This window comes from Wyeomyia smithii, chromosome 2, assembly GCF_029784165.1.
Source record: "Wyeomyia smithii strain HCP4-BCI-WySm-NY-G18 chromosome 2, ASM2978416v1, whole genome shotgun sequence".
NCBI classification, from domain to species: Eukaryota; Metazoa; Arthropoda; class Insecta; order Diptera; family Culicidae; genus Wyeomyia; species Wyeomyia smithii.
In genome coordinates, this window is record NC_073695.1 from 223,985,555 (window position 1) to 224,057,643 (window position 72,089).

Consider the following 72,089-nt stretch of genomic DNA (forward strand, 5'->3'; position numbering starts at 1 on the left):
CTAAAGAAAAAATGGGCGGCACGAAGTTTGTCGAGTCAGCTGGTGGAACGTATTTTCTATGTTCTGAACTTCAAGTCACAGCGATTTGGTGTTTTCAGGAAAATTGCTTGGCTGGATTCCTTGTACATTCATGTATCTTATGCATTGTTCTACATTACTGTTTGATCTAGATCGCTCAATTTTAAAAGTTAATTTGTTTCAGCTACTCAAGTTTAAGTCTAAGCGTTTTGGTGTTCTAAGATCAATTGTTTGGATCGTTTAATTTAAATATATTACAGAAACGTCTATTAGTAATCTTCTGAATCATTTTCAACGAATAAGAGCTTTTTTCCATTTTACGAGTATTAGTTGAATCGAAGTTTGCACTTAAACTGGACAGAAACGTGTCAGATGTGGCCAACATACCGTCCAATATATCTTACATAGTCTGAATTCTGCTGTGCGGTTAACGAATTGGTGAAAATGTGACGTTATAAACAGCAAATGGCATGATTTTTACGTAAAAACATACTATACCAAAAATCAAATAACTTTTGAAGCGGCAGTTGAAGTTTGGCTTTTTGAAAAGCTGAGACTGAAATATTTAAATTTGAGAATAATATAGAAATGTCTGAAATTAATGAAAAATTGGCATGATGAGATATGTTTATCTATCTAATCTCATTTTGAAGAAATGTCATGAATAACACCATCACTATTTAAAAGAACCTGCATTTTGTATGATGGTAAAGATGATCGATTTATTTTTTTAATTTTTTTTTACAATTTATGCTTGACCCTTGGCCTATTCGCATTCTAGTTTCTGCAAAATATCGAATTCAAATCTAGTTCTGGGAAAAAATCATTGGTTTTATCCAAGCTTTTGTATGGGGCTGTCCCAGAGTGTAACGTAACCACTGTTCAATCATTTATCAACCTTACTCTATTATCTCTAGTCATTCCGTATTTTATTCATTTATCTCCTATACCGAAGTTTCCTAGCTTTTGAAGTATAATAAAGAACATTGTACTTCACGGTTAATACGGAACAAAATATGTTAAACGACTCTGAAATCCATGGCGATTTTTATCATCATTTAAGGGTCATTTCCTTCACATTTTTCTCAATTTTTCTTGTAACATTAAATTATGTTTTTCGGCAATTATGTGATTAATGTGAAATCAATCTTTGTTTGGACCGGCCCTTTCAAGCTGTTAAAAAGGATTTTGTAATACGCAATACAAGTGGTTTGGAAACGCCTACTATCACTGTTAAAAGGCTCATGTTTATGTATCAATAAACTACGCGAATAAGCTACGAAAATAAAAATACAACACACTGTCACGAAAGTGGAAATTTCCCTAGAACAGGTGGTAGAACGACATTTCGCGTGCAATCGGATCGTGCTTTTCAGGTGCACGGAAACTTTCACTAGCAGTCGCACCAGTGGCACGCAACGACGGAAATGCTGCGGGTGTCGAAACCTCATGTAGTAGCACGATAATCAATTATCCATTGGAAAGCTTTAACTTCGACACCAATAGCTCAGAGCTCAACTTGCCGTCGACGTCGTCGTCGTCGTCGTGCCCATGCAACCTTCGTTTGATTCGCCCTAAAGATGTGCAATAGTCCATCACTCCATCACGGACTGTTTTGCTACTAGAGCCGGGACTGTGAAGGTACGTACGATTCGAACGGGACTGGTGTAACTTCAATTAGCGGTTGAGAGCTTTTCCCGCCCTACGTTTGAGCGAACGTTATTTATTTAATTGATTTGCATAACATTGCCGTTCTGGAAAGCACGAACCGTATGATGTTACGCGGATGTTTGCAAATCCCGATTGGTTGATTGTACATTGGCGGGTAGATAAACAAGAAACCTTTTTCCGTGTCAATCTACCAGCGAAACTGTCATTAATCAAGGTCCTTTAGTCCTGTCCGTTAATGGGACTTTTCTCACATGTTCCACAGAAGCAAGATAAATGCGAGAAACGTTGCACTATTTTAAAGTCGCCCTCCATAAATTATCTAAGACCACCCCACAAAGTTGTGTGATAAATTTTGCCACCAAACTATCGTAAATATGTCAGCACACGTTTTGTTCCAGATATTTTCACGTTCTCAGTCGTGCCCTATCGGCGGAGGGCACATTCTTCATATATTTCTCCTTGCGGTAGTTCCAGCAATCACGTAATGATGCACTTCTCCAACCCTTTATTCAGGCTCTGGCACTGGCGTCCTGCGTTGGACGCAGCGAGAGGCACAATTGCTTTCGTCCTCTATCTAGGTATTTTTACTCCACATCCCGTGGAACGTTCGGTCGTGGATGAGTTATAATGTGTGGCCTTGTTCAACCAACATACACTTTCACTGAAGGACGTGTGAACCCAACCCATACCGTGATGGTCTCTAGAGAGACCCGGAATCGACCACAAATAAATGCCGGTGACCTCCTGTTTCATCGGGCATCCTGCAGAACTCCTAGGTGCTTTGGTTTAGTTTGGCCGTAAATTTTACATTGAAAATTCATACGCTCCGCCTGGCTGACCACCGTAAAGACAGGCTCCGAAGCGAGACAACTAATGCTCCCCTGCAGGGGGCCATGGTTTATGAAATTTTTAAACTTTGCCTTTCTCCGGCAGACGGAATCGGTCGGAGCACGACACTGGGGCCATCACGATGACCAAATTGCACCATGCAGCTCCCAGAGGAAATGACACGTCCTACTCAATGGGTCTCCGTACAATAAATAACATGCTCTCTTGGTACGGTAAACATGGGGCTGCTGATCGTTGGGAAGATTTTATTTTATGTCTCGTCGTGTCACCGCAATGTTTGCTGATGACGACACTGAAGTCGGTGATGATTTTTACTATCGTCATCATTACTACCACCGTTATGTTATTATCTATGCTTTGGGCAGCATCGGTGTCACATTCGCTAGCGTTTTACTACTTGGAGTTCAGATGCCAACGGACACTATTACAACGGGTTTAAAACTTCCTTTGTGAAATATGGAATATATATTTTTTTCACTTTTTCCAGTGCTAGAATAAATTGCAACCAAATCAATTTAGCTAAGCGTATATTTTTTGTATTCATCGTAATCGATTCCCGGATTTTATTTTCCGAGAATTGAAACCCCACTGGTTTACGAATCAGCTCCTGAATCCGGCATCTAACCCATTCCGGTACGCATCCCGAAACGAGATTACCGCGTTGGAAAATTTGATTGACAACTTCAATTTCCACCGTGCAAAGATAGTATAGACAGAGAGATGTCGCTTCATTCGGACGCTTCATGCGCGCACGCCGGGCCAGAAGAAATAATGAAATGTAATTTCTGTTGATTTCCGTTGCGAATGCCGGAACTGTGTTTGTATGTCGGATCAGCCGGGAACCCTCCCTCTCGTCTATTCGAGCAACAACGGCAGCAAAAAAAAAAAAGAAAAACGATTCTGTGAATCGTTTGCACGCCAGGCTGACGCCATACACGACGCTGACAATTGAAATCGTTTAATAAATTTAAATTTGTAGCGTGCAAATCGGAATAGAGATAAAAATTATAACCGGAGATGGCAAAGTTTGGAACGTTATTGGAATCGTTTTTCGTTCCGGCTGGAAAATGGGGTGCACGCTTTTCACTCCCAGGATCGTTTAGATTCGCACTGCAATCTCCACCATCAGAGGAGAAAGATTGAACAATCTACGGAAAAGTTGAACAATGTATGAAAAAAGTGGAGCGAGGATTTTGCATTTTTTACCGCACATCGGAATGCATATCAAACAAGGATGAAATTGAATTGTGATTCTTACTTTGTGACAAATTATGCAATCACGGAAAAAATATCGAAAAACTGGAAGATACAACATGGGCGAATATTTTATGTCTGATTCCTGATATAGAATAATGCGCTGCTTCGTGGCTTCGCAACCGCGTACCGCGTGCTTTCATTCCAACTCCAACTTCCATTTTAATGTATTCAACAGTTCGATCAATGTCACCACCCTTCGTTCGCTACAAGCAGGGTGTTTCGACGATGTGGTTTCAAGATATTTCAGTAGCAGACACTTGCTCCCTTTGACAATAAAAAAAAGTCTGTATACAAAATCTGAATGTCAGGGGCACCCAGATAAATATCTGATGGCAGTATGACGTGTCACAGGTGTTTATAGGCACGTCTCCGGCAGTCAGCTCGCATGCCACTTTTCATGAATTTCAAATCACGCTCGTTCACTTTCTTGCCATTTCGGTTCCGACCATAGATTGAAGCGATATTTGATGTGTAATAAAGATAAAGCCCTTATTGGCGGAACGCTACAAGGGATGGGAGGGGGGAATTTTCGTGCTGCCCTGTCCGTACGTGGGCGGGTTGACTGCGGGCAAGAATTTTTCTTCCGTTTTTTTTATTTCCTACAAGATGTGCGAGTGTATCGAAAAGTTGACACATTGACGAGGGGGAGGATAATTTATGCTGCTCTATGTTATGAACGTGACGAAAGGCGAGGAAAACGGCGACTGACAAGGGTGTGCATCAAGTGTCGAATCTTATTAGTAAACTGTTGATGTGCATCGTTTTGTCTGGGTTTGCTGTAATCTCCACAGATGAAAGACACTTGTGCTGACTTAAGCAAAATATAGACACGTGAGAGATAGAGAGGGAATAGCTGAGATACAAATTTACCTTCTTTACAATTGAGTTTGTTTTGATTTCAAAGAGCTGGTCAAGGTTCGATTATGGATTGGAACGTATGAATCTTATTTGCGATATTAACAAATTATTGCAATCTGCGACAGCTTTATCAAAATACATAAGCAGCAAAAATTTAGTGGACAGTCCAATCGAAATACGTATTTGTACGGTTAGTAATATCTTCAATATTTACTTTTCAAATTCCTAGTAGAGTTTGATGGAAAAATATAATTCTTTTTTCTGATTTCTACTTTAGGTTGCCTTTCAAATTTATAAGTATTTTTTTGCCAATTCACTTTAACCCTCTAGTGCCCAATGCCGCCATTTTGCGGGCTTCAGTCGAAGTTCCGAAAAGTTTCAATAAATACCTAAAAAGTGTTTATAATGGTTTATAGTGATTTTATCGAAGTCCGTTTGGAAATTAATTTGGGCACTAGGGGGTTAAACTTGGCGTTAGGCTTCTCGAAGCCCTAATTTTTAGTGACACTTGCAGTCTCGATAAACAACAACAAAAAGCAAAGCCTTGGTGCTACATTCCGATTCGGAACTTGACCTTCTGTTTTATTCATACAGACATCGCAGCCGACTGTTTAGTGTACCGGACGACAGTTGCGGGGCTAGCGCTACGATCCTTCTGACACTAACAGTCTCTCCCGAGCCGAGACTCGAACCTACGACGACTGGCTTGTTAGGCCAGCATCGTACCTCGAGACCATCTAGGACAGCGGTTCTCAATCTGGGGTACGCGTACCCCTGGGGGTACTCGAAAGCCTTCAGGGGGTACGCGAAAGAAAAATCAGTAATGGCGGACAAAGCCATTTTTCTCCAAAATACTTCATTTGTTTTCAATGTTGCTCTTAAAACATGACTGTATTGCCCATAAACGCATAAGAGTCACACTGCCAAAAACGTACAACTGAGTAAAACGCAGTAGACGCAGGTAATCCATAGCATTTTGTCCTTCCTATGGATTCGATCAAAGAAACATAAATTTAAAATAAGCATTCATCCGAGGTAAATATATTTGTGCAGAATACCTTTACATGCAATAAGGTTATTGTCGTTCCGATCAGTACACTTTATTTAGTCTTTTAATGAAAGTTACCATGATTTTCTGCTAATTGGTTTTAGCTCTGAGCCTGTTATGCGTTTATTCGTAACGTGGGACTGACCAAAATCAATATTTTTTTCATCATTTTAGCAACAAACCTAACTTTTGTTGTAAATTTTCGAGAGCACACGTGTTGTAAAGAAGTTTCTAAGGTTTATCTCAAAAGTGATGAAAACTCACATGGGACTGTTATGCATTTATGGGCAGTGTAGCAATCAACCAAACCATAGTTTAATTTGAAACCTGAACAAGACTACTCTCTCCCACTCTGCGAAAACAATCCAAGCCAGGGGGTACAATCGATATGAAAAATATCGCCAAAGGGTACGCGAACGAAAAAGGTTGAGAACCGATGATCTAGGAGATCAACAAAACAACAACAAACAATTCACAAATTAGCAGTTTAATGGAACGGTCGCTACCAGTTTACCATTACTATTAATATAAGTCATTTTCCGATTTCTCGTAAAGTTCTTATAATGTTTTCGAATTAACCTTATTTTTTGGATCTCTTTTTCTTGTAAAGTGAAGCTTCTTTAACAACAAGAAGCAACAAGAATAGTCCCTGAAGTTGTTTGCGTCGAAATAAAAGAACAATCAAAACAACAGGCTGAACAATTGCCTCCGAAAAGTCAAAAACACTTCTATCCGCTGACTATTAGGTACGTGACAGCGGTTTTCTGGGATGCAGATGAAACATCCTGTGATCATTTTCAGTCTTTTCGAAGTTGCATAAATTGGACCACACTAGACATTTATGCGATGTATCGATTTTAGCTGAGTGCAGTTGCAGAACATAAAGTCCACTTTGACAAGCGAGTGGTCGTGGGTTTGAATTTTAGAAGAATCAGGTAATTTGGTTATCAATGGACTTTAACATATCCTTTCTTCACACTGAGTTCTTCAGTGCACCTGTTGATTTTCTTCTACACAAAACAAGCTCTTTTTATATTGAAACTGATAGAGGTAAAATAGTTTTCGTCAGGAAATTGTGATTATGGCGCAATATTGGCAGGAGAAACAAGGTTGAGATTAGATTCACACCGGTTGACTAAATTAGGTGCTTTTTATAATAAAATTTACCAGAGTTATTGTAGTCCTCTCACTTCTACCAGCTGGTCTCGAGGCACGATGCTGGTCTTACAAGCCAGTCGTCGTAGGTTCGAGTCTCGGCTCGGGACAGACTGTTAATTTCAATAGAATCCAGCGCTACAGCCCCGCAATCATCCTGTATACAGTTGGCTGCGAAGTCTGTGTATAACAAGACTGAGACTTCGACGGCTAGGGAGAAGTTATCTCACGTAGTTGAATGATACCATATTTGTCGAACGCAATGCACTAAAACTGCTGCTGTACAAACGAAATTGAAGGGACATTAATTGAAATTCAAGGGATGTCGCTAGGGGATTTGGAAACTATTTGGTATGAAAGAGCGTTTACTGAAAAGGCACAGGAGACATCCTACTGATCAGCACACATCCGAACTGCTCGATCCCGTTTCGAAATTGTTGCATCAAAAGTCATCAAAAGTAGTTACGAAGCGTTACTACTACCATAACATAATCGAAAGGGCTAGTAAAAAAGACGCATGAAATGTTGTTAACGATGTCATCGGAAAAAAGCACAACCGAAATCAACCCATTCATATCCGAATGGATGCAACCATGAGCGTACTGTTTGCTCGGCATTTAACTCCGTGTCACTCCAACTACGGTTAACGAAACAACAGTTCTTATAAATGGTCTGAGCACGAAAAAGTCTGCAGGACCCGATAAAATACCACCAATGTTAATAAAAGATCATTACCTACTATTTGCTGAACTTCTTACTATCTCATATTTTGTTAATCTGTTCTCGACAAGATCTTGGAAAAATTACTGGTTACGCGAATAATTTGATCCATTAACCGCTACAACTTGGTCTTCTCTCGCCAAAAAGGATTCAGAAAAGAATCAAGTACGTTAAGCGCTACGTGCGACTTACTGGAGGATATATATGACCCTCTTGATAGCAAAAAATTGGCGGGAGCGGTTTTCATTAACCTGAAAAAGGCGTTCGATACAATAAATCATGCACTTCTAATTAAAAAGCTTTCGGTTTTAGAGGAGTTTCAAAATCACCTATTGAAAGCTATCTTACAGTTTTTTGCGTTGGATGTACGGTTCATTAGAACCGGTGTACCGCAGGGTAGCAACCTTGGCCTGATTTAGTTTATTTTGTTCATTAAAGGTATATGCAAACTGAAGTTGGAAGGCAATCTCTGTTTGTTTGCTGACGATACATCGATCTCCTACAAAGGTACCCAAAGGGCAGCTGTTCAACGGCAGATGGAACAAGATCTAGTTCTTTTGCACGATTATTACAGATCCAATATGCTGTCCCTAAACTCGAAGAAGTTCGAGAATATGCTTTCCTGAGTCTCCCTTTTGACTCTACTTTAAATTAGTCCGCCCACATCCATCAATTAAAGATGAAGCTGAGCTCCCTTTGCTGTTTACGGAAAATGACCTCGTTTATTTCGCGAAAATGGCTGTTGAAGTTATACATATCGTTAATCCACTCCCGACTGTAATATTTGGTTGCTCTTTGGGGCTCTGCCTGCAAATCGAATCTGCACGAGCTTCACGAACTTCAGGCCAATCAAAACCGTTGTCTGAAAACCGTTTTAAGAGAACCTTCCTGGTCCCCAACAGTTAAACTGTATTCTGGTGAAAAGGACTTGATTTTGCCTATTAAAGCTTCTACGAAGTCCAGACACTGATCTACGTCCACAAGCTAATCATGGATCCATCGTTGCATCACAACATTGTCGTAAGAAGGATTCAAAACAGTCGTGCATCAACCGCTACCACCTCCATCTCTACCTCCATCATCAGTACCACCACAATTGTTGCAAAAACTATCATCATTACCTAGTTATCAGTTACTTTTTGTTAAATTGTTTAGGTAACTTTTCTCGTGCTCCCTTGAAAGAAAATCATTCTCACTTTACGTCGTTGTTTAAAAATCCCCTCACGGCATGAAGATAGCCAGTTAGGTAAAATGTTCTCAGTAACATTGCTGAGAAGTGCGTCAACTCTATGTATAAAAAACAGAAGATCGATTTCCGAACCGGAATGTAGCACCAAGGCTTTGTTTTTTTTAATCATAGTCCTCTCAAGAGAATTGTAATTATGGTGTGATATTGGTAGGAGGAACGAGGTTTCTATAGAGAGTCTTATAAGGGGAACATTGGTCTTCTTCGGGGAACTCCTTCTCACAATAAAAGCGGCCAGAGAAACGTATTTGTTTTCTTTGTAGGAGACTAAACCACTGCGACCATTATTTGATCTATTGTGGTATGCTCCAGCTTACATTAGGTGCGTACGAGCTGATCCATCACGATTTGGTGAGTTGATTTCCTTGCTAAATTGCACTTTTATTGCTGTTAAGCAACGCACTCCGTATGAAGTTTATTACCTCACCGGATCTTTCTTTCCGAATATTGGCAGGTTTTACGTGTCCCTTACCAATAATACGCAATCTGCGTTGTTATTATACTTGGATTTGGAAACCGCAAAGGCGACATTTATCATTATCAACTTTGCCTAGCTTCTTGATATGGTTTGAGGTTCTGGGTTGGTTGAACAGTTTGAGGTTCTAGACCAACAAAACTAGTGGAAGACCCTTGGCTGGCTAGTGAGTCGGCCTTTTTATTTCTTTCGACTCCACAGTGACCAAGAATTCTGTATGAATTAACCCGGTTCTTCTTGTCGAAGCGATAGCATATATTCCCACACTAGTTTATAGACTGTTCCAAAAATTATAATTACATCTTCTTTCTTGAATAGAACAAAAAATACAGGATTTTTCGGGTCATTTTATTCTAAAATATAGATAATAAGTGTTTTTTTTCCAGTTTCAATTCAAGTTGGGATTATTTTTCGTAGGATACGCGAGTTCTCTAACTTTTCTCTTAACACTACTCATAAGCTTTTGCACAGTGTGTTCTCCGACCATTTTTACCACTTTAAGCCAATCTTTCTTAAATTTTTCAACATTGTCCGCTGGTTTGACATATTTCCTCAGCTTTGCCTTGGTCAAAGCCCAAAAAGTTTCAATAGGGCGAATTTCAGGGCAGTTTGGAGGATTCATCTCCTTTGGGGCACATGTGACATTATTTGTTCTATACCACCCTAGTGCATCCTTAGAGTAATGGCAGGAAGCAAGATCGGGCCAAAAGATTGGAGGATTGTTATGCTGCTTAACCATGGGTAACAACCTTTTCCGCAAACACTCTTTTACGTAAATTTTACCATTCATTGTGTCATTCGTAATGAATGGACGAGATATTTTCCCACATTCACAAATGGCCTGCCAAACCATTACCTTCTTGCCGAATTTTTCGGTGTAAATGGCTTTCTAATTTCTAATTTCTAAGTTCGATTCTAATTCTAATTTCTAACTTCGGTTTCATTTCTACTCTACCCTCGTTGCTTTTAATTAGATTATTTATTTTGAAATCTTTCAGTTTTCTTAGGTATCCTGTTGGATCTACTTCTTTGCCGATTCAGCTTCAGAGCGCTTTTTTCCGCTTCTGGTTGAATTATCTGATGCAGTGGAAGAAGGTTAAATATTGCATTTAAGGCTTTTGATGGAGTACTTTTCATAGTTCTACAACTCAATGCACAGGTCAATCTTTGAATTTATCCAAGCTTAGTTTAAGTCGATATTTCAGGCGTTTTGGACAACCACACTTACACACAAGCACGGAAATGATAAGCATGTCACTTACTCTCAATAGTGATGTACGTTGCATATTGGTGAGCCCCCTCTATCGAATGTTGTCACCGTTACTTCCTCCCCCACTTCAATTTGGTCTGGGTCTTCTTAACCCATTATGTACCGGACTTTAATGCCGATTTTTCTCCAACGAAGAAAAAAATGTTGATTTTTTTTTTATTTCCACAACCGAGTTTTTACCTGGTCGTTTTACACTACAGTGGGCCCAATCGTGAAAAAAATGCTTGTAGAACATTGATAAATGGTACAAAACCAATGTCACCTGTTAGCTACTAGAATAATGGGTTCAATGATGGCAATTTCGGTCACGGGTTACTTTAAAACACGTTTTATTATGTCAAAGCCGACGTTTCAAGGATATATTTTCTCGTCCTCAGGGCAACTACGATTAACAGTTTACAATTTACATAGATTAGTCACACGAATTAAGTTATCACATACACAACTTACAAACAAAACAAACAAGTTCTCGTCAAAATATGGTGCATTGGTGTTAAATTGCTGTTGGTTAACTACACTACACTGTGGATGTCAAATATGTAAAATAATTATTGGTTTGTGACTTTTCAAAATTTGAAAATGCAAACGGATGAGCTACACTTACACAGTATCTTCCAACACACATCACACACGATTAAAGCCGTCGGGAAATGTTGCGTCAAAACGGAGAGAAATAATGTTGCAAGACAGAGATAGAGAGTGCTAGAGACTGTAGTAGTCTGCATCAACATGTGAGAGATCGCAGCGTGCCGGAGTAAGCGATGCTTAAGTTGTTCGTGTCCGTTCTATAATTTATTGCGGGTCTGTCACATGCGGTGTAACACATTTCTAACACCTGTAATGCTTGAATCCTGTCATCCGAAGTTAAAATTCTAGTGTTGGCTATATAGAACATATACTACACTCGAGTCTATGTCCCTTCTTGTAGATAGGGCATATGAGTCCTTTCAACCAGTCCGTAGGTAGTTGTTCCTCAGACCATACCCTTAGGATAATCTGGTGAATTGCACTACACAGCCGCTCGCTCCCAACTTTGAAAAGTTCGGCCGGTAAGCCGTCCTTACCAATGTTGGTGGGTCCACAGCCTGTTCTCGTCCAATGTTGGTGGGTCCACAGCTTGTCCGTCCTCCCCAATTTCTATCATGTTCCCCTCGACGACTCTCCTTCCTTCCTCGCCGTTCAACACCACTTCGAAATGTTGCTTCCAACGCCTCGCCACCTGCGATTTATCGGTAATCAGGTTCCCCTCCCTGTCATTGCACATGACAGGTACTGGCACGGTCCGGTTCCTGATTCCGTTGATCGTTCTATAGAAGCTCCTCGTGTCGTGCCTGGTGAAACAATTCTCCGCCTCCGCGAGGACGCGATCGTAGTGCTCACGTTTCTTACGGCGATGAAGCCTCTTTCCGGCAGCTCTTACCTCCCGGTATTTCTCCCGCATCTGACGCGTTACACGATTAGCTGCTACTAACGTGTTGGCGTAGGCTCGATTCTTCTCCTCCGTCACCTCTAGGCACTCAGCATCGAACCACCCACTACGCGTGATTCCCGTTGTCATGCCTATCACCTCTCGCGCTGTTTCGCTGACCGCATTATGGATGTGCTTCCACTGCTCGTTCAGGTCCACTCCAGCTGGTCCACCGATCCGTCTATCAACTTTCCGAGTATACGCTGCAGCAACTCCTTCCGCTGATAACCTCTGGATGTCCAGATGTATCTTCCTCGCCGAACTCGATTTAAATACATTGGACAACCAGGCGCTAATCTTGCCTACCACGAGATAGTGATCCAAGTCGATGTTTGGCCGAAAAGACCGCACATCTATGACGTCTGAAAAGTGCCGGCCGTCGATCAGCATGTGATCGATCTGGGAGCAGGCCTCTCCATTGGGGTGTCTCCAGGTGTGCTTCCGAATATTCAGACGTGCAAAATGGGTGCTACAAATGGCCATTCCCCTGGCCGCGGCGAAGTTTATAAGCCTCAAGCCGTTGTCGTTGGTGGTAGAGTGAAGGCTTTCCCTACCAATAACGGGACGAAAGAACTCCTCTCGTCCGACTTGTGCGTTCGTATCTCCGATGACGATCTTTATATCGTGTTGTGGGCATTCTCCATACGTTTTCTCGAGGAGCTCATAGAACTCCTCTTTTACGTCATCGGTTTTATCGTTTGTCGGCGCGTACACGTTGATAAGGCTGTAATTGAAGAATCTGCCCTTGATCCTCAATACGCATAGACAGTCATTAACAGGCCTCCACCTAATAAAACTCTTCATTTGGTTTCCAAGTAGTACGAGACTGACGCCCCGTTCCGCTCTATCGCCGCCACTGTAGTAGATGTGATACTTGAAAGAAGTGCCCGCGGTCGGATCGACCACCCGGAATTCACGTTCCCCGGTTTTAGGCCAACGCACCTCTTGTATGGCTACTACCTCCACTTTTGCCTTCCGTAGCTCTCTGGCCAAGATGCACGCGCGTGATGGTTCGAGCAGAGTCCTAACATTCCAAGTACCAAGTTTCCAATCGTTGTCCTTTTTCGTTTGCCTAGGTCTATATCGATTGTTCCGATTCGTATCATTCTCTGGATTGTTCGAAGTATGTTTATTTCCAGCATGCTGCCTTACTAGGGCTGCGATGCCTAGTCTCGCGACGGGGCTGCCGTCTTGGGTGTAGCTGGCGAGACACCGCATTTCATAGTTCAGCCGTCCGCTCCGGATCAGTCGCTGCCTGAGCCGCCCCTGACCTGGGGAACAGACGCTCAGGCAAGCTGCTCTCCAATCGAACTGGTGGACCGGTGGAGATTCTCGTCAACTGATGGGAATAGCTTCGCTCCTAGTAACTAGGCTCTCGTCTTTATAAAGCCCCATTGCAAAGAGCTTTGTGAGCGCCGCATCCTCGCGGTAAAGTTATGATGGAATTTCCTTCACCTTATAGTCCTGCGTTTTTGGAAAGACTTCGAGCTGCGTGGATTCGCATTCCTCGTAATCGTCTTTATTGTCGTCAAAACTTTCGTTTGGATCTGACCATCCTTCTCTTGGGTACTGCTCCCAACCTCTTTTGACCGTCGACACCCGACCGTTCAACTTCTCTCAGCCGATTTATCCTTTATGAAGACCAATGTACATTAGGCTGGGACACGGTTATATGGGAAAAAAGCGATGGTGTTATTTTTTCGCTCCAATGCACTTTTCGTGTTCCTCATGGATCCTATAACAACTGTGTAACTTTTCAGATTGATCGGTGAAACGCCCGATTTTTAAAGTTTCCATACGATTTTATATGGGAAAATTCACTTTTTCAAAACCTATTCTCTATAAATTCCCAGTTGGGTCCTAAAAACATATCGATACATGATATTTGTAGGAAATTTTTCTGGGAAAAACGCTTCTGAAGACCGCAAGGCGCTACGATGCTTGTAGAAACAGCTATTCACCCCAAACTGATTGAATGTCTGACGGACGGCTCACCATTGAATTTTACTAGCAATACTGCTGCAGCAGGCTGCTGTTGCAAATTCAACCTTGTCATGAGAAATGATATCGCTTAAATTTATCTTGGAGGCTTCCCCGAAGATACTATGAGCAAAAATCACACTTTGAAAATTAATTCCACGCGAAATTATTTCTCATATATAAGCAAGTCTGCAATAGCAGCATGCTGTAGCAGTGTTGCTGGAAAGTTTCAATTCTGAGCCGTCCGTCAGACATTCAATCAGTTTGGGGTGAATAGCTGTTTCTACAAGCATCGTAGCGCCTTACGGTCTTCAGAAGAATTTTTCCCAGGAAAATTTCCTACAAATATCATGTATCGATATGTTTTTAGGACCCAACTGGGAATTTATAGAGAATAAGTTTTGAAAAAGTGAATTTTCCCATATAAAATCGTATGGAAACTTTAAAAATCGGGCGCAAATCGGGCGTTTCACCGATCGATCTGAAAAGTTACACAGTTGTTATGGGACCCATAAGGAAAACGAAAAGTGCATGGGAGCTGACATTTATTTTTTGTCCCACCCTAAAGTACATCTGCATCAAGAACTGGAATTTTCATAACCAGAGGACAGAAATTCACGAAACAATGTATATGATGACTAAGCTAGATAGAACTAATGATGATGTAGATACGTTGGCCAAACAAAATTTCACTGAAAGCACACTTGAATAGGCAATCGGCTCCTTCGAACCCTTCATGTTACCTTGTACGGAAGGAATTTACCCTATATTACTACAGAATGGTAAAGCAGCTTTGATATCCAGTCTAACACAATATTTCCAACCAAGTTTAGCTCTAGGTTATATTCCGGGATCACAAAGACGGATTATCCTTTCCCCAGCGCCAACAAAATGAACGAAACATTACCAAAATCCTTATCGAATCCTTATGGATGGAATAATCGGTGAACATATGAAATCATATTTTTCTAAAACTCCTCAGGACCGTAGATCGTTTGTAACACTCCCTACTAAAATCACAAAATTAGATAAATCGTTTGTAGCAAAAGAAGTTTCCTTTGCGGCCTTCCTTGATATAGCAGGAGCATTTGACCATTCATCTCATGACTCAAAGATTGCTGCAATAAAGAAACATGGTTCCTGTCGGGAATCTCCATTTTTTTTTTAAATTTTAATTTACGGATCTTTTAACGCGAACTAATCTTTCCAACGTCTGTCTAAAATCAGATTCGTCTTTTTCTTCTCTCCCTCTACCAAATCGCAGAGTACCGCTCTCAGCAGAGCGGTAGCTGGACGAACTCATTCGTGTTCTCTCACCAGCTTTCACGGACGCGAGCGATCGAAAGAATGTTTTGCTATGGAAGCTCTCTTTCTCTCACTTTTGGCCACCATACCGTTGTATGTGTTTCCTCGTAATTGATTTTCAGTATGATCCACGCTGTTACATGGTTGTACGCTGGCACAATAGTGAACATTCTTATTTGCTGAAATCCATTTTTTAAAACATTTTTTAATTTCCTTTTATAATTCCTACAGTTCCGACAATTGCATTATTCATTGGATCAATATGTTATCAAAACCAGGCATGTTAGCGAACCTTGGAAGCTCTTACATTAGTGTAGAAGAAATAAAGGGTACCCGCGAGCAGGGGTGATAGCCTCTTTAATGGTTGATGATCTTCCCAAGAAATGGTAGAACAGGGCTTTGAAATAGTCGGATTTGCTGATGATATATTCATTATTGGTCTCGGCAAGTATGGTGTTATCGTCGCAAACAGAATGCAACTAGTATCGTTCCACGAAGAGATAAAATAGGCTAAATAATAATAGACTGAAAGGTGAGCTCCTGGAACTCTCAGATAACGTCAAATACCTCGGAGTTCATCTTGGAAAAAAACTTAACTAAAAACTATTCTGAGACCCAGATTTACCTATGCTTTAGTGGTTTGGTTGTCAAACACAAAAGAGAGAGGTACTCAAGACAATTTGGAAAAACTCCACTACATGTTTAGTAATGCTGTGCAGTGCTACGATCCACCGGTTGGTTCGTCTGATGTGAAAAGCTGCGATCGAACGAGTCGCCTGCTCAGCCTTGCTGCGCTAAAATCAGCTGCTGCTCTACCGGCTGCGTGTCGAATCAGTTTCCACTCATGCTGCAGTAATCGGTTATACAATGAAGACTAAATTTCTGCTTTAGCATGCTTCTATACGTGACTACTGAAAGTTGAATTTGCGGTAGACGTGTCTTTGTGGACTAGAGCAACATGCGTTCAACAAGGCTCTACATTTTTTGACGCTATCCATTAGTTCACCCAATTTTTGGTCTCTTCGAAAAAACGAGAAGGTTGGAGAAGGTAGGACATTTCATTTTTGCGTTAACAGGTACATTTTAACGACGTTAGCAACATGTGGTCGAGCATTGTCGTGCAAAAGAATCACTTTGTCCTGTCTTTTCTCGTGTTATTTCAGAAGCTGTCCCCCTCTTCTCTTTCAAAACGTCTGCATGACCATCTTCTTTTTATAAGGAACACGCATGCTGTGTTCGGTGTAATCGATTCAGGTGTTCCATACATTAAACATACATATTTGACACTATCACTACATACCAGATTCAAAAAGTCATTCGAGGGCAATAATTCTAGCGTTCCAGTCAGTTTCATACAATAATTTTATACTTTAAGCATGCCTTATTTCCCAGAGGACAAACTTAAAAGTAAATTTACCGGTGCCAGTAACCGATTTGTAGTTGATTATGGTACTTTACCATAAATATCAATTTATTTGTTCGAATCGTTATACTATACATGGCCTGCAGAAGCGTCTTCCCAAAAGTTCGTTTACTGCTTTTTTGATGGGAGCTTTGCAATCAAATCCCTTGAACTTTACACAGCCAAGGCACATATGACGAAAATAGCCGAACAAAAACAAATCGAAAGGGAATCCTGTAAAGCTCGTAGGTACCATGTACGTACGCCGATAACGATTTTATGCCTGTAGTCAGCCGAGCTGGAATCCCCTCGTTGGATGCCTCGCCTGTTTCCTCTCTCACTTCTCGGTTATGCTGGTTGCGCAAGCCATGCCGAGGAGAAAGAAATGATTTCTGCACAAAATATTCATACCTTATTTCTTATTTAACGGCAACTTTTGCTACAAATCCCGCCGGGCGCCGTAGCAGTATGTGGAAAAGTTAGCATGACCGGATCGTTGTTCCAGGCTGCCAACGATTCATCCATCGGTCGGGGTATCCCAAATGGCCGACAGGGCGGACAGGCGATATGTGGAAAGTTCAGACTGACTGCACAGAATCTCATTTTTCATACCATTTTATATATGATGGTACAAACAGTAGCAGTGATTCGATTTCTTTCTTCTCCCGCCCATATCCTGCCTGCCTGCTCACACGCTCAGCCTCTTCTAACTTCAACAAACGCTGAAAACGGGCTGATGTAACGAGCCAATATCGTGGGTGGGAACATGGTTGGGTGGGGTGTCAACATACCACATATAGTCCGCACACCCAAACCCAACACGGCATATTGCATCCTAACGAACTCAATCTTTTTTCCATAGGGTGCGGGGCACAGGATGCACGTCTGTCTATTTCTTCATTATTCAAACATTGATCTGTTTTAATGTCAGATTATTGAATCAAGTAAGACGTTTGTAGGCAGCAGGGCTTGCAACAAGAGCACGGTGGTGATGCTCTTATGCTCGTTTGCGGGCATTATGAAGCGGGAACGGAATTCCTGCAGGATGGTGCCTCTGCTGCTGCTGCTGCAGTGCAATGAAATGATTGATGTTGCACAACTGACTGTAATGAAACCGATGTACGGTCGGAGAGACGAGTTGAATAATAATTCGATTGGCACTGAACAGTGTGTGCTGTGGAAAATTTTTCTTCGACTCTTTGCTTCGTTTTTTTTTTTTTTTTACAAACTGATAAGCAGCTTAGAAATGTAGTTCACGTTGGTCTCTAAAAATTTAACGTTTCCTTCATAGCGTAGAACAGCACCAGTTTATAGTAGAACGAAATGATAGCTTATCGGTTTCAATTTGTGTTGTTGGCTTACAACTTAACTCATAGCATCCAAATCGACGCCGGTCAACAAAAAAGAGGCCAAAGCCAAACCATTTACTTACTCTAATAACACTTCATTGCCCTTAAATTTGTCTTATCCACTACACAAACGCATATAGAAAAATCCACTTAAACGAAACTTAAAGTTCGAATCGATTTCCCATCGATGCCGGGCATCCATCATCATCCCACAGCACTCAATTCGAGGAAACCCAAGACGGTCAACATAACGGTGCCAGCGAGGTTGACCGTCAGCCGAATCGCACACCGTAAATTGCATAAAACCCGGCTCGATTTGATTGCGTGCTTCTTCGCACACAGACGGTGGCTGTCGTTTTCGTCCACGGAGAAAAAATCGGTTTGCCATGTCGACAGGCGGCCTCTTCTCTCGTCGCGACGCCTTTCGAATCCTTCCGGTAGCGTAGAACCGTATCAAAAGCAACAGTGATCCTGACGATAGTACTCTGTGCGCCAGCCGAAAGGCGGGAAAGATGTCTCAGCCCGTACGGCTAATAGGGGTAACGATACGTGATCTGTTCGTTCCAGAACAGCAAAGGCGGGAGGGTTTCGTATTGATTAAATGGGAGGATATTGGGTAATAAATTTAGTTGATTTCTGTTTTCCTCCTTTCGCCTTTGGAGAGCATCCTTGATTTGTGCGATTCAAAACACCATTGCGTGAGTGGAGTTGGATGTAGTGTGAGGTTTATGTAGTAGGTTTGGGCTGCTGCTTTGGCGGCTGTAGTGTGGATCCGCTGTCAGGAAGGACGTGAAGCATTTTCGAGCTGCTACCTTTCGTATACCTTTCGAAAGCTTGTATTCATACCGCTTCATGATGCGATCTCCTTCTACCATCATTCATCATTTTCGCCGTAACGCTATTTTCAATCAACAAATTTTGGGTGTTGATAGGCGAACATTTTCTCACCCTGTGAGTAAACCAGACTGGATGTACTTTTCTACGCTCGCCATCAAAGGAAATAAAACGTATCTTCACAGAAGAAAGCTAAGTAAGCTCCCCACACTCTCCCAGGAACGAACAAAAACTTTTCCATCGTGGCTCCATAAATCTTGTGGCGAGCCAAAATAAATAGATAGGCTGTGATATTTTGCCTTGCAGAAAGCTGCTGGTAGGAAGGAACAGGTCAGGCTCAAATTATTTCGTTGAAAGAAAGCACGTTGATGGAGACTTTAGGCAATAAATTTGAAGTTGGCAAATCTCAACACGGATTATGAACTATTAGCCGCTTCGTTAAGCTGACAGTTGAACTTTCCCGCGTCTAACACCGGCGATCCTCAGAAGACCTTCAACCTTGCAAGCTCGAACGTGTTACAGGAATTCTTTCGTGATACAGATTAAAATAACGCCCAGCACGATATTATCAGAGAGTTCTATTAACAGGTGTTATTTGTACATTGAAAATTGCTTAACTCTAAGCTATTTCACTGATTTCAATGGGTTTCTCAACGCAGCTAATACATTGGCGAAATTCGAGAAGAATCTCACTGAAACGTAACTTTACTGAGAGGGCCTAAACTACATAAACCGCAAATATGAGTACCAAGCTTTAAAACTAAAATATATTACTAGTCACTGTTTCGGGTTTCCGTTTCACTACCAATCCTGCAAAAATTTAGGCACGATTGGACAGGAAATAACAGCAGATTATCGCAAATAAACTACTTTGCACTATCAGTTTTCTCGTCCTCGACCGGAATTAAAAAAAAAAGTATATTTACTAACCTGCCCTCCCAGCTGTTACGCGGGTGGTAGGATTTGAAAATCCTCTAAATTCTCTTGCCGTAGCAACTGAAGTGACCGCTCGTTCGTGAGATGCAGTACCGAGTAGAAGGCTAGGGATTTCGAAATGTTTTCGCTCATTGATTTGCTGAGAATGTGCGGTAGCTCTCGGTAGATGTCGGAGAAGTTTGCCTTTCCGTCACCCTTAAGCAGTTGGTCATTGTTTGCCGCATCTGCCGTGTCAGCGCTGGAGCCGGTGATTTGCTCGGTGATGAGTCGCCAACAGCAGGTTTTGAGTTGTTTCATGTCAACCACTTTAGCTGTCTTCGCGTAGGCTATGTTTATTTTGGTTACCTAAACAAAAAATAAAAGAATTTTTAACAATTTTAAACCAAGACTTCGGTCGAAAAAATCACTCACTTTATCTGGTGCTCCCTGGAACTCTGAAGGAATAAAATCGAGGCTGGTGTTCAGTGGTGGTGCTCCACCACCATCTTCTGTCCCGCCAACAACGTCGTCAAAGTTGTGATGGTCGGAAGGATCTCCACCGAAGGCTGACAATCGACCCGTATCTGCCTCGTTATCAGTTTCATCGTTCTACAAAAACACATCAAAGTCAATTATAACCGATAGGCCGAATTTTTGCACCATTTCTACTCACCGTCACACGACTGCAGTAATTCTGATCCACCGGATTGTCATACTGGTAACCGTCAACCGAAACATCCGGCTCCGGTGCAGCGTCAAAGTCTCTCATCCTAATACCCTGAGCAAAAGCGTTCACATCGAATCGATTGCGCTCGAGATGGAAATCAGTCGGCAATTTGAGTTTTTTCGAGTCCCACTTTCTACAGATCAGACTTTTTAGGTGGGTAATTTTTTTAACCGTCTTGCTCTGGCCATACTCCACGAATAGTTCCTCCCCAACGCTAATGATATCATCCAGCGTATCCAGTTCAAAACGTTTTTTCTTACGTGTTTGTTTGTCCTTTTGTTTATTTTTGCTCGCGCTTGCAAGTGCCAAACTCAACGTATTGGCTCCTATTGAAACACCGCGTAAACTTTTCGATCGCTTAAACTTCCAATGCGAGGGACCCGCCCAGAACTGGGATATAGCATCCAGAGCTCGGTAAGAATATTCCAAATTAATCGATGAAGAATCGATCGGTCGCATATCTTCGATAACGACCGTTTTGCGCTTCAGACCATGGCAATGTTGCAGCGCAATTTGGTCATCCTCATTTAGCTCGTCATTGTCCGCTCCGTCAGCGGTCGCGTAATCGATTATATACGCATCCCCTACCGGGACTGGCTCTACCTCAGCATCGATGTCGAACTGAACATCGAGAGCAGACCGGTTCAACCCTTGTTGTTCGGGTTCTGCATCGCGCGTTTGTGTATCCTTCACTTCTTCATCGTTTTCATCGTCTTCTGCGGGAGCGTCGGTTATTACGTATCCCGCTAACGTCTGGTGAAGCTTATTATCAATAGTAACACTATTCATCGTAACCGTAGTCATACTACAACTGCTGTAGTCTTCCTCCGCGTCCAAATCGAGCTCAGGCGACTCTTTGCTGTCCCAAAACCCGTAATCCATACGCAACCGTAATTCGCCGTTACTTGTCGGAATGATATTCTGCATTAATCTACTGGAACTATTCACATCACCAACAACTGAGTTTAGCTTGGCAAAGAACGGATCCGTGAACGGAGTGGTGTCCAGTTTGGCATTGATGGTGTCCTTATTCTTGGTAACGGTGCTAACGTGCTTCCGGGCTCTTTTTTTCTTGGGCTTAGGATCCTGCGATTGTCCGGCAGCTCCGTCTCCTCCGGCCGCATTGTTCTCCTTATTCGCTTCAGCATCCGCATCATCGTCGTCCGCGCGGTTGTTGTCCATGGCTTGAGCGGCTGTAGAAAATTATTGATGTTTAACTTTTAGAAATGTTTTTTAACGTTAGAAAAAAAAAACTTACATTGTCGCGTCAGCTCCGAACACATACGCATAACGTCGGTGTGCACGGAATCGACCCGGAGACCGTACACCTTCGTGGAAGCCTCCAGTGTCGAACCAGCAACCTGGAAATTTTGCATCGACGAGTGGCGGGACATCAGTTTCGAGAAGGCATCGATAATGGTTACCGTCCAGGCGTTGTCTTTGCTCAGTTTCTGAAAAGACAAGGGTGTTATTTCAATCAGTTTAGTGTCCCCATTAAAAACGATGCTTTCCTCTTGCTAAACAAGAGGTCACGGACATCATTCCGTCTGAATTCAATAATTCAATTCCATGCAGTTTTTTTTTTGAATAAATGATACAATATTTTACTGTAGTCCTAGCAATAGTCAAATACCATGATTGTAAAAAACATCCACGCTTGTTAAAATATCATCCTTCAAATGAGATCAAAAACTTTTCTTGTGGTTCTGCATTTGAATATTCTGCCGTTATGTTTGAATTTTGACATGGGAGCAGGCCCGGATTTGAGGGGGGGCAAATGCCCCGGGCCTCCCGATGGAAGGGCCCCCCTAGCCCTAGAACGACCTTTTTTTTTTGCTCGTCACCTTCCAGATCGTTAATGGTTTAAGAAAAGGGGACCTCACAAACAAATTTGCCCCGGGAAAGCGTCTAAATCCGGCCCTGCATGGGAGATTTTATTTTTCATGCCTTGCTTAGCTTTGTTTCAACTTCACGATTCTACTTGCTGTGCTTGTCACGTTTCAGTTTTTAGAATTTTGTTCTCATGAACTTTGTTTTTTTTTTGCCTCACTGCCTATCGAATTTTTGGTGTCCGTCTTACATAAATGCAATACGCAAATCTATGGATTTTCAAAGTCCTCGCCTTCCAGGATTTGGATCGGCATTCATGGATCAATTCTCTGTGTCTTCCGTCAATCTATATATCATGCCATTCGGAATTTCGCTTTTCGTGCATTTCGCGGCTTTATTTTCGAGTTTTTTTCCGAGTTTTCAAGATTCTTGATAATGTTATTACCGATTTCGCCTTTCTTGCTTTTCGCAATTTTTACTTTTATTTAGAAGTCCTAAAGATATACCAGTTTTTATAAATCATTTGAAAAAGATGCGTTTTCTGAACGAAACGTGATTTTTGTAAAATGTTTGTCGTTGTCCTCCGATTTTTAAACGAAGAATAAAAAACAGTTCGAAAGGTGTTAAACTGTATATGGGCGAACTGTTATTTAGCACCTTTCGAGCAATTAATAATAGATTACGCCTAGTTGACATTTTTCCCATGCAAACCTTGAACAATGAAATCGGTTTTATCCACTAACATGATTCTACCTTTTCACTCCACGGATCTGCTTTTCAGCATTCCGTCCTTCACTATTTCGCTTTCTGGATGTTTCATTACCTACTATATTTCTGTCTTTTGTGACTTTAGTGTTTACTGTGACTATGGCGTTTCAATGACTGTTTTTAGAATTCGTGATTTTCACGATTCTATCTATCGCACGTTCTGCAAGTCTTCAAATTTTTCGCTCTTTACAATTTTTAGATTTTGATTATTTTTTTTGTTCTCACAACATTTATTTGCCAGGACACAATACAAATTAATGTTTTACGGAGCCAATTATATCTAATGATCGAAAATATCTCATAAGCTGAAGACAAATTTTTTATCCTCGCTGCCGACTACGAGGTGAAACTAAATCTAATATTAAAACTGACATGTTTTTTTTATCAGAGATTCGTTTCGCTGTTCTTCAGAACTGCAGTTTAACCTGAGAAGTTTAACTATCTATATTATTGCCGAATACAGCATTTCAATAAAACATTATTTCATACATATTTAACATATTATTGCCATTTTTGAATAATTTTTCTAGAATTGTGATTTTAAATGATCAACCAACACCGTAAAATAAAGTCTTCATGAATATCAAAAAAATTCGCAGCTATATCGGAAATAATCGGTCCGGATCGATTCGCGAAGCAACATGTATTGACTCTAGACTCCTGTTGATAATAAAATTGATTGATATCTTGAGTTTAAAATAACAAAAAATAGTGTACACAACTCTATGCAATCTATTGTATGAATATTTGACGTCTTTGAAAATTTATTCTATGAGTCGATATTTCCTAGTCGATGGTCCCTTCGATATCGACTCCTGGAGGTTTCACTGTAGCTATAAACATGTAGCATGTATGGCAAGTTTCACTGAGCGAGGATATCACGAACTGGCACATAGGGTTGTATTCCTCGGGCCCCGAGGGTATCCAAAAGTAGAGATCTTAATTACTGTTCGCGAGCCCAGTACGAAGGAGATGTGCGTTTAACCCGTAGTGGTTGGACATAATAAGAGACATCACGCGAATGAAGTGTCGACCTAAATCCAACCCCCGAAACCAAGGTTTGGTGAAAAACTTGGGGAAGATGTTGTGCAGCCACCTCCCCAGTTCTCCCTTGTCCCACGAGGCCTACCAGTTGATAAGTGTACTCTGACATGAAAATTTTAAACATTCATTGTAAGCACCGTTTATTGCGCCCACCTTAGCCAAAGTGTTCGCTTTTTTATTGCCCGGTATTGAGCAAGAAAGTTTGGTTCTGCCTTACATGCCTTTCAATACTAATAATTTTTAATTGTACATGAATAAAGAACTTTTTGTTTTACGGTCTGCGTTATTCTTCTTTACATGCTCGTGTTTTCGTTCTATCCAAAATTCCAATTTTACATACTCAATCATAATTCATTATTGCTGTTTATGATGTAGCTATTCTTGATACTGGGTCACGCAGCGTTCACGTTTTGAACATATAAAACTTAGGATCTTCAAAATATTCTACTCCAAGAATTTCTTCGATGTTGGGATTCGAAATCTGAATCACTACGGCCTTTATTTTGGTATTCCAGTTTGTTGATCGCACTGTTGCAGAATTACCATAATGGGTAACTACCATGGTATGATTGTGCAAGGTACCCCAATCTGGTAGGATTCATAAAATGAATTCATTTATTGGCTGTCATAAACAGCTTGAACTGTCTCAAAGATTTTGTAGCGATCCAATTTATTGCATTATAACCTCATTTAATTTTTTAGTTTTATCTGTCTTACACATTTTGATACTCCACCGAATGGGTTTGATCACATTATTTGGACACTTGATATTTATCCAGCAAGTATGTCAGCTTTTTCGTTTCCTCCGATTTCACAGGGTCTTGGAAATCAGTACATTTGAACCAGGGGCCAGCTACTTCAGTGGCTCAATTCACAACTACTTATGAGTCGTATATGTATGATTCAAGCGCTTATAAAGCCACCTGATTTTAGCATGCCTGTAGTTTCTTTCCAGACGATGGCATAAATTTCTGCCAAGAAGACGGCCGTCCAGCAACCTGTTGGAATTGAAATATTTAGCCCAAGACCAGTAATTCCCTATATATGTGTAGAAAAAAAAACGGTAATCCCGGCTTCAATATTATTACCCATTTTTGTTCCATCTGTGTAGAAAATTATCGATTCTGGTGAAGTAGTTGTCCCCCTGATTGCCAGATTTGACGATCTGCTTCAATCGCCTCGTATGGTTAATTAAGGTTTAGCCTAGATTCCGTTTAGGCTTCTCTTTAACTGGGTGCTCGCTAACTGGGATGATTCCCAGTTAAAAAGAGCACAACGTTCGACGATCAAAACGATCGGAGGGCATGTAACTGGGGACCATTGACGTATGATGCTGCTCCTTGATAGTTTCGACATAAACAGTAACAACATGAATAAAATTTTATGTCTGGCGATCAACTAGAAAATTAAAATCTTTTATGAAATTGTCACAAAGCAGCATTAGCCTTCTGTTCATCGAAATCCCCCTCGACGTTTATTTACGTTTGAAATGACATCCCAGTTAGCCAGCCGATTTCAATAACTGGGAAGTGTTCATCGCCCAGTTAGCGAACAGTTACTGTACATGAATGTCCGATAATTAATTACCTTCTCAATAGTAGTACTTTTTTTTAGAGCACTCTTCGCTGCTTCCATCTGATCAAGAAACGCTAAATCTTACCTTCACGCGAAATATTTGAAATGGCCCAGAATTTTTATAATTTTACTTTTTTGTTTTCTGCCTTCTGCGGTATTCTACAAACATCATATGAAATATGGAATCAGAAATTTACTATTACTTATTTTTATTGTGGTAAAAGATGCACATTTTAATTCTTTTTAATATCAGGATAGCCTCTGGATTCCCGGTTAATTATTGATGTTTTCCCGGTTTTGAAACGCAAAAATAACAATGTTTATTTATTGGTAAAATACATTTTTATAGGAATTTTAATTTTGTTATCATTATTTTTTTCAAACTTGGAACAGGGGTAAATAAGATCGCCTAACATCTAAATATTCGCTGTCGAGTCGAATGAGGAACATAACTTGATCCATCATGTAAATTTTAAACGAGGTCTTACCCAGGCACACTGGGCACACTTGAGGTTTTTCGAAACCGCTGAAGACCACAGAAATAACATGCAGAAAATGTTAAAAAAAAATTATTGGTATTTTTTTTTTTTTTTTGAACAACAACTCATATTCAAGCCGTCCCGCTATCTGCAATACCAAAATTGATCAGACGAGGAACTCGCCGCTAAGCAGTTCCACAAAAAATGTCCCAGTTCTATTTTTTTTTTAATTTCCTTTTTGATTTGGCTTAAACTTTGCGTAGATGTTTCTATGGGCAAAAGATGCCATTTTATGCTATTGGTTAAATTTTTTTGGAACACGACTCATTCTTGAGAAGCTATTGAAAAATGCTTTCTTGGGAAGGAATTGATGATTATTTATAAATATTTTAAGGCCAAAACGGTTTGTTTGATCGGTGCGACGTCTTCGGCAAAGATGTAGATGATAATTTTGTTTTTCAAAAAAAAAAAAAAAAACACTAAAAAAATTTTTTTTTTTCTAAAATCTATTTTTGTTATAAATGCTATAAAAGATTACATAACAATGGAACCGGTACGATCATGGAGAAATCAGGGAAAAAAGTTATGGTCTTTAGAAAAAAAATTAATTGTTTCTTCACAGGGTACACTTTTTATGGGAGGACAAAATTATTATCTACTACTTTGCCGAAGACTCTATGACAATCAAACAAACCGCTTTGACTGTAAATTTTTTTATTTCCCATTAAGTGCTGTGTTGGAAATTAAAATATTTCTACAGCCTAAACGGTTCGTTTGCTTGGCATAGTGTTTTCCGCAATGTTTTTTCTTTTTTCAAAAAATTTTTCTTTTTTCAAAATTTTTTTTCCTGATTTAAAAAAATGAGCTTTATAGAAAATTTATTTTTTTTTTAACTTTTTTTTTAAAATAAATATTTTTTTCTAGAATGTATATTTTTTCGGAAAAATAAAATCTACAACATTGCCCAAGACATCATATCGATCAAACAAACCGTTTTGGCTCTAAAAATATTTGTAATCATCAATACCTTTCCAAAATAGGATTTTCCAATAGCTCCCCGAAAATTAGTCGTGTTTCAAAAAATCAAACCAATAGCACAAAACGGCATCTTTTGTCCTCACAAACATCTATGCAAAGTTTCAGCCAAATCAAAAACGGTCGATTAACTTGCTTGCCATTTTTTTGTGGAATTGCTCCGCTTGTCTCGTCATCTGTGAAAGGGGGTCTGTTCTTCATCTAAGCCAAAAAGGTCCGCTAAATATATGTGATGTCTTTAGCAAAGTTGAAGATGAAAAATACGTTCTAGACAAAAATAAAAGCTAAAAAAGGTGTTGTTCTTAATAAAACATTTTTTACAGTGTATATTTTTTGCAAAGACAAAATTACTATCCCAAACTTGCCGAACACGTAACACAGATCAAACAAACCTTTCTGGCTCTACAAGTATTTGTAATCCTCCATCCCTGTTCTGCATAACCCCTTCCCAAAAATGAGTAGTTACTTTTGCTTTTTCTAGACTCAGTGTTAGAGATGATGATGATGTTGTTTATCTTTAATTGCTTTAATGCAATTTTATTACTATTTTGAAACAATTTTTGCCGCTTCGATCCACACCTGATTTTTAGAATTTTCAACAAAATTTCATTCACAATAATTAGAAATTATTACTTATATATTTGATTTTTTTTTAAAGTTATTTAGCCTTTAACTGTTTTTGCCACAAGAACCTTTTTCGCCTTATCTGACATTAAATTAAAATCTGATTTCTGTCGATTCTGACCATTGCATAATTTTATCGAAGATTTTTCCACAAAATTTGAGCATTTTTTTTCCTAGCACGACAGTTATGAGCTGAATGATGAGCAATGGTGTTAATTTCTGTGGTTTAAAATACTTTTTTTTCGGTTTCAAGTTTGTTGTAGTTTTTAAAAAGATTTAGATGTTTTGTATAGATTTTTGGTTCCATTTTTTAGCTATTTTACAGTTTTATGACATTAAGATTCATCAGGGATCTCCTTTAGTTTGTATTCAATCAATTTAAGATATAATTTAAGGGAGCTGCGTAGCCGCAAGATCACAGAGTCCGCTTTGTTAAGCGGATGGTCGTGGGTTCGAATCTCAGTAGAATCAGGCCATTCGATGTCAGAAAGGGACTTTAAGCATGGGTTTATTCTCAGGCTCCCCACCAGTTACCCTTCCGTTACGCTATCCTTCCTCTTATCAATAAAACTGGCCAGAAGGACGCACGACGAAACTTCTCCAGGGAGTTATAATTGGTGATATTTGGCAGGAGGGAACGAGGTTTGGTATAGGAGAACAGTGGGCGTGTAAAAGGAAAGGTAGCACATTACACACAAGCACTGATAAAAAATAATAATAAGCATGCCACTTCTCAATAGCGGTATTGCTAATAATAGAAGTGCGGGATACAGCAGACACCCGGGCATATCTCACAATAGATCAACGATTCTGGTCGCAGAGAGGAATTCCATACAGGGAAAAAAGATATAATTTAGAATTTGGTTCTGCATTCTTCAAGCCTTCAGAATCTTATTTCACAAATTTCAAATTTTTGTAATTCGAAATTTTACTCAGATCTGACGTCGAGGATACTCCTCTAAGAGAACACTTCAGGAATCCAAACAATACCAACTGGAACTTTTTTAAAGAGCATTTGGCAGCTCGAAAACATCCTGTCACAAAAATATTCGAACTCCAGTTGAACTGAAATAAATGCAATCCACCGCATCGAAAGCACCCAGCGCCGTTTCGTGAGGTATGCTCTTAGAATGCTTCCCTGGCGGCAACCCATGCGTAACACCCGATACGAGGATCGCTGCCAGCTTCTTCAGCTTCGCCGAGAAACAGCTCGCGCCGTGGTAGTTTCAGATGTTTTGACTTCACGGATTGACTGCCCGGCAATTCTTCGCCTGATCAACCTAAACGCGCCATCCAGAACCCTGCGGAGGTCTCCTGCGTTGCAACTGCCTTTTCGTCGTACCAACTACAGCGCAAACAGTGCCATCATTGGTATTCAACGAGCCTCCCAAGTAACACGGTAAGTCTTTAATAAGTTTAGGTAATTGATATATAACAAATCTCGTCACTATAACAATAACGTATAAACTTATATACAACTTGTTAACAACTCAAAAAGCGCAAGGGGCGGAGCCAATATAAAACATTTATTCAACTTCAAATGCATTGTTCACACGACTTATATAAAACAACTTTATAACGACTATAACCACCACTCTTACATTTCCAGTACCAACAAATGGTGGCCTGTTATTAATAGGTCATAAACAAATTGCACAAATGAGTTGAAATTTCACTCGCTGATGATTGTTTCTAATACATACAAAACAGATGACCCACGAAAATAATCATGGCTCTTCATTTGAGAAATTATCAAGACAATTCATTGATAGAATAGGGTGTTGGTATAGTGATTAAATACAATAAATCTACGTGCGATTTCAGATTTGTCGTGAATATTTGCCTTGTACTTCGTTAAAATTTAAGCGCTTCGAAAATACCACCATATGATAGTAATCAATATCTTATATTTTTTTTTAAATTTGAAATAAAGAAAAAAGTAACTGATGAACTCTAGAGGAATGAGCCGCAGGTATATATTTTCGATAGAATTATATTATGAAACGTGCCATTAGCACAGAAAAATGGTGTTGAATATTATTTTAGCACACCGCTTGCGCTAACGAGGCAGCCATGTTGATTATTAGCATTCGTTGAATGAGTACACCGATTGCCCAAAGATTTTGTCCGTTATATAACCACTATCTATAAAGTTTATTTCGGTAAAAATATCGCAAAATAATTAAAAAAAAACATTGAAACATCAAGGTGAACTAAGATGTCATGCACTATGTACTTATTATTTGAACTTTCTTACTCTTTTAGAAAACCAAACGAGGAGTAATTTCTCCCACAATTTGGAGATGGAATCGTGAAACCAATTAAGCAAGGCTATATAAAGCTACTACAATCTATAAAAAAATCGCCGTCACCATCTTGATTATTGTAGTAGAGAAAATAATATAAAAATTCTCATAACTAAACCACGCATTAAGTATATTTTGAAATTTAAATAACCCAGAAATATTCAAACATTGATCTGAGGTTATTCGTTGAGCAAGACAAAAAAGAGAATTGAAACAAATCATGGCCGATCAGATCAAACGATTTTCTTGTTTTAAGTAAATAGAATGATAAATTTATTGATTATAATTTACTGTCAAATTTATTATTTATGTTTAATCAAACATAACTTCCCTGGGTGTTTACATAATTTATATAATTTTGAATATTATAACAGTATTTTTGATCTGCACTGTATTTGATGTAGAAGAAATAGTTCACACCATATAATTACATTTACAACTGATTTAAAACTGAACTACAACTTTTGCGGCCATTTGTCAATTTTGTCTCCACTATACGTTTTGCTGTCAAACACATATTCACCACTGTTGTCTCTCTTGCATTCTCAAGAAAAAAAAAAACTTGTTACAAACATGTTATAAATCAGTTTTTACAGCAATTCGTAATGTATTTGCAACTTCAACTTGTTATTTCGATTTAAAACATCATTCCGATTTAAAACATCAATGCGAGTGAATTAAAACCCAATGTTTGCCCTGTAACTTATTTATGACTTATTTATAACTTTTTCCTTTCATTTTTTTCATAAAAGATGTTGCATGTGTTACTTGGGCTTCAACCGGGTGTCATCTGCTTTCGACTTTCACTTATCGCATCAAGTTCTACGTACAAAATTTATATCTCTGTTTCGTGATGTTTTATATATAAATAACCATTAGGACTAGTCTTGAAATGTCTGTTGGTAGAGCGAATAATAAATATCATAATAACAACTGAACTTCGCAGCAGGTGAACTACAGTACAGAATCACAGGAGCTTTTACTTCAAACTGTCCGTTAATCAAACGGATAGTCTGTCGTTATGTGACCTGATGGAACGAAACTCTCAGCATCCTTCGCCAGGAAGCTAGGCGCTTGTTCAACAGGGTTAAAATCTCGTCCAACTGAAACTGGAGCCACGCAAAACCAAAAGGAGGTCCACAGTTCGATTCTGTGAAGACATTCAGACTTTGCCTGAGGCAACGCGACTGCAAAAAACTATGCCCCAAGATCATACGAATGTTTTTGGGCAAATGTAAAAAGGAAAATGGTAGCTTGACTGTTACAACCAAGGAAACGATTATGGATCTTATAAACATCCACTTTCCTAACTCGACAGTGATCTCCGGGCCGAACGCTGAAGAGCTACAGAACCTCGGGTTCAAACGCTTGACGTCACGGAGACTTCTAATAACTGAGCACTAAGCTCTTTTCAAAAGAGTCTTTTGAGCCTATGAAGTCTCCAGGACCGGATGGCATTATACCAATCTTTCTGTGATACTCGGACGGACTCCGAACCAGCTTTTCTTTAGGAGATATCCTGGTCAGCTGGTGGAACGTTAAGGTGTTGTTTATATGTCTGTCGTCAACTCATCTCAAGTTGATGGAAAAAAATACTGATAACTACAAAAATCGAGAAATCACTAAGTACAAAGAAACAACGGTCTGCGCTTTTCTAGATATTGGGAAAGCTTTCGATAATACACCCTTTGCATCTATTTACGCGGCTCTACTAAATAAAGAGTCGACTATACTGGCCTTGTAAAGTTGCAATTGTTTTGAAGTTTGATCGGCACTCACTATTGAAGTGCGACCGATTTGTGCGAATGAGAAGGAAGAGAGAAAAAGATTAGAGAAAATAAAAACATCCGTAACTGGGACTCACCGTTTAAGCGGTTATATACCTTTTGGCTCGTGACAAAAGAGGAAAGTTTAGATTTTTTTAAGCGTGTAGCACCTTTTTTATTTGAATAAAAGTAGTAATTTTCTGAAAGATTAACTATTCAACAACAACAAAATACGTTTGATCATACCAATTACCAATTATTTGTGGAGTAACGGCCGTTTCCCGCAGCGTTTCTTTTTTGCGGAAGTTTGCGGTGTTTACGCTAGCGATCCAGCAGATCAACAGAAATAAAAAAACTCATATTACTTTATTAGTTTAAAAGTATGCCGAGTATCTGATCGATCATTTTTATAAATATTTTGTTTTCAATGCAAATGGAAACGTTTTTCCCAAAAATAAAACATGTTTTGAGCACTAAAAATTGCATTGAAATTTTTTTCCAGCCAAGGTAAACTTCGTGTATCAAAATCGTTCAACGACAAGGGAATTTAATAAAAAACATATTTTAAAAAAATGATGGAGAAAATCAGCTCAGTAGTTACCTTTTGTTTTACTTGACACAGATTTTGCAGCCAAGCCCAGAAAAACTTCGGGGTTAGCGCTAGAATCCTATTGACTCTAACGGTCTCGACGGCTGGTTTGTTATACGAGTATCTTACCTCTAAATTAACTGAAAGGTTCCTGGCACCTTCTAGTTTTTCAGTTGGCAGGGAATGTGCTGAACTAACACAACAAATTCCATGCATGCAGTAAACGAAAAATAGCGTTTAAATCCAACATGATTTTCAAATTCTCGATTTTTCTTCGGTTTTCTCCATTCACTGGTCAACCTATAATATAGTTTTATTGACAGAAGTCTATACTACAAAGTTCAAATCTCTTTAGAAAAATTTATCAAATAGGCCTTGAATGATAATTTCTAGCATGTTATACATACTCAATGTAGTCTCAAAAATTGTGGTCAATTTTTAAAATGCGGTACAACAGCTTGAAAATCAGTTTTGATTTGCTTCACTGCTGTGTGTTGAGGCTGTATTACACTCTTTGACCAAGCGTCAAACATTTGTCACTTTTTGAGAGATAAAAATTTGGTCAAATTGTTTGTCACTCTCCAATTTTTAAATGTGGCAGGCAACAATCATGATGTCAAAAAAATTTGACCATTATGTCAAAAGATCAAATATTTGACCATTGGTCAAAGAGTGTAATACGGGCTTTAGTGACGTTAAAGGACAAAGTTATCATTTCGTTTTGAAACATGTTTTGCTTTTCTCCTAGAAATGTGTGCAATTACCTAAAAAGTGACAGTATACATTTCATTATAATTCAAAGTGCTAAAATCGCTCTCAGATACCAGAAAAAGTATCAACATTGAACGTTCCTGTCGAAAGTTAATAAAGCTTAACCCTCTAGTACCCACATTAATTTTCAGACGGACTTCGAAAAAATCACTTTGAAACTTTATAAATATTTTTTAAGTATTGATTGAAGCATTTTAAAGGTTCAACTGAAGACCGTCTAAAGGCGGCACGGGAACCTTTTTTATATATTAAAACTCTTCGGTTCTTTAAAGCTTTTATGTATAGACGTTTTAAAAAATCATTCCCCCATTACATAATCTAGTATTATTTGTTTGAGTACTGCTCCGATATCAAGCTTGTAAAATTAGAATTCTTGTTTCCAAATTTTAAAACAAGTTATTTTTTTTGTGGATGCAAGATTCCGGAATGTTTAAAAACTCACCGCCGGATTTAACTTAATTACAAAAATAAAAACAACTCACATTATCCGAGTACAGCTGAAGGCACATTTTGATGTTTTCGTTGTGCTCGACGGTCGTCCCACCGGACAGTGAACTATCATCCAGGGAGGCTGCCGACCTTCGGATCCTTCGTTCCGCCTCGTCATCGTTTGCGACTTCCTGTAAAAGACAGTGGATTCAGTTCAGTGTGCAAAATAAAAGAACAGAATAGAGAGAGAGTGCAAACCAATTGGAATTGCAATCGGGGAGTTACAAACATGCAAGAATCAGAATCTAATTTAGCGAAAAAAAAGGAAACGCTTTTCAATTCGGTTAGTTTTTTTCCTCTCAATTTTAGACAGCTTTGGTTTACCTCTTCGGAAAGGGCACGGGGCGTTCGAAATAGTCGCGATGCATCGGACCGTCTGAGCGGCGATTCCACGACGGCCACCGGCGTCATTTTTTCCTTTTATGTACTTTTGCTTCTCTCCAGTGATCGAAACTTCTGAAAACGAAAAACCACTCCACCGACTCGCACAGCGCTCTTCCACAGTAGAAATAAACTTTCTTTATCACTGACCACGATAATCACCGATCGGCAAATATGTTTTTCTGTTTCCGGAGCAAACTTAATCACGAAATAAACAATATTGTTGTCCTGACGCTTGTTGTTCGAACGATTTTTTCACGCGATTCATACGCTTCGTATGTGTAAGTGCAAAACAAACGACGGTTAGGTTGCTGTCGAAACGCGAGGCAGCCACTGAACTGCAATTTGACACTGACAGTTGTTCGAAAACGACGCCTGACAAGGGGATCGAAGACCGCGGGCCTGGGTGTGGTTGCTTATTGCCTACCTAAAGGCGCTAGCGCAGTTAGTGCACAATGGGCCATGGTTTGAAATGTTTACCTCACGGCTGCTGTTTAAGGTATACCAGAAGAAGAAGATAAAAGGATTTATTTAACTTTGAAGAAACGCTTTCTCCCAGACACAGAACAGCATAAGAACAGGAAGCAGCAAATCAAACGGTGCCAAGTTGATGAAGGCAAATATTTCAAATGGAATCAATTTCCCACCATATAAATTTCAATTTGCCTCTCATTTACAGAGGCTGCAGAGGCATAACTTTACACATCCCAGAAGAATTACACTCAAACGGCAGAATCGCGAAACGAGGGCGCTCTATACAGGCAAAAGAAAGCAACTTAACATTAATATTAATTTTCTGTGCATGCATAATGCTCTGAATGGTGCGCGAATAAAAGTATATCTAGCTGTTACCGGAATGCGATCCGCTCGACTCCTATCTTCACTTAGCATTTTTCGACGTTGGTTTGGCTCTATTACACTGCAGGAGTCGAAAAGTCACCCTGGAATCGGAAACACAAGCCACTAACCAAGATGGGGGCTAGTCGAGGTAAAATGCGTTCTACTGTCGAACGATCCATTTAGAGGACTTCATTGAAAAAAAACGATTTGAGAAATTGGCCACATTGCACTCTCTCCACGTCACAGTGAGGGGCATTATTATCAGCCGAAAGGATGAGTCCAGCAACGACGACGACAACAACAGCGACTATGCACGGTATTGGGATTGGAATATTTCCATTTACTTTAGCGGATGATGTCGACGGGAAATGCCATGATCGAGTGCACTTTCTGAATAAGAGCTGCAGAAAAAAGCCAATGTTCTTTTGAGGCAAAAATCCCCTCGTCTGCTCCGGAACGGGATCGAGTACAACCTCACCAAAGCATACGGTCGCACAACGGCATCCTATTGCGATGAAAAGCACGGAACAAAGGCATTATGCGGTGCAATCGAAGCATAAAGATTATTTTTGGAGTTTTAATTCTATTTTCCGAGCGTCACAAAGGGTTGAGACATCTTTCAAACATTTCAATTGCGCTTTTGCCTGAGTTGTTTATATTTTCTACTGTTGGTATTGATAATGAACAAAAACTCATTAAAACTTGTTGCCGCTTAAGTGGTGCAACATTACGACCGATTAGAAAGTTTTGTAATTGAAAACTGTAACAATGTAAAACAATCGATTGTATCATTTTAGAAAAATAATGGGCATCAGGTGAACATCCCCATGCACTGATTCCCTTTGACGGACTCGTTTCAGTACTAGCGTAAAACCTACCAAACATTCAGACAATTAAACTGCCAACGTCAGTAAATACACATCTAATTAATCTCCCCATGGGAAATGATTCCATCTGACGCATCAATTGAGCACTCCAAAGTTAGTGTTTAATCCTACCAAAATAAAATACCACCGTTGAAGTAACTGTAGTTTTAATCCTTTTCAACCCCCAACCCCACGCCAACCCCATACAAGCATTTGTATCAATAACAAGAGCTTCTACCGTGTGTAGAGATCTCATCACTTGAGCATTTACTGTCAGAAGCTGTCAATTAGTGTGAGTTTCTAACGGCTATATATAAACACTTTGGGTAAAAGAGCATAAAATGTTGGCCACTCAATGAATAAACGTGTTGTAACTAAAACTCTTTAAAGAGTAACAAAATAATACCTTCCAATAGAGAACAGTTCAACAAGAGCATTGAAATCAACCCTGTTGTTTACACCTTCGAACATAATACGCAAATTGGAAGCCCCACCCTATCTAGGGAAAATCCCCCAATGGCGGTCAAGAGATTTCAAATTTATGCAAATTAAACTTATCCACTTAACAGTTAAATACGTTGAGAGTAAAATATAACAAGCAGCCTGGGGATTTTGATCAAAACGCTCGTTTCACTTTAACTTATTTCCCTTTAAATGAAATTTTAGTAATAGTGCAAACATTTTTCAAAACTTTCATGAACAACATATGAGTGTTTTGTTACTAATTTCCGGTGTCTGTTATTTTTAATGTTTTACTAACCCTAAAAGGTGAGCTATACGATAATGTACCCTATGCTTCACTACTTTCCTTATACGCTTTAAAAAACGCCTGTAAGGTAGGCTGCACTAATAACGCTTTAGAAGCGAAATAAAATCTAACGTACATTTTCAAAAAGACGTGAACGAAGACGCGTAAATGTAAAGAATAATTAATTATTAACATGGTTACACTCGAAAACATATGCTTCAAAGTAAATTCGAAAAAGAGGTAATCGTTGAAAATTATAAGTATCGATTGCAATACTAATTTCCTGGCAGTGTTATCGAACAAAAATCGAAATGTACCATCATCGTTGTCGTCTATCGATTTTAAAGCTTATGCGAAAAGAGGGTGTCTTTCGTTTGGTTCCATGCTGCAGGCAGGGATCGTTTTCACCTTTAATAGCCTATGGCGGTGCACATAAATTTAGACTTTTCAAAACCTTTCATTAGGGGGCTTGTTCGTCGGTAGCGAAAAAGTTAGAAAGAGGGTTTATGTGTGCGTATTGGATTGTTCTTCTAACGGAGGCTTAACAGAACTTATGCAAATTGTGCCATTGTACGGGAAAGGTAATTAACTTTTCTAACACATTCGAGGCGAATGTGCACAAACTGTCGCATGCTCGGTGTCCTTTAGAAAAGGGGGTCAATAATCCGAAACAGAATAATTTCTGAAATTTATGAAAGCACCACAGTCCCGGATAGAATTAACTGAACATTTAATTTATTTATTTTATATTTTGTTGCCATGAATCTACAATTAGTAGTTCAAGGAATGGAGTAAATCTTTCTGTATTACTTCGGTAAACTTTGAACACTTGTTCAATTAGTTATAGAAACATTTTGCTCCAAAATCATGTCGAACATTAATTTAAATTTATAATTTATTTTCTTCGCTCAGCCGTGGTCGAGTTTACAACTGCAAAATTTACTTTTATAATAAGTGGCAAGCAGAAAAGTCAATATGCCGAAACTGTTTATTCAAGCGTTTTGTTTTCCGACTCTAATCATCCGAACACTGTTCAGCTGCAAAATTTATTCGCCTTCCTCGTTGCTACTTCCGATTCCGGGAGAACATTTCGTCTCCGGAAAACATTCACTGAAAATAAATATTAAGCCTTACAAAAGAAATGTCGAATACAACGCTATAGGGAGATCCGTCGTCGATAAATTATTTCTGAATTGAAGGCGTGGAACAATGAAGCAATAATGGAAGAGATTTTGAATAATTTCGTCCTCGTTCATTTCTCTATGCTACATATAGAGTAAGGAACTGTTGGGGTGCGATCCTGGCGACCCTATCTCTCCGGCTGTCATCCGAACAGCTGTCATCCAAACGGATACTATCGCGGTCTGGCACCATCATATGGTAATAAGAGGCAACTGTCATTGGTCATCCAGAAGCCAGCTGAGCACGTCATATTCGGTCCACCTTTACATCTTTTTCTTTTCTCGTGAAAACCGCTCGAAAAAGTCGAAAGTTTCACCACCCACGTGTTAACACGGTGCTACCGCCGCTAACACCTGCACAAGGGAGCAACACGGAGCAACCATTCAAGGAAACGATCCTGCAGATCCTCTCCAATCAGCAGGCCCTGATGAGTCGGCTAGCGGAACAAATGGAAAACATCCAGGAGAACGTGCTGAACACTAACCAGAGCGAGCTAGTGCTGGATTCTTTAGCGAGCAACATTACCAAGTTTGCATACGACCTGGAGAAAGGCTGTTTGTTCGATGCGTGGTTTGCCAGGTATGCAGATCTCTTCGAAAAGGACGCTTCCAAACTCGACGATGACGCGAAGGTGCGGCTACTGCTTCGAAAGCTCAACTCCACAGCACACGAAAGATCGTCGTCATTTATCCTTTATCCACGTCATTTATCCTTTCAAAGCTCTCTAAGGAATTCACCTTCGAAGAGACGGTTGCCAAGCTAAAGACCATTTTCGGCAGTCCGGTCTCCACCTTCCACCGTCGATACCAGTGCCTCCAGAGGGCGAATGAGGAAAATGAAGATTTTATAACTTACTCCTGTCGTGTCAATCGAGCTTGTGTAGATTTCAAGCTGCAGGAGCTAAAAGAAGAACAGTTCAAGGCTTTAATTTTTTGTGCGGGTTGAGGTCACCTAAAGATGACTTTTCACTAAATGTTCCAGGCCCAAATCTCATGAACGAATTCAGCCTCTGGGATGTTCCGTTTTCGTCGTTCTGCAAGTTGGTCGGTAGTAAACAGCCGGATCAGCAGGTAGTCGACCTGAAGGCCAATTTCCCCGATGTGTTCACCAATCGCATGGGGCGCTGCACGAAAACTCAAGTCCATCTCACCCTCAAGCCTGACGCGCAGCCAGCGTTCAGGCCGAAGCGGCCAGTTTCCTACAACATGGAAGCCGTAGTCGAGGACGAACTGAAGTGACTTGTAAATTTGGGCATCATCACTTCAGTCACCTATGCCGATTGGGCGGCTCCCATCGTGGTGGTCCGCAAGCCGGATCGTTCTGTGCGGATTTGTGCAGTCTTCTCCACCGCGTTGAACAGTGCACTCGAAGCGAACAACTACCCGCTTCCGCTCCTGGAGGATATATTCAACCGCATGGCGAATTGCAAGATGTTTAGTCACATTGACCTCTCAGATGCCTATCTGCAAGTAGAGCTCGACGAGGAAAGCAGAAAATTCGTAACCATCAACACTCACAAAGGGCTGTATCGATTTAACCGGCTCTCCCCGGTGTCAAGTGCGCACCCGGCGCCTTTCAGCAGCTCATGGACGCCATGCTCAGTGGCCTCCCATGCACATCTCCGTACCTCGACGACATCCTTGTGGGTGGCCGCACTGTCGAGGAGCACAATCAGAACCTGAACTGTGTCCTTCAGCGTCTGCAAGAGTATGGGTTTACGGTCAAATTCGAAAAATGTCGATTTTTCATGCGACAAGTTAAGTACCTGGGTCAGCTTCTTGATACGGTAGGCATTCGTCTGGACCCGGACAAGGTAAAGGCAATTGTAAACAAGCCGCCTCCTCATGATGTTCCCACACTTCGATCTTACTTAGGTGCGATTAATTACTATGGGAAATACATTCGGGAAATGCGCACCCTTCGCCAACTGGACGAGCTACTCAGGGAGAGTACCAGCTTCCAGTGGACCGACATCCAACAGCGCTCCTTTGACCGCTTCAAGGAAATCCTCCAATCGCCGCTCATGCTGACGCACTTTAATCCTCGACTTTTAATAATTGTGTCCGCAGACGCGTCGAACGTGGGCATTGGTGCTCGCATCGCGCATCGATTCCCTGATGGATCAGAGAAAGCCGTCTACCACGCATCCCGTAGCCTAACTCCAGCCGAATCCAGGTATAGCCAGATAGAAAAGGAAGCCTTGGGTCTGGTGTACGCCGTTACAAAATTTCACCGGATGATCTACGGGAGGCAGTTTGTTCTTCAGACTGATCACAAACCGCTCTTGGCAATTTTCGGGTCGAAGCGTGGAATTCCTTTATACACTGCCAACCGCCTACAAAGGTGGGCACCAACCATGCTCCTGTATGACTTCAGCATCGAATACATATCCACGGACCATTTCGGGCACGCGGATATCCTCTCCCGCCTGATCAACTCACATATCAAGCCGGACGAGGAATACATTATTGCATCGCTAAAAGTCGAAGAAGTCCTCTGCAATATAGTCTGCCATTCCATTGAGTATCTTCCCATCACGTATAAGACGATTGCGGAAGAGACAAACCAGGACCGGACATTGCAGAAGGTCATCGAGTTCGTGCAGAAGGGTTGGCCAGGTGATGCCAAGTCTCTCACCGAAACAGCAGGTGTTAAGCACTTCTTCGCACGTCGTGATTCGCTGTATGTTGCTCGCAGAGTTTTGATGTACAGTGATCGGATCGTCGTCCTGAAAAAACTGGAGCAAAAAGTACTCCAACAACTGCACAGGGGTCATCCTGGAACAGACCGTATGCGGTCATTGGCGTGGAATTTTGTCTATTGGCCCAACATTGACGAGCAAATCACCGTGCTCAGTCGCCAAAACGGACACCAAGACGAAGCTCGAATCGTGGCCCATCCCCGAGAAACCATGGCAAAGGTTACATGCTGATTTCGCTAGTTCCATCGACGACACATACTTCCTTCTAGTGGTGGATTCATACTCCAAATGGCCGGAAATCATTCCAACCAAACGCACCACTACCGCTGCTACACTGTCGAGTCTGCGGAAGATCTTCGGGAGATTCGGTATGCCGGAGGTATTGGTGCTGACTAGCGACACTTTCGAAGGGTTCTGCGAGAAAAATGGGATCATGCATCTCAAAACAGCACCGTTCCATCCCCAAAGCAACGGACAGGCGGAGCGCTTCGTTGACACCTTTAAAAGGATGATCAAGAAAATTCAGGCCGGAGGGGAAGACCTAGACGAAGCACTCGACACATTCCTTATGTGCTACCGTTCGACACCCTGTCGTTGTGCGCCTGGATGGAAGTCACCTGCCGAAGCCTTACTTGGTCGATCCATACGCACTTCGTTGGAACTTCTTCGCCCACCAAGCAACTTCACCAAGATGAACAACAGCAAGAAAGACCGTCAATTCAACGCGAAGCATGGTGCGAAGGAGAAGAGCTTCTAGCCAAAAGAGAAGGTGTACGCGCAGGTGCACCACGGTATCAACTGGAGCTGGATCGCCGGAGAAGTCGTAGAGCGAGTAGGTCGAGTCATGTATAATCTGTGGCTCCCAGAACGGCCACGCTTGATTCGTTTCCAGTTGTGGCTCCCAGAACGGCCACGCTTGATTCGTTCACACAGCAATCAACTACGGAAACGATTTGGCGGAAATGAAAAACCTAACCAACCTGAGGCAAGTAAACCACTGGATATCCTGTTAGATACGTGGGGTTTGAAACCATCGGAAGATCCTACTGCTACCGGGGCTTAACTCTGGACAGAACCACCACCACCGGAACCGGAAGGCTTGGGCGAACTGCTACCCTTTGTACTACTATATTGAGTCAACGGAGTTGTATAAGAAAATCAAGTTTTTTGATAAAAATAGATTGCATAATAGTGAAAGTAACTACTAGAAAGTTAGAATAATATAAAAACAAGGTAACTAATAGCAGTTTTTCCGGTCAATAACCAAAATGCTCGTAGAAATTTCGATTTTACTACCACCACCACTACAGCACCATCTCTCAAAATTTAACATTGTTTCGGGTGTCCCATTATCGTTATTTTTCTGGTCGATGAAATCGTCATCGAGTGGCACGTCTGTTTGTCTGTGGTACATACTTTGTATTTAAATTTCCAGATCTCCATCTCTCTTTCCCTCTCTCTCTCTTTCTCTCTCTCTCTCTATCTATCTCTCTCTATATATATATCTCTATCTATATCTTTCTTAATAGTCTCCAAAACACGTTTTTTTCCATAACTTTTGAACCACATGTCCAATCTTTATAAAATTAAAAATTTTAAGAGTTTTTTGGAAGCCCATTCATTAAAAATCAATCATGTTTAAATCGGTTGTGCATTTTCACATTTTTATAAAAAACATACAAACTATAAATCCGATTACGATAAAATTTAAGAAGGTTTTATGGGGCAACTAGACCTTTCATTTGAGATTAATTTTATGAAAATCGGTTCGACCATCTGAGAAAATCGGCCTTTGGAGCTTTTTTATACATTCGGTTTTGCCAGTTATTTTTTTCTGTATGGGCTTTTTCTGTACCAGAATCGTAGATCTATTGTGAGATATGCCCGGGTGTCTGCTGTATCCCGCACTTCTGTTAATAGCAATACCTGCGTAGGTCGATACTACGCTCTTTGGAGCCTCACGCTCGCATGTATTGATCAACAGACTGGTTTGCCTGGCTCCGGTCTTTTGTCGAACGTTCATTTGAAAAGATATGGCACGTGGTGGCGTTGGTTCTAATAAAATCCGCTTTATACTGGCCCACGAACCTTCTGGTTAAAGTTATATACGATGGAAAAGGATCTATGACATTTTGTAGGCAGCCTTGATAGGCGAAATGCCACGGTATCCTCCGCCGTGTGTAGTACCACTCATAGCTGGAGCGCGTACTCTTCCGTATCCTGGGAGTTCCGGAGTTGCTTTACGTGGAGCCGCGAGGTTTGACTATGCCATACGTGATACACGGTCGAAGGTTTCGAAGGCAAGCATACCACAACTAGGATTCGTTCGTACGTAGTCTTAATAGTAAATTTGGTTTCAAGTAAGTTGGTCGGGTACCCAAATTGTTTTTGTATGTCTTTGGCGGAATAAAAAAAATACTTCGAACTAGCAGTCCTCGAGGCGCTCCTAAGTTACCGCATCACTGGCCGTTGTCGTCATGCCGTAGAGTTTCTCCATCTGCGCGTGAAACGCTTCCTTCTTGATATCGGGTCTTCCTTCGTGATGCCAGCTTACGTCGAGGATGGTGTAGTTGTAGGAACGGCTTTTTATTCTCAACAAACACATCCTGTCGTTGATCACCTGCCACTTGAAAGAATGGCTTTGCATTCTACCCAGCTCCACAACACAGAGCCAGTATGTTGGTGATGCTGCCGCTCTGGTAGCACTGTGCCCTGTGTCCACAAATCCTTCGTATTTTTTCTCCTTCCCTGCGAAGTAACTGAAACGCAACGATAGCGAAGTGACGGAGTTGCAACTGATTCAGTAGTATCCGGTCACCACTTGGGACGCTCAGTGATATATAGTCTCATGCACCGAGCTTTCAATCGTTGTCCTTATTTCATTGCCTAGGTTGTTGCCGATCGTTCCGGTTCGTGTTTACTTCTTGACTATTCATAATGTTTAACTTTTCGGCGATGTCTAATCTCGTGATTTAAAATGCCGCACGATGCTGGGATGCTAACAGTAGGAGTATAGCTTTTTAGGATGCTAATTATTGAAAAATATTGATGAATTTTCGAAACTTTAATATTTACCCTAAACTCTGGCAGCTAAAGCTATATTTCGGAAGAGAAGATCATGGAATAAAATCAATTTGGATAGAAATAGTGCCTGCTAGAGCGTAAATAATCAAATATTGTACTAGAACTATCCCACGCACATGATTGCCAAGAGTTCAACAACTCAGAAATTTAGTGAAGTACTACAAAAGTATTCGGCAGTAATTTTGTGAGTTTTTCCAAAGAAGTTTTTAGGCTTTCGGGTTTACGATACATCTGTATAATTTACTAAATTTCACCCTCCCAAATAGTCTCGATGTACGATGCTGGTTACAAATGCAAATGTATCCAAAATATCAAAGACCCGCATGGGCTTATTTTCAGGTCCTTCGACGCGTAAATTTTTATGCAGACCTAAAAACTCTCATCTCAATCTTCGGTTATTTTATTTTCAGAGCACATTTCACCTTTCAACAACTTGCTTTAGACGATGATTAGGTCGATAAAGAAGATAAAAGAATAGTAAGTCTGGGAAAATGTAAGGTTTTTAACACGTGGAAGGTAACTTCTCATTAAGCGACTCTGCAAAAAGAAAAAAAAAGTGAGAAAACACAAAGAAAATAAAACAAATTCCTATTCAAACTGGAATAAAAAGTGTTAAGAAAAGATATTGTTGAGAAGAAGTCACACTACTCAATAGTACCGTTCCATGAAGATGCAGAATCAGTTAAAAAAACGACATGCCTTTCATTCTGACGACGGTAGCTCAGTCTTCCACGGCCATCGCCATCACACCGAAGCGGCTTCAGCACCACGCGCCCCGGCCGTCGTCGTGGTGGCAAAATCCCGACTTGCTGCCAGAGCCAGAAAATTTCCCCGGAAATGGCATCCGGCCAGAATTCAACCACCCGTGTTCGCGCGAGCCTAAAAAACCCGGAACGAATCGGAGATAGACAGAGTCCTCTGAGGTCCTCTCAAGTGTGTAATCGTGTTAATGAAGCTGTTTTACTACCTCACTTTGGAGTGTAAGCTACGTGGATTTTCCGGCTGCTTGAGCTAAAACAGAGTGAGGCCATTTTTAGATGTAGCCCATTTGCTTTTCACGATGAAAGGGCCCTATATGCGCTGCCATTTTCACATCCGGATAGTCATCAACCTTGAAATTAATAAAAGCTTTAATTATTCCAGTCCATAAAGCCAAACTAAAAGCCGAAGCAGAGATGACGCGGTATGCAGATTTTAGTTCCAGCGGGGAAAATTCCGTACTCGCTTTTTTTTGCTCCTATCTCTCGTTCTCGTCAGACTCATTCAATGAAACGCTGGAATTGGCAATGAGAGGCTATCACAGGAAATGGGTAGAAAATGGAAGCCCGGTCTCCGGAGCCTCGTAAATGCGCTCAAGTGCTATAACGGTGCATCGCAGTCATGCAGCTGGAAAAAAGTGCCCTCGATGGTTCCACGATGTGCACTGAAATAGTTCAGCAGCGGAAAACTGAAATTGCACTTGAGTCAAATGCCCAGCAATGTCGGTCATGGGACCACCCGTACCGGGTTCTGGTCATCCACGGTTTAGCTTTACTTAGTTAGACAGCGCGGTCCGAGAGCGGAGAGCGGAGTGGGAGTGTCCGTGCGGTGGGTAAAGTACCGTAGCTGTTCATGAAAGCGCGACTTGGGATGCTTGTTTACATTTAAGGATGCAGAATATGGTGAACTGATGCCCCTTCGGGTGCTATTCGACTGGCGGGAAAATGAATCTTAAATATGGAAATGAGCTTAGTTTTTTTTTTGTAGAACCATAAAACGAAAGGAATACTAATATAAGAATTCTGTAGAAAACCCGATCAATACTGTATAATTACAAGGTTTTGAGCTTACAGCTGATTAACAAGTTCTCCAACAATAAATACGTTCGTTACATGGACTTAACAATGCACCCATTTGCTCCTTTGCAGTTTCTTAAGACTGTTAACGTAGCGCCTTAAGGTACTACTAATACGATTTATACAACGTGTAAATACTTGAAGTAATGTATGTACCATAATTACCACAAAATGAAATAGTTTCTACTTACCGTACGGGTAAAAGGTGAAAGTTTCCTCAGTGCCGCAAGGAAAAGCATACGGTCTAGAAGGAAAAAGTTTCTCAAAATTAAAAATTCATCGTTTCGTCGCATCACCTCAGGAGATATTTCGCCTTTTCTCCACGACAATGGTACACACTAGAACTTAAGCACCTCCAGTAAGAGAAAACGTAACTTTTCACCAAACAGCGAAAGAATCGAGTATATTCATGCTTTGTAGGTTCATAAATTATGAGGAAAACTTAATGCTGGTGTAACGTAACGTATGTTTGCTATCTTTCGCTTTTCTGTTCATTCTGATGTGACGTGTATTCGCACATAATTTATCTACCGCCACTTACTTAGCACACGATAACAGAGTTGGAACAATTAGTCTTCATGCTTGGTCTTGGCGTAAAACAGTTTGAAAAATAAAAAACTTCCGAATCACTACTACAGAGTATTGAATCATGAAAAAACTACATAGGCTGTATAGAAGTAACCAGAACTGACCAATGAAGATGCAATTTGCTCACAATGACAACGGTCAATTTCGCGAATATTACCCATCGTTTTGTTAGCATCAAATCGCATAAAAACATCCAATCGATGTTCTACGTCACAACCATCGTTAAGCCTATCCAAATTTAGTTGGCTTATTAGTACTTGGTAGTGACATACACAGAACAGAGATCTAAAAGTAGTACAACCCACGCTCATTTTTGCCAATTGTTTCGACCAATCACCATGTGAATTTCTACCCTAGCAGTTTGGGTTGCTGACGTAGCAAAACTCTTAGGACGTCAATCCTATGTCAGCAAGAAAATGCTCAGCTGTAACCAAAAATCCTGTCTGACATTTGGGGATCCCCTGTTCAAACGTCTTACTGTGCAATTAAAATCAATGTCCTTCGTTTCGGACATGGGTGCCAAAGTGTCCAAAACGATGACAACCAAAAGATGAAATCATTTTGAGACGTAGGATGAACTATGAACACGAGAGAATTGTACAGTGAAGAAAATTGACTGCTGTTTGTTTCACACAAAACTTGTAGATTCGAAAATGACCAATAAAACCATTCCTTCCCCTATCGGCAATGCTGCTTGCTATGTTACATCTTAGCACAACGAAATCAGCTTATGTTGGTCGAGTGGATCGTAGCTCTAATCGTCTCAATTCAATTGGATTTTCCTTTAATTTTTGTTTGTGGCATGAGGAGAAATTACACATCTAGCTGTCCAGAGATGTTCTATCTTCATTCAGTAGCTTTGGAATCTATAGTTACGATCTGATAGACTCGTATGAATGTTGATGATGTCCCCTCTACAAGAGCTACAGAAGTAGGGCTTTGCAAATGAACATCTCTTGGCGGCTCTGTATAGATTATTTTATGGAACATTTTACAGGAGCTGTTCTTGATACTGATGTTAACGGATGGGATACAATTTCTTTTTGATTCTTATATAGGAAAAAATAAATTTGAATGCTACGGCATTCTCATCCCAAGTAGTTTTTCGATTTTAGATGATTGGCTTTGATGCGAACGAGACTTTTGTGATGAGTTGGATAGCATAATTTGAATAGAATTTGGAAAAGTAGTTTATTTAAATAGTAAATAAGTATTGAGAATTTAGAAATATTTCTTAAATGAAATTCAAAAACTTGGTGTACCTTTTTGCTACTAAAGCACAGATTGAATTTTGTTATCCAATAAACTTGAACAGTTTTACCACTTTTATCCACTTTTGAAAACTCTAAGGTCATTATAAACTGTTATTTATGTTGTCTCAATAATTCTTATATCCGAGAACAGTTTATTGTCGTCAATTTAAATTTAATAGAAAGTAATTTGTTTTTCAAAATTTGAAATCCATCCTTTTTATAAAATAAATTGAAATTTTGTACATCAGATTCAATTGCAAAGTACCCTAAATTATAATATGACATGAGAAATATCACCATATATCCACTCTACAATCATGGACCATTATCAATTATGGGTTACTTTTGTGTTTCATGTTAAAAAGCTCAGTTAAATAAAACTGTTTGAAGACATGTAACAGTTTTGCAACGAAATACAGCCTCGGACAATACAATAATACTACTGCTCAAGCAAATAAAGAATTCCTAATAAAAATGCTCTTTTAGCATACTTAAGTACCTACCGTCTTTTGAAACCTTTCCAGCAATGATTTAGTGCAGTAATGTTGGAAAAAATTGTGGAAAATAATTTACTATTCGAGTGTTTTCGTTTATCGCGTCTCCTTAAAAAATTACTTAATGGCACATGTACCACTTTTGCTCTCAATGGCTCAATTAATAATTATCATGCTGTTTTGACGTTGACTAACGTCTATATCGAAGTTAGGCCCCTGAATTTGAAAATCTAGTAATTCAACCAGGGAAAACCAGAGAAAAGTGGTCAGGTTTTGAGCGCTTATTTTGCAGTCATCTAAATCAGGTTTTCGAGGTTTTGGCATCAATCGATCAGAAATTCTTTTACGGTTAAATTTATGTAACAAAAACAAACTATTGTTTGAGATACACTTTTGAAAAATTGGTAATTAATATCGATTGTCTAAATCATACCGCGCAGCCAATCACTACCTCTCTTCCCAAGCACAGTCGACACTAACGGATACAATCGATCTGACTTTGTTGTTATTGTTGTCACTTTCTGTTTCCGATGTTTATGCTGCTGCTAGCGGAAAAAACCTTGCAAATATGCATATTTTTGTTGGTGTTAATTTTACGACAGCCGGCGCCCCATCATTCTGATTCCAAAACCGCACCAGTGACATGCGGACGCTAGGTGATAGCAGCTGAAAGGAGGAAATTCAAAAGAGTACCGCTCATCTCGTGCCGGTTTCACCCGTTATGCTGGTGGCTTTTAGTAGTAAATGGCTACTGCAAAACACTTAAATGACTGTAATTCTGGACGGACTAACCAGAAAACTATAATCGGCAACTGGCACCTTTTGGTGCCTCGAAATTTGGGTACAGAAGCGGCTAATTGAATTTTCTGTTTTACCAAATGCTGCTGCTAGCGGAAAAAACCTTGCAAAAATGCATGTTTGTGTTGGTGTTAATATTACGACAGCGGCCGGGGCAGCTTTCAAAAACTAGCAATGGGCGATATTGTATCGGTATCGGAAATATCGATACTTTTGATGCGATGCTTCGATTTTTTGAATCGATACACAAGCGTCCGATATTTGACCGTATCGATACTGAAAACCGCGATATTTGTATCGATATTCTTTTAGGCAAACGGACCAGCTAGCTGACATCGCGCCATGTTACAAGGGCTAACATCTCAATGTGTACACGAGATCACCGCCACTTTTCATACGCTATGTTATGCTGTCTGTCAGTGTCAGTGGAGCCCACACATCGTAGAACCGCTGCGATGTTTGCTGCGATAAAGCAAAGCAAATCGGATAGAGATGCCAGCTAGTTGATACGAGCTGGAACCTCTGAAAAGCTGCCACTGTCAGAATTAATATCGCACAAGTCTATTTGCACTAGCAAAACTTAGATGGAGAAATAGATAGAGAGAATGTTGTGAGCCAAACGAACTGTCAAAATCTGAGCCAAGCGCAGCATAGGGGCAAATTCAAAATTTGTTTTACTTAAACCACACATTTAAAGCCAAAAAGGAGTGCTCAATAATAACGTGTTCTCAAATACTTTCAAAAATAGGCATAGCTCTACGTTGCATTATTAAGCCACAAAACTTATAGTGTTTCTCTGACAATTAATTAAAATATTGTTTGTTTACATTTATACTCAGCTTCATTAATTTTTATTTGAATTAATTCTACTTTCTGCGTTAAAATGCATCCACAAACCCCTCAAACAAATTCAACGTTATCAGAAATGATGTTTGGCTTCGATTTAGTTGGGCTATAACCCAACGAGCGGGAGCCCAACTTAAACGTAGCCCAACTAAACATAGCCCAACGAGCGAAATTTGACTGTATTTCAAAAACAAATATAAGTTTTCTGGTCATACTGTTCAGATCGAATATTGGCAAGCGGAAACTAAAGCCTGCAGTACACTCTTTGTCTAATGGTCGAATATTTGACCTTCTGATATAATGGTCAAATTTATTTGACATCATGGTTGTTGTTTGCCCGTGTTTGCCCCATGTTAAAATCGGAGAGTGACAAATAATTGACCAAATTTTTATCTGTCAAAAAGAGACAAATACTTGACGCTCGGTCAAAGAGTGTACTACAGGCTTAACTCATGCTTTCCGTCGTTACAAGTTAGAGTACAAGTGAAAAATAAAATTGCAATATTAATTAGTTAGAAAAATTCAGCGATAGACTTCACTATCTTATTTTCGCTAACATATCTAACTTTTTTATGTCATCAACTTCCTCATCAATTAATATGGAAGTGTGTCAAAAATTTATACAAATAAGACGGGAGCTTCACAGCCCATTGGACCAGTGAATACAAATCTTGAAGATATAAGTTGTTTAATTCGTTTGTTTGCCAAAGCTCAGAATTTTTGCATTACCTGTATGTATTTGTTTGTGAGGTCATTCATGCTGCTCTAGAGAATGCGGATACATACCAGAAAAACATCAAAAAGTCGGCACATAAAATTTTTGAAGTAGAATACTTCTCTCAGGAAGTTCGGCTACATAGGGATGTGAAATGTAAATCTTAAACTGAAAATAGTGACAAATATGTCCAATTTCAAATGCTAATAAATCGGTTAGTTTTCGATGGACTTCCTTCGTTTTTGCAGCAATCGATTAGAAAATCTTCTAAGATTCCTACCAAATGCATGAAATTGCAATTTTATCATTCGAACTATTGTACTATTGAAAACTATTAAGCCTTGTCAAAACACAAAATTCGACCTCTGATTGGTCGTTATACCGCGCTTTCCCAAGCACGGTCGGCAGAGTTATGGACCTAGTAAATTGGGAATGCATCATTTGGCCTATATAAGAGCTTCATCAGATAATAAACAGACATTTCATCGGATATTAAATTGAACAACTGAAATTTGAAGAACACAAATGAATATTTGAAGAGTTAATATTTTCTCGTTTTGCGCTATAATCCAAAGGTAATTATCTTCATCTACATGCATACTCTGACTATAATTACGTGTTTGCGTTGCTTAGTGTTTGGCTACGGTCATGCATAACGCCAATAACGGCGCGATGCGATTCGGCAAGACGAAATCTGTTGAAATGTATAGCTCTACTTCGGCTTAAAAAGAGCTGTACATTTCACCACGGTAAGGCGAATCGCATCGCGCCGGCATTCGCGTTCTGCATAACTGTAGCCGTTCGTTCCCGTTTAATGATGTCGTATTAAATGTGCATATTACGATTCGGCAGCACTTCAACTTCTCATTTGCACAAAATTTTAAAATATTCAATGAACTTCATTCAAAATATCAAACAAAAAGAAATTACAATACTGCCAATGAACGGTCAACGTTTATTTACTAGAAAAAATGACTGACACGCAAGCAGCCGGGTTATCTTTCTTGTAAAAGTATTCTACTTCAACCTTGCGGTCGTGGCTTTGCATACAACCTTCTTGTGATTTTTTATTGTTGGAAACCACCAAAATTTTGCTGATTCTTGGTGTGCTGTGCCTCCAGAAATTTGTTCAGCAAAATGAAATTTGCTAATTATTCAGTAATGCTCAATTGCATAAAAGTGACAGGTCGTTTGCTGCATGTTCAGTAAAACAAAATACAACTTGCTGGTTGTCAGCTATGACAATTTGCTGTTCATTCAGCAAAGCATGAATCAATTTGCTGGTTAACCAGTTAGTTCAAGGGAACCATGTTTCCGTCAGGCACCAGATTCCACCCGCCCATCGGATCATAGGCAAATTACTGTTGAACTAGAGATGTATGATTATCATTTCAACTTTTAAGTTCATCTGGCCCAACAAGGACTTAGCTATGGTCCCATATTCGCTATCAGGGGCTTAGCGTTGATCCCGTACCAGCTGCACAGCGATTTGGCGCGTTTTACTAATGACAGCTTGACGTAAATTTTTTGCCATATCAATTCTTTTGCTGGATTCCAGCAAACATTCCTTTACTGTTTTCTGTTCAGCAAATAGTCTTGCTGTATTTTCGCGAATCACTGAATCGATTACTGGTTTTCAGTAAATGTAAATATCAAAAATTCAAAAAATGATCTCAGCTATTGTATCAATACTTCTGGTATCGATATTTTTGACCGATATTTTGGGTATCTCGATATTTTTGATTTTTCGGGTATCGATACTGAAGAATCGATACTCTCCGTCGTATCGCCCAATGCTACAAGAAACATTTGTCTCTACCATTCCATCATCTATGTAGCCCCTCCTTCTTTCTAATTATCTGACGAAGCCTTGGTATAAAACGTATCATTCGAACATTTCACCCCATCAGTTTCATTATAAAACCGTACCGGATACGTACGGACGCTCGGTGTTGGCAGCTAAAACAAAATAGTACCGGTCATCTCGTGCCGGTTTCACCCGTAATGCTGGTGGCTACTGCAAAATACTAAAATGGCTGGAATTCTGGACGGAAACCAGTAAGCAAGAAATCGGCAACTGGCACCTTTTGGTGCCTCGCAGTTTTATAATAAAAGCGGTTAGTTGAATTTTATGTTTTACAATTGCTGCTGCTAGCGGAAAAAAAACCTTGCAAAAATGCATGTTTGTGTTGATGTTAATTTCACGACAGCGCTAGGTGTTAGCAGCTGAAAGGAGGAAAGACAAAATAGTACCGGTCATCTCTTGCCGGTTTCACCTGTTATGCTGGTGGCTGTTAGTAATAAATGGCTACTGCAAAATACTAAAATGGCTGGGATTCTGGACGGACTAACCAGTAAACGAGAATAATCGGCAACTGGTATCTTTTGGTGCCTCGAAATTTTGTTACAGAAGTTTTGTAAAAGAAGCGTTGCAATTCCCTCTACTATTTGCTTCAATGGAATATAAGAATACGGTAGTCAACGTCATGCGGTCGTGTCTTGAATACCCCCCTCCTACTATTTAACGTTTAAGCTAGCGTTTAAGTGTAGATTTTCCATTTGAAAAGAATACTATTCCTTTTTGCTTAAACAGCTCAAGCAAAGGATAATAATCAGTTTTAAAATGATGCACCGTCAAGTGATAATAGTACACTCATGTGCGAGCAATTTGGTCCAGTGTAGTCTACTTTTTCTTTTGACAGTTGTTGTCCATAGAGTTCTCCAGGCGCGTTTGCATTAGTGCGATGTATACACGGGAATGGCATCGCTGTCAGCTACCATACATTTGACGCGTTACCAACATCACTGGCACTGGCACCCGAAAAATGGGCAGTTTACCCTTATCTATGTTGATTCGGGCAAACCGGCTAAATGTTGACTGCAATTATTAATAGCATATCAGACAGTTTTGAGCAATTTCTTAAGGTTTTCACATGGTATGTGATATTCTAAGTGATATTTAGTACATTAATTGTGTCCCAAAGCAAAGTGAAGCAAACTGTGACAGCAGAAAAAATAGTTTTGGGACAAACGGTACAGAAATAGATGTTCGTAACGCTTGAAGGCTACCATACCATTCCCTTGGATGTATAAGATTTTTTTTCTGTAAGCTGTATGAATTTTTTGTCACCTGTGAGAACTGTCATCTGTGAGAAAATAAAAAACCACAGAATTTAATTCTCACTCTCACAAATTTCAATATACAGTGTAAAGCGTCTTTGTTAGAAACACGTTTGATTTAAGTATCATACTTGGCTGTCATTTTCTGGGGGGCGTATGGAGGAGTAACTCGAGTGAAAACCTGGCCAAAATTATTTTCGCTGCTATTTAGCAATATTTTGGGAAATATTTAAGTGGGAAGTAGAAGTGGCTGGTTCGAGGATTGTATCAAAGAGTAACTCTAAATATCACACACACAACTTAATGTTTACATTTACATAGGGGGCCGTTCCTAAACCATGTGGCCATATTTTGAACACTTTTTATACCCCCCGTACCTCCCTGTGGTCTTTCGCGGCCTTTGGGCAACCCCATCCCCCCCTTGCGACTTTAACCACGTGGTCTTTTTGTTTGTCAAGTGCCAAAAATTCAATTATATTTTTTACATTTTCATTATTAAACTTTTAGTACATTCCTTGGGGTAAGACAACGATAAATATCAAAATATATCAACCAATATCGTGTAATATTATCGAAGTATTTTTCATAAAAACGTGGTCTTTCGTGGTCTTTTAACAAACCCCCCCGCCCCCCTCTTTATGACCACGTGGTATAGGAACGGCCCCTAGCCTTTGTGTCTTCATTAATGTTAGTGAGCAGATGAAGTAATACGCTCGTATGATTTTTTTCGCAAAACGGGCAGCGAAACAAATCAAAGAATTTACCAGAAAAATGATGTAGCGAAATAACTTCATTTAGAATTATCAATTTGATGCTCATAGATTAAATGATGCCTCGTGGAACCTACGTAGGTTGAAAAGCCTTTTGTGCGGAGTGTTATTTACCCGGATTATTGATTCTGTGCATCAAGTTATATTTAAGTTAACTTAAATTAGTTGAAATTTATTCACTAAATTAATCTCATTTCATCATTGTTCAATGAAACACTGTTTTAAGCGTGAGGCAGGCACCCATCAGGTTTTTTTTATTTCCCGTGTACGCGTGAACACTTGACGTCAAAATTCGTCATAAATGTCAATCCGGATGTTGCCGGATGACATATTTGCGAGGATGTGTTCGTGATGTTATGAACTTCCATTCCCTCGATGTTTATATGATCGGATTCCGCGAGATTTGATAACTTTTTTAATATTGGAAACGCTCGAAAATGCATAAAAATCACTAATTTCGAAAACTTCGTAAGAGTAGCTATAATTTTTATTTTTGGAATTTATATCAACCGGTTTTTAGCATTGAACATAAAGAACTCATTTACTGCAAAATATTGATCAATTGTCATATTTTTGATGCCTGGCACAACTTGTTACTATAAATGGTTCGATTCCCAAAAAGAAATGCTTGAAAATTTGTCAATGTTTGCAGCGCTCCCAGCATATGATAATACCGTTTGACGATCATCGAGTGATGGCATTTTGTGAAGCATTTATTTAGGCTGAAGAAAAAAATATAGCGGCACCAAAAAGCGAGAAAAAACTTTTTTCTTATTTTGGCCAGCTTTTTGTTCTAGGTACTCCTCTGTGGGGCGTCTAGTAAATTCCTGCTTTTTTCGATCATGAAGTGCATTGAAAACAAATGTTTTCGTTTGATGTTCCATTTTACGGATTAAAACCCGTTGCGGTTCCGTGCAGTGAAAGGAGTGGTCCATGTTTCGATGTTTTGAATGAAACTCACGAATCAAAATCAATTAAAATCAAAAAGAAAGGGTAAGAATCATTAAACACAAGCACGAATAATTAATAAACATGCCATTTCTCAAAAGCGGCTCACAATAGATCAACGATTTTGGGCGCAGTGAGGAAATCCATACAGGAAAAAAAACTGTTTACTTTTGCTGCGTTAAGTTTGGTGTGACATGTTGTCATACTAGTGCATGTGCTCGCCGCTGGGTGTCGCATATGCTTTATTTGAGTTGGCAGTTGAAGGCTCATTTGAATATTTTATTGCGAAGTGGTGAAATTGATCACCATTAAAATCCATACATTCTTTTGGTAATGTGCTTTTTTTCGATATGCTAAAGATAAAGATTTCTGTACTGAAGAATATCATTTAAAGCTAGTTTGGAAACGAAAATAACGATATTTCAGGTTAAAATTTGTTTATTTTGGTTCACGAGCTGCTTGTTGCTAAATTTGCTCTTATTTGATTGTCGTTAGACCGATTTCAATTCGATTTGTTGCAAAAGCTAAAAAACTAGCTCTAAAACTAAAATCTTTGTGGTTTCCTGCGAATTAACCCTTAACTAAGATTACTCCAAGTAAATTCAATACTTTTTTTTGTTATTTGGAAACTTGTTTGATCAAATTTGATTGAGTTTTGACTGAGTTGGAAGAATTTTTCGAAAATATGAAAAATTGCACCGGACATGCAAAGGTTAACTTTGACAGGTATGTGAATTATGCAAAAGTTGCGTTTAAGGACACGTTAACATTGCCTAGTGTTGTAAGAGCAATATCTTTTGATTAGTATTTTTTATCACGAATTTTCAGGTGATAAATTTCACCCAACTGATCAATTTCACCCAATTACACGGTACCATTTTCTTCGAGCGTAAAATGTGATCATCGAGAATTTGCAAAAATGTCTGTCGTTTTTCTCAATCAGTGTATGCAGTTTCTCATTCATAAGAGATCCAATGTAATATGATCACCAACTTTCGAACAAAAAAATGGCTCGTACATATAGATCAAGTTCCTCACGTTTCAGTTAAATGTTGGTTGACAACGATTTTTCGATTTTTTTAGATCACTTTAGTTCTTATATATATAATTTTCACAAATTCAATCAATTCATCAACTAGTATAAACATTTTCAAGCGGAAACATATGTATGAGTGCGCTTGAGCTGTCCGACAGGTTAGTCGTGTTTCCGGTTACTCGTAGAGGGGTCTTTGGTAGGGTACCATTTGGTCGGAGTTAAAAATCAGGACAACTTTTTTCCAGCAAAAAATTGACCTAAGCTAATTTTTTTTAGGTATCAATAAATAAAACACGTAATTTGAGATTTGCACTCCAAAATACGCCGAAAGAATTAGATTTAACGTATTTCTCGAACGATTCAATTTTTCAACTCTGATTTATTAGGCGTTAGTAGATACCTAAAATGCAACTCTAGTAAACTGTTTGAAATAAACTTAACAACTGTCAAAAAACGTTTAACGGTTTCAACTACTAGACAATTTCTCTCGTCAAGATTCAACCAAAGAAAAAAATCTTTCGAAATAAGTTCGTTTTATCCCGGAGTCAAGATGATAATACTGAACAATTTGCTACTTTTTTGAATATTAGGCATCAGTCAGAAAAATCAGGACAAATGCTAAAATATGCAAAATAAATCAGGACGTTCCAAATGGGTTTCAAAATCAGGACATGTCCTGCTAAATCAGGACGAATGCTATCCCTAGTCTTTGGTTTGTGCCGGTGCGTCTCTCAAGGACCCGCAGGTTAGTTTAAATAGCAGTTTTTTTCTAGACTTTTATTTTAATTTAAACGTTTGTTTTCAACGTTTTTTTTTTTTATATTACTTGAACTGACAGGGCTAGAAAAAGCCATGCATTGCTAAAAGAAGAAAAAGAAAGATTTCTCTGTCTGACTACTCTAGTGTTTGCAGTGAAAATTTGCTTGATATTGTGCCTGAGTGGGAAGCCGGCGTAATTATTATTATTAATTACATTTGATCCACAACGCTCTACATGAAATGTGATGTGGATGGGGAAAAGGTCATTGGAGGTGGTCATAGGTTAATCTTCCTCAAATGTGCCTAAGAACCTATCATTTTTTGGCAAATACAATGATAACAATCAGTATCTGTATGGCAGTCATAATCTACTTTACAAAATTGTACGGCGAATCACAGAGGAATAATACAATCAAATAGATCACTGTTTTGGTTGAACCCGATCAGAAGAGCATTACTGAAAAGACACAATTCTATCAACGCGAGATACAAATAACATAATTTAATACAATTTAGTATTTTACCATATGATTTTGACAGCAAAATTGAATCTGAATGAGTTATAAAAGCAAAACCTAAAATGAAGTTGTTCTGAAACAAGTCTAACAAGTTTTTCGTCCTTACCAAAACCTGTTGTTTCTAAAGCAGGTATTAGACGAAGCAAATATTTGCTTTTTAGGTACGATTTTTATTTGCACAAAATTAAATCTGTATTGAAAAATGGCAAATATTTGCTTCGTCTAATACCTGCCTAACAATGGTTGTTATTGTACTGTTCTATATACTATCTTATTTTGCTAGAAAGCTAATACGTTAGCAACAAAGATTGATATGAGTTTAATACTAGTAGAATCATTCCTGTTATAATTTCTGTTATTTTAACACCTAACGGGACCAAATAGAAAACACAGCCTTCAAGGTTTTTCCTATAACAATCTAACAGCTTCTATTACTTTTTTGTTTTTCTTGCTAACCGGGAAGCTATTGATGAAATTGTAGCATGAGCAGCATATTGCGGCGACTCAACTTGATCAACTTGAAGCATGGTTCTCGATCGTAAAACTTTTGATGGTGAATAGAATTGCTTTGTGATAATAATTCGGGCGTATCAGCTTCAGCAGTAACCATATTGACAATAAATACAGCTTGTGTTGCACGTCTACGTTGAGCTGGAGTTCCGATTTCCAGTAAGCGACAGCGATCTTCATAAGGCTACAGATTTTGCGGATTGTGCCATGGACGACTTGGTGTTTCCCTGGTTAGGGGCGGCTCAAACAGCGGCTGATCCGGAGCGGACGGCTGAACTATGAAATGCGGTGTCTCGCCAGCTACACCTAAGACGGCAGCCCTAGTAAAGCTGAAATAAACATACTACGAACAATCCAGAGAATGGTCCGAATCGGAACAATCGGTATAGACCTAGGCAAACGAAAAAGTACAACGATTGGAAACTTGGCACTTGGAATGTAAGGACTCTGCTCGATCTTGGGCTCTCTGGCCGCAACGCAAAAGTGGAGGTTGAATCCATACAAGGGGTGCGTTGGCCTAAAAGCGGAGAACGTGAATTTCGGGCGGTTGATCTGACCGCGGGCACTTCTTTTAAGTGTACCATATCTACTACAGTGGCGGCGATAGAGCGGAACGGGGCACCGGTGTCGTGTTACTCGGAAACCACATGAAGCGTGTCATTAGGTGGAGGCCTATTAATGACCGTCTATGCGTATTGAGGATCAAGGGCAGATTCTTCAATTACAGCCTTATCAACGTGTATGTGCCGACAAACGATAAAACCGATGACGTAAAGGAGGAGTTCTACGAGTTTTTTGAGAAAACGTATGGAGAGTGCCTACAACATAACATAAAAATAGTCATCGGAGATTTGAACGCACAAGTCGACAAGGACTAATCATGTGACGCGTCTGATGCGGGAGAAACACCGAGAGACAAGAGCTGCCGAAAAGAAGCTTCATCGCCGTAAGAAACGTGTGTACTATGATCGCGTCCTCGCGGAAACGGAGAATTGTTTCACCAGGAACGATACGAGGAGATTCTATAGAACGATCAACAGAATCAGGAACCGGTCCGTGCCAGTACCTGCCATGTGTAATGTCAGGGAGGGGAACCTGATTACCGATAAATCGAAGGTGGCCAGGCATTGGAAGAAACATTTTGAGGTGGTGTTGAATGGTGAGGAAGGTAGGAGAGTCGTAAAAGGGAACAGGATAGAAATTGGGGAAGAAGAACAAGCTGTGGACCCACCAACATTGGACGATGTGAAAAATGCTTGCAAAGAGCCTAAGTACCTCAAAGCCGCTGGGAAGGACGGCTTACCGGCCGAACTTTTCAAAATCGGGAGCGAGCGGCTGCAATTGCAATTCACCAGATTATCCTAAGGGTATGGTCTAAGGAACAACTACCTACGGACTCGTTGGAGGGACTCATATGCCCTATCTACAAGAAGGGGCATAGACTCGACTGTAGTAATTATCGAGGCATAACCCGGCTCAATTCCGCTTATAAAATTCCCTCCCGTAGCCTGTTCCAGCGACCAAGGCCATTGCAGGAAGCCTTTGTTAAAGAATACCTTGAGACAGATTCTCGGCAAGTTCGCGAACACAACTTGCAGACACATAATCTGTTTATTGACTTTAGGGCGGCGTACGATACAGTGAAACGCAACGAGCTGTGGCAAATATTGCTAATTAAACTGTTACGTGCGACGCTTGACGGTTTAACATCATGCGTCAGAACAGCGGGCGAATTTTCGGACGCGTTTTTGACGTTAGATGGTCGAAGCAAGGTGGCGGGCTCTTGAACTTGCTGTTCAACATAGCTTTGGAAAGTGCGATACGAATGGCAGGTGTGCAGAGGAGCGGCACCATCATCACGAAGTCCCACATACTTCTAGGCTTCACGGACGACATTGATATAATTGGTAATAACCGTAGAGCAGTTGAGGAGGCCTTTGCGGCTCTCAAAAGAGAAGCTGCGAGAATTGGACTCACCATAAACACTTCCAGAATGAAGTCCATGGTGGCTGGCAGAGAGCGTGGTAGTTCGCGGGTGTTGGTGCTCCGGTGGAGATGGATACTTTCGAAGTGGTCGAAGAATTTGTTTATTTTGGTACTCTCGTGAAAACGGGGTGAGCCGCGAGATCAAGAAACGGATTGCGGCAGTGAATAGGGTTTATTACGGATTGCGCAGCCAGCTTAGTTCCCGTAGCCTATAGATCCGTACGAAATTTGCGATCTGTAGGACTCCGATCCTCCTGGTGGCGGTCCAAGGACATCAATCGTAGGCGTGGAACGAGGCCGATCGACGAGCGCTTGGGGTCTTCGAGCTTCGAATCCTGTGATCAATACTCGGTGGTAAACTAGAAGGCGCATGATTCACGAGTTGTACGAAGTATACAAACACGCTGATATTATCAAGCTGATGAAACACGGCAGGTTACAGTGAGCTGGCCACGTAGCACAAATGGCGGATGAGCGACCGGCAAAGATAATATTTAGCAGAGAACCGGATAGAAGCCGATGACTTCGAGTCAGACCTCGCACGCGCTGGAAATATGCTTTCGACGAAAATGCCAGAGAAGCGGGTGTAAGGCGAGATTGGATAGAAGCAGCCCAAGACCAATTTGCACTGAATGATTTCCCATCTATCAATCCAGCTAGCTTGATAAGACGACACTGGCAAACTCCAGCTTCGAGCATACTAGCGAAAAATACAGTGCTTCAAAGCATAACGGATCATCAAACGCACGAGCAATTTTGAACATGAATCCCAGCTGTCGGCTTACATGATAAATGAGACTTGAACGATAGCTTCTCAACCAGTGTCACTCCCAAATTTTTTACTTGATTAACTCTGGTTAACTTAGTTCTAGCTATACCATAACCAAATTGGACCATGTTCTGAGTGCAATGGTAACTAATAAAGGAGCAATTATCAATATGGGGTTGGGGAAAAAGAAATGTCGTATTTCTGATCGAAATTAGACGCTTTATTTAACATACTTAGAATTATCAGATTTAAATCAAATATGCGCCATTTTGTTCGTAAACTTGTTGCCATTTAGAAGGCAACTTCATTATCCCCCCTTTATAAAACCCACCCTTTTTATTTGCAAAAAACTCAGACAGCCATTTTCGCAAGCCTCTTTTGAGGCCAACTTAGTACCACCAAGGATGTTTTGCGTGGACCAGAAGGGATGGTAATCAGTCGGTGCCAGGTCCGGCCTATGGGTGCGATAGGACATCCCATCCGAGCTCCCGTAGCTTCTGGCGGGTCATCAAAGATGTGTGATATTTTGATATTTGGTTCAAATCGGTTTTGTAGTTTCTGAGATATTGAAGTTTTGTGATTTTCACATTTTGATACATAACCTCGAAACTAAAAATCCGATTGAAATAAAATTCAATAGGGTCTTATGGGGCAACTAGACCTTTCATTTGCAATTAGTTTCATGAAAATCGGTCCAGCCATCTCTGAGAAAATCGAGTGAGATTGGGAGACCGTTACATACATACATACACACACACACACACACACACACACACACACACACACACACATACAGAAAATGCTCAGCTCGTCGAACTAAGTCGATTGATATACGAGATACGAACCTTTGGAGCACTTTTATATTTTTGGTTTTTTCAGTGATTGCTATACCTTTCTAGGAGAAAGGCAAAACTGTTTACTTTTGCTGCGTTAATATTTTTGAAAATAAGCCCCACCTTAGTGTCGCATATGCTTTATTTGAATTGGCAGTTGAAAGCTCATTTGAATATTTGACTGCGAAGTGGTCTTATTGTTTTGTCCGACATTGTATGTCATGTCAACTAACAAACAAAAACAATCCTTTTTATCCCGAGACGTAACATTTTCTTCGAGCGTAAAATGTGATCCTCAAGAATTTGCAGCAATGTTTGTCGTTTTTCTCAATCAGCGTAAGCAGTTTCTCATCAATAAGAGATCTAATGTAATATAATCACCAAATTTCGTACAAAAAAATGGCTCGTACATATAGATCAAGTTCCTCACGTTTCAGTCAAATGTTGATGATTGGCAACGATTCTGATTACTACCCTGTGGTACACCAGACCACATGTGTGGATTTAACAGTTTAAATTCCAACCCGTAAATAAAGTTGTTAGCAAACTAAGTGGGATTCCAATTATTTGCGAGTACGTTAAGCTTTTCCAACTGATTTATGAAAATAGTAACTGTTCAAAATTTTAAGCATATTCGTATAATCTATAAATTGTTATTTGTTATTAGAGACACCCTACAGATTAATATTATAGTCACTCAGAACTGCACGAAAAGGAGAACTCATTCTCCCGCGGTGATAACACGATAGTGGTAGTAGGAGCAATCGATAGAGTAGAAGAGAGTATCTATATCAGTTAGTTGGAATAAATCAGTCGATCCTATCGGACGCATTTCAAAGACTACTTGCCAGTTCCTATTTTATAATAAAGTGCCTTCAAAGCACATTGCGTGGTTTGATTCCCCACACCGAAAATTCATAAAGTGGCTAAACCAGTGACCATAGATCGGAGAAGTAATATAAAGTAATAATTAACGGTGTCGAAGGTGGCTTTCAAATCAGTCTATATCGTATCTGTTTTGGGCTTGGCACTTTTATTTTTAATGCAGGGCACGGAGTTTGAAAGATTTCTTTCAACGATACGACCTCGGAAAAAGCCAAGCTTCGTAGTAAATGCAAGTTATTAATAATGAATGTATTCAAAATAAAATTGCTTTTAAAAAGAAAAAAGTAAAAGAGAACAAAAAAATTCGTTGTGCCAAAGCAACGGTAAAGTAGACCGAGTCAATGGTTTTTCGAAGGTTCAACTTTGCAGGTTCTTTGAAAAATCCCAAAGACATCATAGACAAATTATTAGGTTCTAAATGTTAGCTAAGCTTTCTGGTAATCGAAAAATAACTTGAGTTTGAAACGCTACATAAACAAATGAACAGTATATCTCATGTACATGTACAGTTTACTTAAGGCCCGAATACACACACGGCGTAATGACGCCTTCTCCATACAAATTAAAAGGCGTGATCGCGCTTCCCGTTGGGACGCCTTTCAACCAGAACCTTCTAGCTTTGCCTTCTAGTGAAGAAGGTAGTCGTTTGCCGCCTTCGGCTGCGTGCTTGACTGCCTTTCGTGTAGATGCATCGTGCCTTCCACACGGTCTTGTGTAGCCTTCTTTTGGCGAAGGCGCTGGCAACGCCGTGTTGTATCATTTTCCGCCTGCTGGTGATTCTAGAAGTGTGTTGCCTTATTTTTTCTTCCAACAAACATAAACAAACATGAATCGGGTGGCATGACAACGAGAAGGTTCGCACACGACGGAGTTCAAGCCGGCGTGATTGCGTCTTCCGTGTAGACGAGTGGTAGGTGGCAGATGCTAGAAGGCACGCTAGAAGGTTTCAAGAAGGTACTGACAATTTTCGTCAGGAAGGCGTTGTCACGTCGTGTGTGTATTCGGGCCTTTAGTTCAATAAGGCAAAGTTTCGTTAATTCCTGGGAGAATGCTGCCAGACTTTGCAGGACCCTAGCTGCCTGAGAACGGACGAATCCTTGGGTTGTAAGTGGTGGATCGATTCGGAACTTGACCTTCTGTTTATTATACACAGACTTCGCAGTCAACTGTTTAGTGTGAAGGTCAATTGAGAGACTAGCGCTACAATCCTTCTGACACAAACAGTCTCTCTCCCGAGCCTGGACTCGAACCTTCAACGACTGGCTTGTTAGACCAGAATGAATTAGCACCTTAAGGTGTGAATAAGCACTCCCGAATAAGCAGCGAGCGTGAGGTAAGGGCACGTGTTCTACAAAATCTTCAAAAAATCCCGCAAAAACGTGAATCTTGCCCTGAAAAGGTGAGTTGATGCCACCATGAGCATTTTACTGACCCGGGTGCATCTAATCTTCAGAAGGAGCGGTACAAAGAACGTCTGACTTGCATCCAACGGCTGAATAAAAAATGCTCTTCCCCGAAAGCTACACCTTTGTTGGCAGGCCGATAACGGAAATGAGAGACCTGATTGACGAAATACTTACTTTACTTTTATGAAGACAGATCATTAAGATCCTATGCCGAATCCAGAATACGTCTCCACAAAACTCGGTCTTGGGCTGCTACTATCCAGTCTCCCCTTACACCCGCTGCTCTGGCATCCTCGTCGACAGCACACATCCAGCGCGTGCGCGGTCTGCCTCGAAGTCGTCGGCCTCTATCCGGTTCTCTACTAAATATTATCTTTGCCGGTCGCTCATCCGCCATCCGTGCTACATGGCCAGCCCACTGTAACCTGCCGTGTTTCATCAGCTTGACAATATCAGCGTGTATGTATACTTCGTACAGCTCGTGATTCATGCTCGTGATTCATCCAAGCGCTCGTCGATCGGCCTCCTTCCACGTCCACGATTCGTGTCCGTAGAGCGCCACCGGGAGGATCAGAGTCCTATAGAGCGCAAATTTAGTACGGATCTGTAGGCTACGGGACCTAAGCTGGCTACGCAATCCGTAATAAGCCCTATTCGCCGCCGCAATCCGCCTCTTCACCTCGCGGCTCACCTCGTTGTCACATGTCACGAGCGTACCAAGATAAATAAATTCGTCGACCACTTCAAAAGTATCCCCATCCATCTCCACCGCAGCACCAACACCCGTAGAACTACCACGCTCTCTGCCAGCCACCATGTACTTCGTTTTGGCAGTGTTTATGGTGAGTACAATTCTCGCAGCTTCCCTTTTGAGAGCCGTAAAGGCCTTCTCAACTGCTCTACGGTTATTACCAATTATATCAATGTCGTCCGCAAAGCCCAGAAGCATGTGAGACTTAGTGATGATGGTGCCGCTCCTCTGCACACCTGCCCTTCGTATCGCACTTTCCAAAGCTATGTTGAACAGCAAGTTCGAGAGCCCGTCACCTTGCTTCAGACCATCTAACGTCACAAACGCGTCCGAAAATTCGCCCGCTGTCCTGACGCATGTTGTGAAACCGTCGAGCGTCGCACGTATCAGTTTAATCAGTTTAGTTGGGAAACCATGTTCTAGCATTATTTGCCATAGCTCGTTGTGTTTCACTGTATTGTACGCCGCTCGAAAGTCTATAAACAGATGATGTGTCTGCAGGTTGTGTTCTCGAAACTTGTCGAGGATCTGTCTCAAGGCGAACATCTGGTCCGTTGTAGATCGCCCCACTCGAAAACCGCATTGGTATTCTCCAACAAAGGCTTCCTGCAACGGCCTCAGTCGCTGAACCACGGGAGAGAATTTTGTAAGCGGAATTGAGGAGGGTTATGCCTCGATAATTACTACACTCGAGTCTATGTCCCTCTTGTAGATAGGGCATATGAGTCCTTCCAACCAGTCCGTAGGTAGTTGTTCCTCAGACCATACCCTTAGGATAATCTGGTGAATTGCACTACACAGCCGCTCGCTCCCAACTTTGAAAAGTTCGGCCGGTAAGCCGTCCTTCCCAGCGGCTTTGTTGTTTTTTAGCTCTTTGCAAGCATTCTTCACCTCGTCCAATGTTGGTGGGTCCACAGTTTGTCCGTCCTCCCTAATTTCTATCCTGTTCCCCTCGACGACTCTCCTCCCTTTCTCGCCGTTCAACACCACTTCGAAATGTTGCTTCCAACGCCTGGCCACCTGCGATTTATCGGTAATCAGGTTCCCCTCCCTGTCATTGCACATGGTAGGTACTGGCACGGTCCGGTTCCTGATTCCGTTGATCGTTCTATAGAAGCTCCTCGCCTGGTGAAGCAATTCTCCGCCTCCGCGAGGACGCGATCGTAGTGCTCACGTTCCTTACGGCGATGAAGCCTCTTTTCGGCAGCTCTTGCCTCCTGGTATTTCTCCCGCATCTGACGCGTTACACGATTAGCTGCTACTAACGTGTTGGCGTAGGCTCGATTCTTCTCCTCCGTCACCTCTAGGCACTCAGCATCGAACCAGAGTCTATGTTTAAGAGTCCCGCAAAGATGAAACCAAACGAGGGTACCAATCGAGCAATGTAAATAAACAAGGTGATAATGTTAGGAGTGGTTGAAAAGTGCTGTAATTGAGCGTAATAAAGAATATGTGTTTTTCTGAAGTTTTACTTACACATTTTAATCCCACATTAAACCTGTACACTGGTTTACTTGAATTTAACAAAACATCACCGGTGTAATCTTTCAAAACTGTGTACCTTGTGAAGAATTTCAAAAAATGATATTCGCTTATGCATGGTGAAAAACAGAACTGTATAGTTCTTGGCAACAAACGGCACAAAAAATGTGTTGCCGAAACGATAGATTTTCTCTTCGCGCGACTCTATATACCATAGACTCTGCATCGAACCACCCACTACGCGTGGTTCCCGTTGTCATGCCAATCACCTCTCGCGCTGTTTCGCTGACTGCATCATGGATGTGCTTCCACTGCTCGTTCAGGTCCACTCCAGCTGGTCCACCGATCCGTCTATCAACTTTCCGAGTATACTCTGCAGCAACTCCTTCCGCTGATAACCTCTGGATGTCCAGATGTATCTTCCTCGCCGAACTCGAATTAAAAACATTGGACAACCGGGCGCGAATCTTGCCTACCACGAGATAGTGATCCGAGTCGATGTTTGGCCCTCGAAAGGACCGCACATCTATGACGTCTGAGAAGTGCCGGCCGTCGATCAGCATGTGGTCGATCTGGGAGCAGGCCTCTCCGTTGGAGTGCCTCCAGGTGTGCTTCCGAATATTCAGACGTGCAAAATGGGTGCTACAGATGGCCATTCCCCTGGCCGCGGCGAAGTTCACTAGCCTCAAGCCGTTGTCGTTGGTGGTAGAGTGAAGGCTTTCCCTACCAATAATGGGACGAAAGAACTCCTCTCGTCCGACTTGACGAAATACATCTGCGTTTTTTCGCATGAGCCAAGGGCTTCTTCTTCTCTAGAACCAAACAATAATCACGTTAACAAACTGGCGACAACTACTGCGGTTTTCAGCTTTGATAAGTGTCGACCTACATATGTAGATTTCAACTTGATATAGTGCATGTGGCAGAGTTGTCAAATCAATTTAACTTAACTCTAGGTGGTAAAAAAATACGCGGCAGCAACGCTTTCAACGACACTTAAGCCGATAATCTCCCCAGGTTGTCGTCAGGGACAAAGCTTTCCACGCCTGGAAATGATTGTTGCACCTACATGCGAATATTCTCCGTCGTTGATATGATAGTTTGTTCCACGACGTTTGTCATGGTCTTTCATAATATTCTTACTAATCTAGCAACTGCAATCGTTTATCATAACAAATGAATTGCAGATGACATAAAACGACAAGTACTAGTAGTGAAATATGCACTGCGCCCTGTACAGCTAACCCATTTATTTAACCGATTCCGATACACATGGATGCACTTTTCGAAGTTGATGTTGCTTGTCTCTGCTCCTGTCCTGGTATAAAGGCATCCCGTAAAGCTCACATGCAGCAGCTCTCGATTCCAGCACAGAGTACAGCATTCCCGTGGACTGTGTATAAATTTAAAAATATCGATTTTGCTTTCAACGGGGAGCTTTGAAAACATTCAACTTTATCCCGGTGCTGTGTGTATGCGCTGGAGGCAGGATATGAAAATGTAGCACACTATTTGTGTCCGAGCGCCACCCGGCATGGCACCGCATGTGTGGTGCTGGTTAAGGAAGCAAAAAATGCATTCTTTTTTGGCAGCCTTTTTCCCCGAAATTATTATCAAGCATCGGATGATTGGTACTGAAACATTAATCGTGGAGGTTTTCGTCAGGATGCTGCTGAATCAATATTTAATGGCTTAGTTGGGGGTGATCGAGGGTGAGTTGCAGTTTTTTATCTGTGAATAAATTTATTGAAAATTGCATTTATAAATCGAACCAGTGAAGCGTAGCTTCAAATAAAATAATAATTTACAGCATGCAGCTATAGTTGACCGATTAACGTGTTCCACATAATAAAACATACGTTATCTTACACATTTGCTGGTATCAAACATTGAACATGTGACCTTCCTGCTGTCTGCTGTCTGTGCTTTGTTTAGATTGATTATTAATTGCACTATAAAACTGAGCAGTGTTCAATCCCGGAGCCTCATCAATCAAACATGGCACGGACACTATTAGGACCTAAATCAAAATCAGTTAACATAAAATGCTGTACGACTGAGTTCGATGTCTGTTTGGTGTTTACCCCCAAACCTGGCACATTGTGGTTTCAAATATTATCCTACCGAATTTGCAATTTAAATGCATTCGCGCAGCGTTGGGTGATTTATTGATTGCCCAAACCTTGCGGTTTCGAGCTGACCACCGAGCAGAGGCATTGCGAGCTATCGGATATATTTGTCCGGTGAAATTCGATCCGGCCAGTAATTACGAGCGGCATGCTACTGGGATAACGTTGTTGAGAGTGGAAAAAATCCCTTCGCAGAAGTTCCCTCCTGTATTTGTTCGCATTGTTTTCGCACATAGTATAGTTATCGCAAGGATGTTGAGGGTGGCGAGACTCTCCGCAAATATATTTGCTGATTTTGATTTGGTTTGAAAGGTGATTGGGAGACGGTGTTTCCTACAAGCTGGTAAAGTGAATGGAGAGTATATATTACACTAAAATACAAGGAGAAAGCATAGTGGGAAAATAGACGGCAATTTGGGAGCTAAACAATAGCGCTCAAACAAATTTCCGAAATACGACCCAAACACTATCCAATATCTGGTTAGAATCGCACTAACATGATATTGTTCATTATTTTGTTATATTTCATTAGAATATGGCATTTCAGGTCAGAAATGCTTACAGATTGTCTGATTACGTATCATTACATGCTATTGCTATCCACTTTCATCTAATAGAGCATAAAGCTCAAGTTAACTCTGTGAAATTTACTGCCAAACCTAGAACCGAATCCGTCACCAATTACCCCGGTCGCGCTCAAAATAAAACAAAATATGTCCTCCAATATTACCTTCTTATGCATACTTCAGAACTTTGCTGGCCTTAGCTTCGCTTGGAATTGATTTAAAAAGCTGGCTGGCATCGGTTACCGTACAAAAACTCCTTTTCCCCTGCCACCCAGAGCTGTTCCAATCCGTATTTGGAATGGTACATAGAGGTGTATCTACCGCGAACGGATTGTTGCTCACGACAAACACAATAGATTCATTCTTATGTTTGACTACCTTCCAAAGCCAGCGTGGTACTGGAATCCGGTTACTTTTATCCAACGTAAAAGTAACACCCTCAAGCTGTAGAACACCATCCGTACCGGTGAAAACATCCACAGTCCATTTTTTACGGCTGGCAAAGTCTCGCACGGTGTCCTCGAGGTTTTTCCAACTTCCAGTATTAATTGTCGACCACATTGGTGCAGCATTGATGTAGAATTAAGTCGCCCATTGCCAGGTGTTGAGCAACTGGTCTCCATCTGGTGTCAGGTGACCTCGATGAAGAAATGAAGTTGTGTTCACATACTTCTTGGCTGCAGATGGAGAATTCAGTAATTTGGCCAGTCTGTCGGCTTGTTCGTTTTGGGCGTACGCAGTACGAGGATTCGCTGTATTTGGGAAACTTTCCGATGTGAAGTCGATTCGTTGTGAAATACTTTTACCTGAAAAAAAAAATGGTGGTTGGATGAAAAGTTGCTGTTGCTAACCTTATTCAGTAACTAACTCTTGATTTCTGCGCCGTACAATTGGTGGTGTGTGTACAGAACCGCATCGTTCGCTTCATCGACGCAGGATTCGAACAATTTGAGGAAATTGCTTTTACTTTTGAAACCAATAAGCCTCAGTCGCCAGGATCCTGCACAGGAATGTTTCGTAGTTTCAACATCTCCTATGTTTTTTTTGTTGACACTTGATCGCACTGATGGTGGTGGTGCTACGACCGACCCTGAACTGGTGTTTATTGTTACACTGGATAGTGTCCTGCGGCTGATTTGCTAGTTTTAAATAGCGACATTTTGATTAGTAGGTAATATACTTATTTGTTTACTTACTGTTCAGCAATTTGTTGCTATTTCCACCAGAGCAGAGAACACCTACCGTTTCATTTTGGCTCCAATCAAATTCACCACGAGAAGGAAACTCCAACTGTCCGTTTTTGAAAAATACCGGAGCATTTGTGTCCAGATCACTGCGGATGCGTACGTTACAAGTTATTCCTATACAGATGAAATAATTTACTGTTTTATTTATGAAATTTACAAAAAAAAACTTACTTGAGTTTGAACTACCCGGAGGTCTAGGCCGCTTGCTCGGACGCGCAGCTGCGCATTTTGCTCTCGTTGCTATTACTATTAGTATGCGAAAAGATTACTTTCTTCACGTACGCCATACTGACGAAAGATGATCTTTCGAGCGGATTTGCATTTTTATACCAGCACTTCCTTTGTTAGTACTGACCATCTGTCATATCTTATCCGTACTTGTACTGTGTACAAGTTTACCCTTTTGTGTCCAGGTTGCAATTTTACGATAAGAAACTTGTTCTTAGAACCAGATGGCGTGGCCACGCTTTTACTTGCTTGGTAGGTTATTGGTTTATTACCCTCTCGAGTAAGACACTTAGTCTTTAGTGCTATAGAATTTTAGCGTTACGAACGGTATGGAAGGGACTGGCAAATTGCAATTGACCTGCGCTGGAATAACTTGACACTAAATGACCTGAGTTGTACTAAGATTAAAACCCTCGATCATTCGTTCGTCCAGTGCATTTTGTAACTTGAGAAAGTCTACAAAATCTCCTTAGCTAGAGTCTCAGGGTGTGCATCTTATTGGTTTCTGCTCTGCTAAATCGGAATTCTTCGTGAGATCTCCAACTTTTTTTTTTCAATCAAATCCTCAATGAGTTCATGCGATGCATAGTTGAGGAAGACTGTCGTTATAATGTTATATCAATTTTATAATATATAAGTATTTTAAAATACAAGACAAATCAACAACACTAAAATTTCGGGTTCAGAATTATATTTTTCTCATTCACTTTACTTTTGTGATGACATTGATCGGGCGATCCACACGTCCAACACGTATGGGGATCTACTATGAAGTCACCGTCCTCTGTCAGACTCTCGAATGAATATTATATTTATGTATGTATATTTATCGAGAAGGTTATACAATTCTTTCACTGCGTTAGGGGGCTTATCATCATCGTGTTTACGATGACATGGATCGATGATTCCCTGGTTATGTTGCTCGCACGTGCCAGTTCGAGTTCTGACGTACCAAGAACCAAGTTTCCAATCATTCTCCTCTTTCATTCGCCTGAATCTGTCCCACTGGCGCTCAAAAAATCATTGTTTATTTTCGTGCGCCTTTCGCCCATTCCTAAAAACACGATCTGCAACCTAAACAGCCATTAGTACTCATTGTTACCGAAAAAGTTAGTTACAATGCAAATAATGACGGTAATATCAATGTCGTTTGCTACTTCTTAAGTGTAATGAATTGGAGCCGTCTAATTTAAAATACGCTGGAGCATATATTGCGATATGGCCAACACACATTCGTTATCCAGGTTTCAAACTTAATGAAATCGCACAACATTGATGTGGTTTCGCACCGTCCAACTTTTGCGTTTAGCTTGTGCGACACCGTATTTCATAACTCAGACGCGTACGAAAACGCTTCTGAATTAGCATACAACAAAAAGCTTCCACTGGAACCCGATTTGCACTACTTTTACTAAACCTTTAGTTGATACCACTCGCGTTTTTTTTTCGCTGGGTGGGCTCATCACTGCGACCAGGAACATTGATCTTTTGTGATATTGCCCATGTGATTGCTGTATCTCGCACTTCTTTATTGAAAGTAAGTAGGGTAGGGAACATATTTTAAGAGCCAGTTCGCGAGAACCGCAACCATCTTTACAAGGGAGGTTGTATCGAGGTTCTCCGATTTGGCTGAATCTTTCAGGGTTTGTTTATCTATATAATAGAGCAATGTTTTGCATATTCTCAGATTTTTTGAAAAGGGGTAAGTGGGGTAAAAAGCCCGCCAAAAATTGATGTCAAAAAAAGTAAAATTGCTATAACTTTGAGTTAACTGAACCGATTTTCATGAAAATTGGCATGTTTGTTTTACTCTATAAAAGGAACAAAAAGAGGGTTATTGGAAGTTGCTGTCGAGAATATATGCTGAGAAATTTGCATTTTTCTAAAACAAACGGTGATTTTCACAGCTGTTTTTCTCTCACCAACAGATCTAGGATTAAAATCCAAACAATACGTTTTGTAGTGCAACTCAAGAGCTTTCATTTGATATAT

At 40.5% G+C, this 72,089-nt stretch overlaps 4 protein-coding genes across 4 annotated transcripts in view; 2 read left to right on the top strand and 2 right to left on the bottom strand.

Moving 5' to 3' along the window:
• Positions 1–19,471: 19,471 nt before the first annotated feature.
• On the bottom strand, positions 19,472–34,511 carry LOC129722019 (condensin complex subunit 2). The gene is made up of 6 exons (XM_055675200.1): positions 34,148–34,511; positions 33,817–33,954; positions 21,806–21,998; positions 20,494–21,740; positions 20,253–20,429; positions 19,472–20,186 (listed from the first exon to the last, which is right to left on the bottom strand). Exons 1-6 carry the CDS (start codon positions 34,232–34,234, stop codon positions 19,851–19,853), a joined length of 2,178 nt encoding a protein of 725 aa, XP_055531175.1. The 5' UTR covers positions 34,235–34,511; the 3' UTR covers positions 19,472–19,850.
• Positions 34,512–39,434: 4,923 nt separating this feature from the next.
• Positions 39,435–40,772, top strand: LOC129720435 (uncharacterized protein K02A2.6-like). Its single transcript, XM_055671917.1, has one exon. The coding sequence runs from the start codon at positions 39,435–39,437 to the stop codon at positions 40,770–40,772; it is 1,338 nt and encodes a 445-aa protein (XP_055527892.1).
• A 139-nt stretch (positions 40,773–40,911) lies between these two features.
• Positions 40,912–41,298, top strand: LOC129720436 (uncharacterized protein K02A2.6-like). The gene has a single exon (XM_055671918.1). The coding sequence runs from the start codon at positions 40,912–40,914 to the stop codon at positions 41,296–41,298; it is 387 nt and encodes a 128-aa protein (XP_055527893.1).
• Positions 41,299–69,065: 27,767 nt separating this feature from the next.
• LOC129720437 (uncharacterized) overlaps positions 69,066–72,089 on the bottom strand; it is a 3,818-nt gene continuing 794 nt past the window's right edge. Inside the window, exons 2-5 of the mRNA XM_055671919.1 lie at positions 70,041–70,115; positions 69,865–69,983; positions 69,491–69,761; positions 69,066–69,428 (exon numbers count right to left, since the gene is read on the bottom strand). Coding sequence (XP_055527894.1) covers positions 69,205–69,428; positions 69,491–69,761; positions 69,865–69,983; positions 70,041–70,115 — 689 coding nt within the window. The 3' untranslated portion in view covers positions 69,066–69,204. The remainder of the gene's footprint in view (positions 69,429–69,490; positions 69,762–69,864; positions 69,984–70,040; positions 70,116–72,089) is intronic.

Coding starts and splice junctions, on each gene's coding strand:
- LOC129722019 (XM_055675200.1), bottom strand. CDS start 34,234: ATGACGCCGGTGGCCGTCGTGGAATCGCCGCTCAGACGGTCCGATGCA. Junction 21,999..33,816: donor TTCAGCTGTACTCGGATAAT/GTGAGTTGTTTT, acceptor TTGTCTTTTCAG/AAACTGAGCAAAGACAACGC. Junction 21,741..21,805: donor TTCGGAGCTGACGCGACAAT/GTAAGTTTTTTT, acceptor AATTTTCTACAG/CCGCTCAAGCCATGGACAAC.
- LOC129720435 (XM_055671917.1), top strand. CDS start 39,435: ATGCTCAGTGGCCTCCCATGCACATCTCCGTACCTCGACGACATCCTT.
- LOC129720436 (XM_055671918.1), top strand. CDS start 40,912: ATGCCGGAGGTATTGGTGCTGACTAGCGACACTTTCGAAGGGTTCTGC.